The sequence below is a fragment of the Nicotiana tomentosiformis genome, chromosome 1, assembly GCF_000390325.3.
Source record: "Nicotiana tomentosiformis chromosome 1, ASM39032v3, whole genome shotgun sequence".
Lineage (NCBI taxonomy): Eukaryota > Viridiplantae > Streptophyta > Magnoliopsida > Solanales > Solanaceae > Nicotiana > Nicotiana tomentosiformis.
The window spans coordinates 18,663,669-18,735,248 of NC_090812.1; the positions used below are offsets into that span (position 1 = coordinate 18,663,669).

Consider the following 71,580-nt stretch of genomic DNA (forward strand, 5'->3'; position numbering starts at 1 on the left):
TCCATACCTTGTTCCTTTCAAATTGATGCAGCTCTTCTTGCATGGCTGCGATCCAATCTGCATCTTTCAATGCTTCTTTGATATTTTTGGGCTCTATTTGAGAAAGAAAGGTTGAGAAGGCAAGTGAGTTTCTAGCTTTTGACCTGGTTTGAATTCCTGAGTCAAGATGAGTGATTATGTTGTCAAGAGAGTGTGAGCTTTTGTGCCTCCAATTTGGTACCCGAGCCTCATTGGTAAAGACCTAGGTACGTCTGACTGAGGTTCTTGGCTATTTCTTATTTCTGCAAGTGGAGTACATTGGACTGCATCGACAACTCTGTTTTCAGCTTTTAGTTGTTGTGATTGTGGGACCATGTTCTTCTCCAATGGATGGAGACGTAGTTGCATCATCTTTACTAGATTCCTTGACATGACTCATCATGTTTGCCTTTCCATTTGCCATGTCAATGGCTTCACCTGGAACATATAAAGGTTCTCCATCTTGATCATCATGTCTGTCCTTCTCACAGGAGAGGTGAGATTCATCAAATATCACATGTATACTCTCCTCAATACATTGAGTTCTTTTGTTGTATACTTTGTAAGATTTGCTTTGGGACGAGTATCCAGAAAGATTCCTTCATCACTTTTGGCATCAAATTTTCCAAGCGCTTCCTTGCCATTGTTGAGAACAAAATATTTGCAGCCAAATGTCCTCAAATACGTCAGCTTGGGCTTTCTTCCATTCAGCAACTCATAAGGTATTTTGTTTATAAGGGACCTGATCATGCACCTGTTTATCAAGTAACATGCAGTGTTGACTGCTTCTGCCCAAAAAAATTTTGCAATGCCACTGTCAATTAACATTGTCCTTGCCATATCTTTAAGAGTCATGTTCTTCCTCTCTACAATACCATTTTATTGTGGTGTTCTTAGAGCTCAGAAATTATGAGTAATGCCATTTTCGACACATAAATTCATCGAATTTGGCATTATCAAATTCTATCCCATGGTCAGATCTGATGCAAGTTACATTACCTCCCATCTTCACTTGGATCTTCTTGACAAAAGCAACAAATACTTGGAAGGTTTCATCCTTGGTTCTGAGAAACAGGGTCCAAGTGAATCTGGAGTAGTCATCCACTATCATAAAGATATATCTTTTTCCTCCTCTCCCTGTCACCCTCATAGGTCCACATAGATCCATATGAAGAAGATCAAGTGGCCTTGAGGTGCTAACTTCTTTTTGGGGCTTGAAAGAGGATCTGACATACTTTCCTTTTACACACGCATTACTTACCTTGTGTTCCTTGAAGCATGACTTGGGCAGACCACGAACCAGGTCCTTCTGGACTAGTTTGTTAAGTAGTGAAAAGCTTGCATGCCCCATCCTTTTGTGCCATAATTCGACATCATCATCAACAGCTCTTAGACAACTGAGATCACCACTATGCAGGGACTCAAAATCAGCAACATAGGTGTTCTTGTATCTCTTGGCCACTAACACCACTTCACCAGTCACAAAATTTGTGCATATTTTTGAAACAAATTCCACCTTGTTTCCCTTGTCACATATCTGAGAGACACTCAACAGGTTGTACTTCAGACCATTGACATAGTACATATTTTCAATGGAGTAAGAGAGTGACTTGTCAATCATTCCAACTCCCAAAATGTATCCATTTTTGCTATTTTCAAAGGATACACTCCCTCCTTGTAGTGCCTTTAGTGAAAGGAAATCGTTTGTACTTCTAGTCATGTGCTTTGAGCAACCACTATCCATATACCATTGTTGGCTGCTCCCCTTCACTGCTCCCTGCACAAGGAAATCAAAGGTTAGATTTAGGAACCTAAATAAGTTTGGGTCCCTTGTAATAAGAAAAAGGATGAATGAGAGTTCTTTTGGTCTAAGCAGGAATCATGCGTCTTTTATATGAGGGACCAGGTTCTCTATCAGTAGTTACCTTCTTAGCAAACACTTTGTTCTTCTGATGAGACTGAAACTTAGCCTTACAGGTTTCCTTAAAGTGCTAGTGTTACCACAGTGAGTGTAGAGCCATTGTCATCTCTACACTTGAGTGATTTTTCAAGATCACTCTTGACTCTACCTAGTTCTTCCTGAAGTTGTTTGTTCTTCTCAAGTTCAGCACACAGACTAGTTTTCACCGATTTTATCTGATCTTCAAGCCCAAGATGTATTTCATCCGCAACTTTCTTTCCCTTTTGAAAAATCTCATGCTTACCTTCTCCTTTTAGTTCCTCAATTGTATCATTTAGATCTACAACTATTACTAATAGATCATCTCTCTCATTCTCTATGCTAGCAACTATTTTGGTCAAGACATCTTTTTCTTCTTTCAAACTCTCAATAGTTTCTTTCAAATCTACCACAACGACTACTAGGTCATCTCTAGATTGTTCTGCTTCTCCTAATTCCATAAGTAGAGCATTTTTATCACTTATAAGACTGTGGTATGTATCTATTAACATATTTGCTAAATACATGAGTTTTTTAGGAGAATAAGATTTCAGATTTCTCTGAACATCCAGAAAATTTACCTCATCATCGTCGTCGTCGCCTTCATCATCATCAGATTGAGCCATCAAGGCAAAAATAGAGTCATACTCAGTTGTTTCACTTTCTACTACCATCATTGAATTGTCACCATGATTATTATCTTCTTCAAATTCGCTGGATGAGTCTCCCCATGCAGCAAGAACTTGCTTCACAACATTGTCAGCGACGTTCTTTCTCTTGAAGCGTTTATCAGGAACTGGGTTCCTCTTGGCTGCTTTGTCTGTGTTGTGCTTGAATTGATCTTACTTTAGGAGGGGACAGTCCTTGATGAGGTGTCCTGGCTTGCCACATTTATGACATAGGTCACAATTGTTTGGCTTGCTAGAACTGGCCATTTTTGGAATGCTTCCATTTCTGCTAACCATTTTCTGAAATCTTCTTGTCAAGTAAGCCATATCACCATCCTCACTACTTGAATCATTATTGTCTGTCTTGAGGAGCAGGTTCTTATCTCTTTGGGCTTCTTCTTTCATTGTCCTTCTTTTTCTTCATTTCATATATTTTCAGATTGCCAACAAGTTCATCAATGATCAGCTTCTGCAAGTCCTTTGCCTTTATGATAGCGTTCACTTTGCTTTCCCAGGAACTGGGCAGTACACTAAGTATTTTCCTGAAAAGTTTGTTTCTTGAAATAATTTCTCCAAGAGAGTGAAGCTCATTGATGATAGATGTGAATCGAGTATGCATGTCCTGGATGGATTCATCATCCTTCATCCTGAAGAGCTCGTATACAGTTGTGAGCATGTCGATCTTGGATTGCTTGATCTGTGTTGTTCCTTCGTGAGTTGTCTGGAGAGTTCCCCATATTTCTTTGGTAGACTGGCATGCCAATATCTTGTTGTATTCATCAAGACCAATGCCACAAACGAGAATTTTCTTTGCACGAAAATTCTTTTCTATGGCTTTTCGGTCGACGCCATTGAATTTTTTTTCTTGTTTTGGGAATGGTTACAGCAGGGTCGCCACTGGTTTTTGTGGGAACGAAGGGTCCATCATAGATGACGTCCCAGAGCTTGGAATCTTCAGCCATGATGAAGTCGTGCATCCTGATCTTTTACCATCCATAATACTGGCCATTGAACCTTGGTGGCCTGTAGGTAGACTGACCTTCTTCAAAGTTTGGTGGAGCAGCCGTGAGGATCCTTTATAGGTGTTAGCCTGATAGAAAGAACCTGCTCTGATACCAATTGATAGAATTCGAGGGTCCACCAAACTATATAGAGAACCGGGTTCTCTATTAGTTTCCCCAGATTACGCACACATAACAGTAAGTAAATGACACTGAGAGTTTTTAGGTGAAAAATTCCCAACTCACGGGATTAAAAACCACGACCTACCCTTGTAGGATTTCAACTTTACTACTGAGCAAACTTTTAGATTACAGCCTATTGTAACCTAGGAATTAACCTCTTAATCCCTCACTAACTTGTAACAACTCTATTACAAGCTACTTTGTAATAACTTTATTACAAAGACTTTACAACTCGACTAACTCTAGCCAAGACACAAACACAAGGGCTTATGATTTACAAAGGGTTTCCTACATAATACTTTTAAGTAAGCTAAGTAGGAATTACAAGTAAGAACGTTTACAAAGGTACAACTAAACTAAGGACATATAATAACTTAATATGAGAAACTAGTCCGTAGCTGTGTTGTTCTTTGTTCTTGATGCACTTGAGAATCATTTTCAGGATGATCAATCACTGTGGGAGTGCTTGAGTGAATTCTCTAAGTGTTCAAGTAATGTTTTATCTTTGGTTTAATGTTAGGGTAACATTGATGACATCACTTGAATGATGTAAGCAACTTGAGTACAAGATCCTTCCCAATGGAGTTGACTGCTGCACTGTACTGTACTGTTGCGCGAGCAGACAGCCACTTTCCAGCCGTTGGAGGGTTGACTGGTACGATCACTAGGGGAATTGATGTCCATCAGTTCCCCTTGTTGATTCTTTAGCTTCTTAAAGACTGACGAACCTCTCAAGCTTAAGTCTGGTTATTTCCACATGCTTGAGAATGTGCATCAGGTTCTTTATCTGGTTCTTGACATTAAGTTTGTTAGATCATCAAAACATAAAATAAGGTGCTTATAACCTATCAGAAAATCACTAAAATTTTAAAAAGAATATAATTTTGAACCTATAATTTTAAAAGTGTAATGGGTTCATTGTAAGATAATATAGTTAAATTCGTCAAACATAAATTCTAGATTCACCTCTTTATCATAGTGCACCCATCCATTTGAAATTCTAGTTCCACTTTTGTTAAGTCAAACTTGTAATATTATTTCGGACGAAAAAGAAGGTCGTGTAAAAGTTATGTTTCGTTCTTGTTTTGATTGTTTTTAAATTATATTAACTATATACACAGTACATGTATAATGCAGCTATTTTGTGTCTGATTATGAAGTTATAAATCTTCTTGTCTAGCATAATACATGGTTATAGTTAATCATGAAGGGGAAAAGAAAAGAACTTACAAGAACAAGAGGACTAGTGCTTTACGTCAAAAATTAGAAGTTGATTGTTACAGTGTTAGCTTTTGCCATGTAGAAGTAACGTGAGTTAAGAACTGTAAGGATGTTGGCTAGTTAATTTGGAATGATATATGTTTATCCGGAAAATGGATAACAATTGAATTTGTGTGTGATTTTAAGGATACATGATATATAACTTGGTATAAATAGAGAAAATATACATATCGGGCATCGAAATTAGCTATAAACGAAATAAATGTAAACCGAATGAATCAATCGGCCTAGACCCTCAAGTCTGATCACCCTCAAACTGAATGAAGGGTAAACTAATACAAGAATAAAATGACTGAATATTGGGAACTAGAAAAAAAGCAGTATCTTGCTTTTTTATTTTATATATCTATCCTTCTAGAAATGATCAGACCCCCTTTATATAGCAGAGAAGTCCTATTCTTAATAGAATTTCTAAATACAACAAGGAATCTTATGATAGATTAATTAATTGGCCTCTCCTTAATATGCGCCGGAATTTCCGCCGAGATTCTCGCCTAATTGCAGATATTTCGGCTTTCTATTTTTTGGCTCGATAAGCTTTCCTCGATCTTGGCCGATCTCGATCTTGATCGGTCTCTATTTTGCTCGTTCTCGACCTTTGATCGGTCTTTGGGTCACGGACTCGACAACCTCACTTCGCAATATGTCTCGATATTCACGAGGTTGAACTTTGCACAGTCATATTCTACTTTCGATAAGTCACGTGAAAGGCAGGCTCGATTTTGACCGTATACAATGTACAAAGATATATTTGGGGCCATGTAAAAGCTTTCAGAACACGATGGAGGAAACTGAAAGCTACAAAACCTTGTGGATGAAAATTGTAAAAATTACTCGTAGAAATGGGATTTATAAGTTACATTCATGTGTATAAGTTGCCTAGGCTATTGCGATTTATGAGTCCTAATGACTAATTGCGATTTATGATTACTCGCATTCTATTCATAATAACTAGCAGTGTATGTTTCGTATAGTTAAATGGGATTTATAAGCGGCATTCGCCAATGCTCCTGTCAACTCTCCCGTCAAAACTCTGTAGTCTGTATTGACTGTACCCCGCTCATTGATAAATCGTCCTTCCATCGCCATTGTTACTTCTTTCATTTCACTGCCTATTCTCTTCACAATATCCCAAGTATAAGTTTCGCTATAAATAGATATGGCACCGAAGAAGAAGAAGCCTCAATCATCCTCATCCAAAGGCAAAGCTTCTTCTTCTTCCACTGGTCCCAAATTGCAAATATCTGCCGAGAACGAGAACCGGCTCCGACGGCTGTTGCTTTATTCCGGCCGATCTACACAATCTCCGGCTCCAACTCCGGCAGAGGATGCTCTCTCTAAAGCACAGAAGGCCAAGAAACTTCGTTCTATTTACGAAAAGCTTTCTTGCGAGGGCTTTTCCGACGATCAAATCGAACGCGCTTTATCCGCTCTCAAGGTACTAATCAAGAAAATGTCTCCACTTACAAAGTTGAGTACTTAAATTCTCCTTTTTAACCGGTCAATTTCATCAAAGAAAAAAAGAATGTAAGTCTATTTGACAAAACATTGATTTCAAGTATTTGAATCAGTAATTTTTTGTATATGATTACGAAGGAGAGAGCTACGTTTGAAGCTGCTTTAGATTGGCTATGCTTGAATTTGCGAGGGAATGAGCTTCCTCTGAAGTTTTCCAGTGGTACTTCTCAATTGAATGAAGGTATTGATGAGAAATTTTTATGTTTAATTTCCAGAATTGGCAAGTGAGGAAAAGTGTTAGGATATAGAAAGTTAAGACACGTTCATACATGCATTTTGGCAGGTTCTGTTGGTATCATATCAACTGCCCGAGAAGATTGGGTTCCTTCAGCAGATTCATCTGTGGCAGAAGTTAAAGATGAGAGAAAACCTGAAGTTTCAGTTGTGCCAAAGGGTCGAAGTGATAGTGAATCTCTACGAACAGTCGAACGTGCACAAGCAGATTGGATCCGTCAGTATATGGAACAACAGGAAGAGGTATTTCTACTTGAAACTTCTAGTTCAACAGAGGGTTATGTAGGTTATGGGGTGAAACTACTGCAGTTTATCTGATTTCAGCTTTTTTGAATTTATCTGATTACAATGAAACTAAAAGGTAAATGAGAAAGGTTCTGCAGGGAAGTGCGTATGCCTAGTTAAACTGCATGCCTTTCTTCTACTTATTGTTTGGTTCCACAGCTAGCTGTTGTCACAGAAAAACTTAACTAAGGTACGCAATGACAGTGAAGGATAATTTTTTCATAAGCACAGTCAAGGATAATTGAAGAATTAGGGCATGAGTCATGACTTGGTTGGCATTTACGAAAACCGAGAATATGGTCTTGGAGAGTGCAATGTTATCAAAAGCAGTACTTGAAGAAAGAATACTACAGTATGTCATTTGAGATTTTTAGAGAAGCGAAATAGAAGGACATTATCTTTTCACAAAAAGACAGACATTTTACAGTTGATACTAGCAATTGTGTCTGGTTTAACGTCACCCCTTTTCCAATCAATGCACCGTGTAGTGTAGGATATGGCTGGATGCTGTACAAATCTCTCTTTAATCCCACTTGGATCAGAAGGAAATTACTCAATTTTTTAATCTTAAATTGCCCAATATCATAAATCTAAAAACCACTGAAATTTGAAGTATTTAACTCTGAGTCCGTACAATCTTCTTTTACTATGAGTTTGCAGGATGAAGCTGAAAGTTGGGAATCTGGTTTGTTTGACGATGGTTCTCTAGAGCAGGTAATCTCATGGCGACTTTTTCCACATTTTAACCCTAATAGAGCATTAGTTCATATGATATGTGTTACAGCCTCTTTAGACATGACTATCTGATGATGTATGTTTTCCTTTCCATTGTCCAGTTCATTGTTATATGTTTAGGCTTTAGATTGGGCTGGTGGGGGGAGTAGATATATGGTCTAAATTCTCCGAAAGCTTGTAATGCTATTTCTCTTGCGAGAATGACCTGTTAATTTTAAAGTTGAATCTTGATATAGTAACAAGTATTACCTTCAAGCATTTATCCTTTTTTCCTTTTGTATCAAACTGAATTTTGTCTATTCTAGTGATGCAGAGTAGATATAAGGTCTAGATCCGTCAAGGACTCTTAATCGAAAAATCTGAAAAGCATGCTATTGTACTTGATTCATGTTTTGTTGGTCAACAGGTCTCGCGAAAAAGGCGTAGTGTTGAGTCTATTGTCCAAGAATTTCATAATGCGAGGCTGGAAGCTATTCATGCAAAAGAGCGTGGTGACAAAAAGAGCCATGAACAAGTTAGCAGAACCATTCGGAGGATCAAGCAGGAGATATCTGCTCTAGGTGGGAAAAATTTCTATATTGGGCTTTCATTCCATTCCATTAGCAAGGTTGACTTATGAAATTTACTATAGGACTACCGGATGATATCCTGGAATCTGCACATGAAAGTGCTTCCGACTATGCAGTGTTGGACACATCTTCAGAGAAGCTTGATGTTGATAATGTTCCTTCACACAATTTCAGAACGTCTCATGAACAGGAGATCGGAATTGATGAAAAGGTGGCTGTCAATAGCAGCTCCAATGAGTTCACTGAAAACAGTCCATCAAGTGGTCCTATAGATGATAAGGTGGCTCCAGGAGGAGAAGCAGAAGACGTAGAGCTTGGTGATTTCTTATTTGAAGAAGTTTCCTCTGCTGATGTGTCATCTACGATACTAGAACTGCAGAAGAAAGAAAAGATGAGAGAATTATGTAGTCAGAAAAACTTAGAGAAGTTAGAAGGTATATGGAAAAAGGTAAAAAATTGGTACCTGATCTGATGAGTTAGTTGTAAACTTTTCACTGTAGACTGTAGTCTAGACCTCTTTAGTAAAACCTAAAGATAAAGAAGATTTAGAGCTCCTCGTTTGATTTAAAGAAGGATACAACAGGATAAAGATGCCTAGTCAATAGTCTAATCTAATAGCTGTATCTAAATTGGGTGACTTCTTCTCGGTGGAAGGAATTATGTTTTCATTGTTTTCCTTTTCTATGTAATTACTTTGGCAGAAGAAGGTGTAATTGCCTCTAAGCTCTTAGCTTTTGAATATTATTGCACCTGAGGGTGTGGCCTGGATGTCAATGAGGTGGATTTTCACCTTGAAGACTAGGGTTCGAATTCTAGCCAAGACAAATAACGCTTGATGATATCTTCCAATTTGCCTACACCTTGGTGGGCTAAGTTACCCGGTATACTGTGTTGGTGGGACATAGGAGGTACATGGTAGAATAGTTGAGGTGCGCCCAAGCTAGTCCGAACACCACCGTTATCCCAGGAAAAAAACAAAACAAAAAAGAAAAAGAAAAATTGGTAGTGTTGTAAAGGTAAACTGATGTTGGTAAGTAGGATTAACCTGTGTGGACCTGGCCTGCAGCCTGAAGTTAAATTCCCCCCTCCACTAGCAAAAATGTGAACTGTGGTAGACTTGTGTCTTCCCTTTTCTTCTTGAGGTCTTCTTGCTATTGTTCTTAAGTTTTTGTTCCTTCCTAGAAAGTTTTATAACTGTTGTCATAATTGCAGGGAGATCCACAAAAGATTCCAAAGGCTTTTCTTCACCAACTTTGTCAAAGATCAGGGTGGGAGGCACCAAAATATGCGAAAATATCTGGAAAAGGAAATAATTCACATTACACTGTTAGTATAATGCGCAAAGCCAGTGGGAGGGGTAAGAGCAGAAAAGCTGGAGGTCTAGTAACAATCGAGCTTCCTAGTCGGGATCATACTTCTTCTACTACTGAGGTAGCTTCTAATGCTTTATTGATACTGTCTATGCAATTATATGCCCATAAAAAAGAATGGAAAGAAAAGTCAATGATTATTGCACTAGTGCTGTTTGGCCGCTATGCACACATTTCAGATTATGGGTGTAAAATATACCATAATGGGTAGAAGTGTTGTAGTCACATGAAAATAGGAGTGTGTTATTTACTTATTTATCCTTTGTTTCTTATGAGATAGCAGGGAATATGTTTAGCTATATCTACATTGTGTTGAAGTGGGTGACCAATCATACTTTTATTATTTAGAGAGAGCATACTTTTATTATTTAATTATGTCTTCAACACGTCCCCTCACGTGCAAGCCTGGTTCTCTTATTTTTCATGGGCAAAGTACGTAGAGATTCTTTTTCTGATAATGGGTGGCGATGAGACTCGAACTTAGGACCTACTCTGCTACCATGTTGAAGTGTGTGACCATCTCATCTAAAGCTATTAGAGAGCATACTTTTATTATTTAATTATGTCTTCGACACATTGTTTGTCCCTCTAGTTTTGCAGACTGAATTCTTGGTCAGGCTGTGATATGTGAGGGCCCCTAGAACTGCACTTCTAAATAATATTGAAAATCTTTGGTGTTCTTATTTTACCCTTTTAACCTTTTTTTTAATTAAGCTCTTGATCAATTTCTCCAGAGTTTTTCCAGTTTGCCGTTTAAGCTTGTCCAGTTTGCACTTTGTCACTGCCCAAAACCACACTTCAATTCTTAACATGGTTGCAAGAAAGAAAAGGAAAATGTGAAATTATTGAAACATGAAGGGTGAAGTGACAAAACCCCACTTATTTTCCGACTAATGATGCTATTGAAGTGCATTATCCTGTTAAAACAAGAAAAGAAATACTGTTATAGGGAGCTTTTGCTTTCTGCGGCATAGGTATGTATTAGACTTCACCATGATGTGTTATGACATCAGGCTTAACCCCTTTACGGATTCTCGGTGCTTCTTAACCCCTCCGAGTGTTTAACCGATAGTTCATACAATGTTGGTAAGAGGCAGTTCATAGAGCTCTTAATTTCTCTTCTCTATTTGCTTTTCCCACGGTTGACAGGACTCTGCCATAATTGTGATGCCATTCTCTTATAGAAAAACATATGATAATTTTTTCCATAGGTCTTACTTAATCTGAAGGAATGACATAATTGGAACTTTGATGAACATACAATCTGATGTTGTAGTTTGGAATGATTAGGCAGGACATGTCGGTGCTTCACCTAACCGAGGACATGACTAGCCATAGGAAGGGGTGGAGGTCGAGGATTAAGGTGGTGGGTTGACAGGTAGTTGTGAGTTTCTCATTGGTTTACTAGTAGTACTAGTAATATTCTTGCAGTGGGTCGAAAGTTACTTCCTTCTTGTTAGTTATTGTATCTGGTACTTAGCAACCACGTCCTTTGTTTTTGAAAATTGCTATTGGGATTGTTGCTCCCTGATTATTACTATTTGATGCTACTTTTTCTCCCCTTACTGGATATTGTTGCTCCCTGATGGTTACTATTTGATGCTACTTTTTCTCCTCTTTGCTTATCGTATTTCTCCCCCCTCTTTCCTCTTCTTCTTCTCCCCTATTTTTCCTTTCCACCTGTTCTTGAGCTGAGGGTCTATCGGAAACAACCTCTCTACCTCTCCAAGTAGGGGTAAGGTCTGCGTACACACTACTCTCCCCAGACCCCACTCGTGGGATTATACTGGGTATGTTGTTGTTGTTGTAGTTTGGAATGATCAGTGGTCAAGTTTTAATCGAGCATAAAGGGAAAAATGGTAACTTCTGGGCTGAAGCTGCACATTTAACCTTTTTTTGGAAAGAAGAGATTGACTGAAAGGGAAACATTCCCTCTACAAGAGCTATATTTCAAAGGAAGCCGACAATGAGGGTGTTTGGATTGGCTTTTAAAAAGTAGCTTATAAGCTAAAAGCCAAAAGCCATAAGTTGGTAATACCCAACTTTTGACTTTTGGCTTATTTTTGTACTTTTATGCCTAAAGGTAAGTGCTTTTAAGCACTTTTTATCATTGCCAAACACCACAAAAACTAGAAAAGTGCTTAAAAGCCAATAAGCACTTAAAATAAGCCAATCCTAACAACCTCTATACCTGTTTGGAGAATCATTTGTGCACCAAAAGTATCTAAAATTAACACTCCGTAATTGAAATAATGGTCTGTTTCATCCCCTCAAAAGCCTTATGATTTCTTCCTTTTGGATAGTCCACATAATTGTTTGAGGGTCACACCCATGCTCTATTTTCTCCATTCTGCTTCTATCACCTCTCTTAAGCCATTTCACCAACCTGATTAAGAAAAGCCCTTATCACAAAATTCATGATGTAGCTTTCTGAAAGCAGAAATCTTGTCAATTAACTAAGCAATTGTCTTGGTTAAGCATATAAAATAAATTGGTATTTGCAGAAATTTGTTGTAAAAGAGTACTTGTTAACTTTTTTGTTAATTTGTTATGATTTTTTTGTTTTGAAATGTGAATCTAAACACGATTCTCTTCTTTTATGAACTCTGTTTTGCTCAGGATGCACAAAACAGAGTTGCAGCCTATGCTCTCCATCGCTTGTTTCCAGATCTCCCAGTTCACATGCCAATTACCGAGCCATATGCATCACTTATTTTGCAGTGGGAGGAAGGTGATTTTCTTACTTCACGTGCAGTCACATGTTTAATAGTGATATTATATTAAGCATTTTGATGCCTCAATTTTATATTTCACCCTGATCAAACTGGTCTCTTGTAGGCATAGAGCCCATAATTGATTATCTTATCTTTTTACTGCAAACCTTGCATGATAAACATTGCTCTTTTTTAATTGGTGAAACTTTCATAGAGGTAAGACACCCAATAAACTGGGTCCAGAGGCAAAACTAATGCTATAACTTCTTTGAAAACAAGAATAAAAATAAAAGGAATTTATTAAAAACAAATCCCACGAAAAAAGAATAATCCCTCCAAAATCTATTTCAACCCTTAAAAATGGTTTTGCTGAGCAATGCTAACTTATCACGATCTCTATCAGCATTTTTCAAACATGTAGTCAGCACTAACGGTGCAGACATCAATGTTCATGTTTTAGCTTGCTGCTCGTCTTCTTTCTCTTTTGTTAGTTTTTCTTTCCGTCGATCTCTTAGTGATTGCACGCTCTCATTCACAACCTGCAGAGCCCGGTTCTGTAACAGTTACATTCACAAGGTCTGATCTAATATTTCCACCTCTTTTATGTGCATGGTGGTCTTTTTGGGACAGGTGATTCCGTGATAGATATAGTGGATGATCAAGTGGAACGAAGGGCCTATTTCGTGGATTCATTACTAGATGCCAGCGGTTCTGGAAACATAACTCATTGTGATGTCTCCAATAATGCTAGCGAAGAAAAGTTTTTAGAGCCTCACGCCACTGAAGATAAAACAGCGATTGCTGATTTTGCAGGTGAAGTATGCTTATGGATTTCTTTTCTGGTTTGCGTCAGGAAAACTTCAATATGTGATATATTTGCTTGAACACTGCAAAACTTTTGGCAACTCTTATGCAGCTAAGGACTGCTAGTTTTTGAAATTCTTTTTTGCTTTAATTTATTGATTTTGTGTCAACCATGGATCTAGATCAAGTAAGGCTGAACATTTTTTCTTTGGCGTTCACTTTGCTGTTCATTAGCTGGCAATAAAAGATTTATTCTGATGTCTATTGCAGTTCAATCTGTGCCCTTTTAAGTAGATTGATTTTCATTATTTCCTTCTTTTGGGGAAGATATAACTCATTGGCAAGAAAAGCAAAATAAGCGAACTACTTGTCTCGTGCTGGGGAAAATGAAAGTACCTCAAATAGATAATGCTTTCTGTTTGGGTATAGGTTCAGCATTGCCCTTAGGGAGGGTAAAGGGTGAGTTTTAGTTATTGACCGTAACATGATCTTGTATACCAGTTAGTTCTTGTTGGTTTGGAGGCATTAGGGAGTTCACTGCTCTTTCAGAATGTAAAAAGTGGTTTTGCTGACTAACCTCTTTGTTTTTCTGCAGACAGTAATCCAAGTAAAGAAGCAGAAAGTTTCTCTCTGAAAAAGGAGCAAGAGGGTAGAAAGAAGTTAAAGAAGTACCAGGTTAGAGTCTTCCTAGGTCCATACTATTAAAATTATGTTGTCGTTCATCTTGGGCTGCTTGTTACACTTTTAAATAGCTATATAGACATCACAGATGAATAACTCAGATTTGAATGATGGAAGAACTTGAAAGATGACAATGAATAAAAGGTAGAAAAAGATTCTGAAGACAGAAGAAAAAGAACCAGAGGGCTCTAGCGGTTGCAGTTGGAGCTCCATTTTACTTATACTGAGGGCTGTGATATATCTAGTCTTCATTTTCTTTTTTTTGGGTTGGGTGGTGGTGGTGGGGGTGGGGGAATTTGGATTTTGTTGCAAGTTAGGGTTTTCGATTAATATATGATTCTTTACAATATTTAGTTTTAACACAATTGATTACAACAACAACAGCAACAGCAACAACCCGGTGTAGTCCCACAAAGTGGGGTCTGGGGAGGGTAGTGTGTACGCAGCCTTACCCCTACCTTTTGAAGGTAGTGAGACTATTTAACACAATTGATTCTTTTTTGCTTTGTTATAGAGCTTGTCTGCAGCTTGCTAAACCTAGGTTGGTTTCTCACTTTTTCATGTTATTTCATTATTTGGGTTGAGCTTTCATGACTAACAATTGACCGGGGGCAGTTGTTCGCTGGGATTCTGAGGTTTCAGGTTATCAGCATTCACTGAAACGGTGGTCAAAGTGTATCCAGCCTTATATCATGCACTTCTGTAGGAGTCATTACATAGTGGCGTTCCTTATTTCCCTCTTTTCTCTTCATAATTTTGATATATTTTACCATTGATGTCATTTACCTCCTTATCTGCTTTAATTTGTGAAGATATTTAATTATGTCTTTCGTGCAGGAAATGTTGAAATCACGGGCTGCCCTTCCTATTGCTGACTTAAAAGGCAAGATTCTGCATTCACTGGAGGAGAATGATGTTTTGGTCATTTGTGGGGAAACAGGTTGTGGGAAAACAACTCAGGTGTTGAATTCATAAATTTTGCCTTTATATTTTCCAAATTACTTCAATGTTGCATCGCGCTGCAGCTTTCACTTACTTGTTTCGGTGCTACTAATTATGTGTTTTGGTCGTGTTTTTCCACTCTTCTGAGAACTTTCTTTCCCTAGTTTTAAGCAATGATCCTAGCTTGACACATTTTGTCAAATAAGGGTAATAGCAAATCAGTGCTTCTAATAGCCTGTTTGGCCAAGCTTTTCCAAAGGCCAAAAGTGCTTTTTTTTTTTCTTTCCCAAAAACACTTTTTTTTCTTAACTTAAGGTGTTTGGCCAAGCTTTTTTGGGGAAAAAAAGTGCTTTTGGGAAGAAGCAGAAGCAGTTTCTGAGAAGCAGAAAAAAGTAGTAGCTTCCCAAAAGTAGAAGCAGAAGCAATTTTGACTTTTCTTCTTACCAAAAATACCCTTAACAAAATATAGTATATACCAAAATAACCGTTAAATGTAATACTTAGGATATTAATGTATAAGCATTTTTTCTTATTTTTAGGATAGTTTTCTAATATATAGGGACTTTAGGGGTGAATGATTTTATATTTGTTGAATGATTTTAATATATTTGAATAATATTAAAAGAATTAAAGTACTTTTTAATTTTATTTTCATATTTAACTTAAATAAAATGAAAAGATTTAATTATGGCCTATAATAACAAATTTTTGAGATTCTTTATTTACTTATAATATTAACTATTAAGTAAATCTATTCATGTCCTTATTCGTAATTTGATACTTAAAAGCACTTTTTGAAAAGCTTGGCCAAACACAAATTATTGCTCAAAAGTGCTTTTCAGAGTGATTAGCCAAGCACAAACTGATTCTCTTCAAAAGTGCTTCTCAAAATAAGCTGATTTTTTCAGCTTGGCCAAACAGGCTATAATTCTCAGATAATGAACTAATAATAAAATAAAATTTAAAAACTCAAACAGTGAGTTGCGGAGAAGACCCTACTTAGCTAAACAGTTGCTAGAGAAATAAGTCGGCAGAAATATTATCCCAAATAAAGCTTATTGACTTAAGAAGTCAACTAAGATGGTTTTTATGTGCAATGGAGGGTATCTTGTAAATTTACATTCGTTTCTGGAAACACTGAAATCTTACATTTTGATTTTTGTAGGTCCCTCAATTTATACTGGATGACATGATTGAATCAGGACGTGGGGGACATTGTAACATTATATGCACACAACCAAGGAGAATCGCGGTCAGTGCTATCCTTCACTAATCATATATGTGCCTGCACTGGCTGAAACAGAGGCTCTGGAATTAACTTTTTTTTAACTTTCTGCTTATTTGATTCAAAATAAAATGTAATTTTCCTACGCACCTGTTCTACTGACATTCTCAACTTCTATGATAACACTTGTTACTTTGTATATCTTTCACGGAGATGCCAGTACTTTTGCATCTTTTAGCTGGTTGTGAGAGTGAAAACTGGACTCATAGGAAGTGACTATTAATGCTTTTGCAGCTTTTCGCTGATTGTGCGAGTGAAAAATGAATTCTAAGTTTTTGTTATGGTGGAACTACAAAAAACGAAAAATAAAGAATTTTTTTATTTGAATTGGTGGACAACATGGCTCCTTATTCTCATAATCAGTGTTTTAAAAGGCGTGGGCGTAAGGCGGGGTGTTTTACATATGCCTCAGCGAGGCGTAAGCCCCGAGACACGGGGCGTAAGCCCCATAGGTATTTAATTTTTAATATTTTATAAAAAAAATATAATTACAGTAAATATTTATAAACAGTTAAAATTGCATAAAAATTGAAGAAAACTATAAATATGTGAAAAATATATATATAGATGTGTTCCATCCCCACAAAAAACTAATCAAAATAATTTATTATACGCTACTTAGAAGCACAACTAACTTGAGTCGAAAAGAATAAAGTTTTCTAGATGGAGGACAAAAAAGATGATTAACCTGTAGTTTGAACTTTGAACTTGCTGCTATGAAAGAGAATGGTGTTCTCTTTGTATTTGTTAAAAAAATTTGAATATTCATTGCTTTTGGGAGATATTAGCAGACTAGCGGACAAGATAAAGAATTGGGAAAGACCATGAATTAGGGCTTCAATCAATAAAAAAAGGTCTTGACTTTTAAATTTAATACATTTCAGTTCCTTTTTAAAACTTTTGAGTAATTACCAAGCTCACTTTTGAGAATTTGGGTATATTATAAAGGACTTATTTAATAAATTTTGTTTTAATTTGAAAAAGTCTCTGGGCTTATGCATCACTAAAAAAAAACGCGCCTCAAACGCCCGGGCGTATGCCCCGAACGCCCGGACGTACGCCCCGAATGCTCGGACGTACGCCCCGAACGCCCGGGCGTACGCCCCGAATTGCTGGGCGTACGCCTCTTGAGACTTTCGCTCCACACATTCGCCTCGGGGCGTTTTTGGTGTGCCTCGCTCCAGGGCTCGCCCCGAAAACGCCTTTTAAAACACTGCTCATAAATAAAAAAACGTGGCCCTTATGTAGAATTCTTGAGCAGCATGAAATAAGGTAACTTTCATAATTATGACATAATCATTATGAATATACGACAAGTCGACAACTATATTCTTAATGATTTTCTGGACTTTTAGCATAATTATTAAGAATATTCCTCATAATAAACTATTCTATGATATTTAACACACTCCCTAAAACTCAAAGTGGTGAAACAACTCGAGTTTGTTTATTTCTAAACAAGTAATACTTAAAAGCCAGCGAGATAATAAGCAGTCACTGGAATAGTGTCCTGATAATTGTGAAGAATCACTAAAGAGAAGAGCTGGATTCTCTTTTTGGAGAATCGCTAACTTGCACATCGAAAGAAATTGCTCTTTGCAACACACAGGAAACAAATTTATTCTCAGTTACTGGAAAGAGATATGGTGATGCAAATCTTCTTGACATCATTAACATAGCTTGAATTTTCGGTCGAAGAGTAAGTGGAAAAGTTGCTGGCACAGTGATCAGAGAATTGTTGAACTCCCAGAGGAGTAATCAGATAGTGGGCAGAATAGGAAAGCTGTCGTCACAACGGCTTTTGGAAAGAGGCATGGTGGCCATCGACAATTGCTAGATGCCAAATTGTGAAGGAAGGTCTTTCTCCCTGCTCAGTCTAGTTCTCTTCAAAAGGCGGAGTTTAGAGCACTATCAGCAATCTTTGGGGTGAATACAGCCAGTTTGTACAGTTGAAACTGGGGAATGGTAATAATACTCAATTGTGGTCTGATGTATGGCTTGGAATGAAAGCTTAAGAGCAAAATTTCTAGTTTTATACAGCTGTTCCACAAATCAAAATGGGAGAGTAGCGAGATTTTTATTCAAGCAATGGTTGGCAGCTGATCTTGGGAGGGGTCTCAATGATGGGGAAGTAGATGAATTTGCTCAGTTGATGCAATAACTGGACACTGTCAGTTTGGAGGATAACAGGAGAGATTCATTGATCTGAGCAGCAAGCAATGATGGAAATTTCACATTCAGCAGATGTTTTAGTCTGTTACAGAAACAACAAGGGTTATATGAATCAGAATGGCCATGAAGAGCAATATGGAAGACAAAAGCACCTGTTAAAGTTGCTTGTTTTGGATTGGTTGCAGCAAAGGAAACTTGCCTAACTCAGGAGTACCTGCAAAAGAGAGGAATACTGTAAGTAATAGATGTTATATGTGTTGGGAGCTCTTCCGAAATATGTCAAGTGGGCAATGCCCCCCAGAGTAAAGAGCTTGTTGGAGACATGGCAACTCCAAAGAACGGCAAATAGTCAACAATCAATACGGAGAACAATCCCTCTATGAGTTTTATGGACAATATGGCTGGAAAGAAACAGGGTCTCTTTTGAAGGGAAAAGGAAACATATATCCAGGATTAAGAATAGATGCTTATTAAATTTGTATCTCTGGTGTAAAAGAAGTACTAGGGAAAATATGGAGCAATACATGGATTTTTTAGAGGAGATAGGAGATATGTAGTTGCCATGTTAACGGTAGATGCTGGTCTTTTGTAACTACTACCATCTTGGTAGTTGGTACCTTTTATTAATAAAATCTTACCTTGTTAGAAAAAAGGATTAATGTTGTAGTTAGTTGAATTGACGGTAAAGAATATTAGTTGGACTTCGTGAAGCACTCCAATTTAGAAGAAGTGTATCACATCAAGGACAAGGCTAATTTGAGCTCTTGTATATTGAATCTCCTACCACATTATACAAGAACCGATCATATTAGAAGCACACATGCATGGAGCTCAGAAATTAGGGTAGATAGTTTTTTCTTCTTTTTATTTTTTTTGGGGTGGGGTGGGTGGTGGGTGGGTGGGGGTAGATACTTGTCAACCACTATTTGAGATTTTCTCTGTTGGTTTAGCTAAGATTGGATTCTCTTCCTCTTCATTTTTGTTTGTCATTAGGCAATGCTTTCATCTTGCTCTTTACACCTGCATATCATGTTTTCTCTCACTTAACAAGATTGCTGATTGTCATTTTCTCTTTGCTAGGCTATTTCAGTGGCTGAAAGAGTTGCTGATGAGCGTTGTGAATCTTCACCAGGTTCGAGTGACTCCTTGGTTGGTTACCAAGTTCGCCTCGATAGTGCAAGGTATTGCTTCCCAAAGTCTTCATTTATAAATGACAAGAACACTTTTCCCAACAAAAAAAGGATACAGAATCATGAAATTGGATGTCATGTTGACTCAAAATTTGCTCATGTTTGGAAATTGATTTATATTACTTTTTTAGCTAGAGGAAGCTACCATTGCTTAATAACATCAGTCATTTATCTCTAGGTGGCTGCATGTATGGATTATGCATTATCATTTCACTTGGTTTGTGCATGATCATCTCAGTTCGATCACATTAAATAAGTTATAATCAGGTCTACCATGCATGGTCATGGGAGGAGTAGGAATACAAATAAGACATTGCTCATTGGATCGAGAAATAGAAGGATTTAGGTCTCGAACTTTAGGACAATCGGGTTCACATGGATAGCCAATTTTGTGCATAAATGCTCTGCTACTTTTCCTGCTGATTCATGTTTCCGTAGATTTCATTAAGCATCCAAACCTGTTTTTGCTTATCTATTTGTGGGTCTGGTTGTCATCATATAAAGACATGGGAATCTCCCATCAGTTGTCTACCCAGAATAAGTATCCTTTGATACTCATGCTTTAAAAACTATAATTATCATTAATACTGAAATATCATAATGATTCTGTTATTCTCTTGTGATTATTATATCAAAATATCATCTATTAATTCTTCATTCTCTTTTAGGAATGAGAGAACAAAGCTCCTCTTTTGTACAACTGGCATTCTTTTGAGAATGTTTTCAGTAAGTCGCCTACTAATTATTGCATGCATACTGACTGCAATATTCTGTGTTTTGAATTTGTTCGTCGTAATAATATACTTTGCCCACTTTGCTTTTTTAAAATAAAAATAAATTAGCAGAATGTCAAAATATTAACCAATAACTTTTGGTGCTTATATTAAATGTATTATTTTACAGGGAAATAAAAACTTGGCTGGTGTTAGTCATATCATTGTTGATGAAGTGCATGAGAGGTCTCTTCTGGTGAGTTTTTTGTGCACTGGATGACATTGTTGATGAATTGTGGCTACCAACTATATTTTATTGTTAGTTAATTGCCACTACTGGCTTATAATATAGATCAGGCTATCAAAAACTTGACCTCATGAATATGAAAGCATGTTGTTTAGATCCTTTCTTATGCTGATTCCCATGACATTAGGTACCTACTAATGGTGGCCGACTAGATATAGACCATTGTTGTCCGGTTGGTTATACATGTTGAAAGTTTGAGGAAAGAGGATAAGATAAACCAGGGAAATGCATGACATAGTCTCTAAACTAGTATCCATTGTGATAATTGGTTACGTCCATACTAAATCATTGTCCTTTTTGTTTTCTGATAAGGTAGATATTTTTATTATGATGGGAAAATATCTCGTATACATATACCAAAAGGTAGAGAACCTACAAAAGAATATGCTCTCCCAAAAGATACCCAATATTTTTAATACAATTATACAAATCAGAACCTCATGGGTGCAGTGAAAGAGATGAAAAATGAGAGGAATAAAAGAGACGAGAAATGAGAGGCTATTCTCTTTGTAGAAGTTCTCGTATTCCTTTCTTTTCGTAAGACCCACATGAGTGCCAGTGGGGCAATATCCCACGTCCCCTTGTCTTCGCTTCTTCTTCTAAAGGTCTATCTGGATGGTGCCTCCTTCACTGGGCTCGATCGTCGTCCATTGTATCTCGAACCATCTCAGGATCTCTCACCAGTCACCACAGGCGAGTTGCATCCTGACAATGCAAGAGGAGATGTTCAAGTCTTTTCTTGTTTTTTCTTTTTTGCATATAAAATGCACGGTGACATGTAAATTTCTTTCTTGCTGCCAACCGGCTAAAAATGCATGCCTTTCTTGGTGCCCCACGAAACCAAATTGACAAGTGCAGGAACCCTGACTCCATGCTGGGTAAGACTTATGGTAATATGATTTTACGAAGAACCATAAAAAATGGTTCTTGTATGTATAGATGAATGGGTGGCTTTTGTAGTGAAACATATTTTGATCTTGGTCTCGCTACTTTTTGGTATACTTCTTGTATATGGGGATTTCCCCAACATTAATAAAAATATTCACTTTGTTAAAAAAGCAACAACAACAACAACAAACCCAACGGAATCCCACAAGTGAGGTCTGGGGAGGGTAATGTGTACGCAGATCTTACCTCTACCTTATGAAGGTGGAGTGGCTGATTCCGATAGACCCTCGGCTCAACAACAGTGAACTACACAAGGGTATGCATACTGTAAAGAAGTAATCAAATGACTTCATCGTGGGGCGTTAGGAGAATTTAGAAGAAAGGACTGTTTGCTCACTGCATATTCACTAGATGACTAGGACCATCAAACTGAAGAGGGAAAGAACACTTTTTGCTGTGGTCTACATTATATACAAGAAATCTCAGATTCATCCTCTTTTTTTGTTGTATATTAATGGATAAATAAATTTGGAAACCAGTTGGAAGAAACACTAACCTCTATGCACAACAGGGTGATTTTCTGCTCATTGTCTTGAAGAGTCTCATCCAGAAGCAATCTGCCCTTTGTACGGCAAAACTGAAAGTTATACTCATGTATGGTTTGGTTTCATTTATAAATATCTAGTAGCCATTCTCTTGTTCTATGTCCTTTTTCATATTTATGACTGTTCATGGTGGAATTTTGTTTATTTTACATTATTTAGGTCTGCAACAGTAGATTCACATTTGTTTTCTCATTACTTCGGTCACTGCCCTGTAATTACTGCTCAAGGACGAACACATCCTGTTTCAACTTATTTTCTCGAGGATATTTATGAGAGTACCAACTACCGCCTTGCATCCGATTCTCCCGCTTCTTTGAGCTATGGGATATCTACTAGGGAAAAGGTATTTTTACCTGCCTTATTGACATTTTAGATGGACTGAAATTTGAAATTGTCTTTCTTTGCCAAATAATGCTCTCGTTGGCAATTTCTGGCTTCTGCTTTGGACCTGTTTTGAAGTCATCTCTTATACCAATCTATACTTTTAGCTTCTAACTAATCTCTGATCAAAATCCATTATTAGTAGCGAATGGATCAAAATAAGTCATCTCTTATACCATCATGAGTGTTGCTCTGGTACTGACTTACAGTTGAAGTAGATCTTCCTGTTATTGACTTGAAGTTCAATGTGTTAGCTTTTTGTTTATGTAGCTCGAGAGCTTCTTATATCTTCTAATGGATGACTGCAGAATGCTCCTATTGGCAATCACAGGGGGAAGAAGAACCTTGTCCTATCTGGATGGGGTGATGAATCGTTGCTCTCTGAAGAATACATAAATCCCTATTATGATCCCAGTAATTATCAAAACTACAGCGAACAAACTCAAAAGAATTTGGTAATTGTTTCTTAGAAGTTCCTGTTCATTGATGCAAATTAAAATCCTAAAACACTTTACTGAAAGAATACCGTTAATAACCATTTGTCAGAGGAAATTGAATGAAGAAATTATTGATTATGATCTTCTCGAAGACCTGGTATGCTACATTGATGAAACATACCCTGAGGGTTCTATACTGGTTTTCTTACCGGTAAGTCCATCAATTAACACTTAAATTAGGTTTTGATTTCTCTTTCTGAGTTTTATGCCTGCATAAAAAAGGAAGAATGACTTGTGAAATATATTCTGCTGCAGGGGGTTGGGGAAATACATACCTTATATGATAGACTGTCTGTCTCCTTCCAGTTTAGTGGACAATCTTCTGAATGGATTCTTCCTTTGCATTCTTCTGTAGCATCCGAGGATCAGAAAAAAGTGTTTATGAGACCTCCAGAAAACATCCGTAAGGTAATGCTTTCTATTTAAGCTTAGGTTCTTTCGCTGTAGACATTTATGCTATCTGATTCCACTGTATGCATCTTATCTTCTTAGTTTGGGTTCTTTTCCGCCCTGCGCTTTTCTGTTCTCTTTCATGTGTTGGTTATACAGGGTCTTTCTTGAGTTATTAATCTGCATTATTGTCTGAACAAAATTAAATGAACTAATACTGGAAGATGGTAAATTGCTGTTTCCCTGTCTGTAGTGCAGGGATTCATTTTGATTATTTATTTCAAATGATTTGCCCTTAGAAAATGCTTGAATGGAACAGATGCTTGGGTTTGCAATATGCCTTCTACCAGAACCAGCAATTGGACTTCCTTTTGCTATTACACATACCAAGTAGAAGGGATATGAAGTCTTATAGACTTTTAGCTGAGAAAGAAACTTCCCTTCTTTGCATATCCTCTCATTGACCTTGCAATGCTCTAATTGCTCTTGCAATCTAGCACCCTAGATCTTGTACTGATTGTTAATACCCGAGATTCACATTCTTTAATTAAAACCTATGTGATGAAGCCAACAAGCTTACTGTCTTCATCCTAGATCTCCCATGTTCTTACTGCTATGTCATTATTCAAGTACTCGCTGCTCTGCTCCTACAGAGGCCTCATCCAACAATTACTACTTTTCAGCTTTCGTTGGCGACTACCTTTCAATTTGCATCAAAACCCTTGTCTACTGACATAATTCATGTTTGATCTCAAATGATATGATTAGCGCATTTATCCTTCTGGTTGCGTGACTGGTACATGATATAATAGACTTCAATTTAACTCTGTTTCACACCCCTTATTATTAAGTAGTGCCAGTATGACATCCTTTTATTGTTACTGGTACTATCTTCATAGAGAGCCGAAAAAGGGTAACCTTTTGAACTCTTAAAAATTGAAAGTTAGAACTTCAGTTTGAATGTTGAAGCTGCTTGGGTGAGTTTCTTCTCTCGAGTTATTCAGCAAGAACACATTTACAACCATGTGGTGCATGATATGAAGAATGGAAAGGTCCAACATGGAACAAGCTATGTTTATTTGGTCTTATTGCAGAAAATGCAGAACATCATTCTACCTGTCTAGATATGCATGCTCATCATTTACTCCATGAGTCCTTGTTGGACCTTACTTGCCTTCACTTGATAGTTGTGCGGAGAAAAACCTCTTCTTTGTCATCACCATTTTGTTTATTCTTAAGTGATTAATTTGCTTATTGTTCTGTATTTGACTTGGGAAGTATCTCTTTCAGGTTATAATAGCTACAAATATTGCAGAGACTAGCATAACCATAGATGATGTAGTTTATGTGGTAGACTGTGGAAAGCACAAAGAAAATCGCTATAATCCAAAGAAGGTAGGTTTTCTACTCTCTTTCGTAGCTAATGACAAGGCTGATTATTTCAGAAGATTGTTGTCTCAAGCGTATGGCAGCTTATGTTGCATGTTTGCTGCTCTGTACTACAATAATTAATGTAAGGGTCCCCCCCCCCCCCCCCCCATACGGTGTCATGCTTCTACATGAAATATATCTAACATTTGAAATATTTTATTTTATCAACCTTTTTAGACTTCTCAAGTTCTGACCCGGCAATACAAGTGTTACTACAACTCCATCTTCAATCTTAAGTTTTCTCTGCCATTTTTAGATTTTGGTGTGTGAATTTGAAATTGGCTGCGAGACATGTTAAGCATTGCGATTTGGATAGAGAAATATTTGTCTATAGATGGCTATGAGCCTATGACTAGGTCCAGAAGCATCAGCAGAAGAAAAGTTTCAACTCACACATGTATTGTCATCTCTGTTAGGTAAATTGTTAGTTTACAGTAGGGCTGGCAAGTGGGCCGGTCCCGGGCCAAGTGGGCCGGTCCAAACGGTCCCAGCCCCGGGCCGGCCCAAATTAAACGGGCCCGGGCCTAAACAGGCTTTTTCTAAGGACCGGCCCGGGACCGGGACCGTTTGGTCCCGGGCTAAACTGTCCCGGGCCGCGGGCTAAGTGGGCCCAATATATATATATATATATATATTAAAAAATAAATAGATATTAGAGACAAAAGGATGTTAAAAAAAATATCTAAGACAATGCTTTGTAAATTTTATTATAGAATTGTGACCTAAATTTTATTTAACATCCTAAATTTTAATATTCAATATTTAATATCGAATATATATAGTATATAAGATGTATATATAGTATATAAGATGTATATATATAGTATAGTATAGTATAGTATATAAGATGTATATATAGTATAGTATAGTATATATATTAGTCTAAAGACAAAAGGATGTTAAAAATAATATCTAAGTCTAAAGTAAGGTAACAGTAAGGTAATCACAGTCGTTACCACTTCTACCAATATCAGTTGTAATAGCAACACGACAATTTATATGAGTAAATAAATAGCGCAAATATTGTTCATATTCATGTTTATATTTGCGAGGAAAACCTTTATAAGCAGGATTAAAATTTTTTCTAATATAATGCACAAAGTTAGGATCAGAAGGAAAACTATAGGGTAAACACATAACAGTTACCATTTTTGCCAATTCTTCCCGATCTTTTTTTGGATCATAATATAAAATACCACCGGTAACAGTGTTAATTCCCGGTTGAAATTGATTTGAACCGGTACTAGGGTCAACCTGACTAGGAGTAGGTAGACTTTTCCCCTCGGCCAAAGCTTTCAGACGAAGATATCTCACTTTATCTTGAGGGTGTTTCATTATGTGTCTAGCCAAAGTTCTCGTCCCCCCTCCCCGCGATCCAAAATATTTAAAAACTAACTCCGTGCCACAAGTTTTACACTTAGCCTTATTTTCTGGAATTAGTTGAGTAAAAAATGGCCAAATAGGAGATGTTTCCGTCCGTTTGCTAGGTTGTCTAGAAAAAGTAGGGGTAGTAACAGGAGTATCAAATGGGGCATCATTTGGATTAGCAGGGTTACCACTAGTTGGGTTAACATCAGGAGCAGGACTAGTTGGTGTATCATCATCCGGTTGAGTTTCATCAAAATCTATTTCCTCGTCATCATTTTCATCAATAGTTGGATTAGAATAAAGAGCGTTCATTAATTCATGGTCTAATTGTTTACTAGATCTAATATTATGGCAAAATTGACTTTTAGTAAATTGTAATAAACTATTATCGCTATCAAGAATAGCAGGTGTAGGACGTATATGGAGTTTGGTTCGGGGAGCCCGGGGCAGTGGGGGAGGAACAAATTGAGCACTAGATTCGTCACTCTTGGATTTTTCCTTATTTTTACCAAAAAGTTTTTTTAAGGAAGCCATCTTAATTAATAAAGTAATAGAAAATAAATAAAACAAACAAAATTATAATATTAAAACTTAAGAGTTGGAATGAGTTTACCGAATTGACGAACAACTTGTTGGAAATTGATTATCGTTGAAGACTTCAATTCATCAACTTCACAATTGTTTCACAAATTGTAACAATAAAGTAAGCAATAGTAGCAATTATAGAAGAAAATTAGAGAGAGATTGTGATAGATTGATGATTTTGTAAGAAAAAATGAAAGAATGATGGGGTATTTATAGTTGAAAATAGGGAAAAAGTGTAATTATAAAAAGTTTGGGATTAAAACAAAGTTGGGGGGGTTAAATGGCTATTTTATAAATAGCCAACGGTTATTTTGACAGCCCAACGGCTATATTTTTAAAAAAAAAAAAAGGCGTTGGGACCGTTTGACTCGCTAAGGAACCGGTCTGGTCCCAGGCCCTGGCGGGCTAAACGGTCCCGGGCCTGACGGGCCCAAATCATAGGACCGGCCCACGAGACCGGCCCAGGCCCACTAAAATCGGGCCAAACGGTCCTGGCCCGTGGTCCCGGGCCTGGACCGGCCCACTTGCCACCCTTAGTTTACAGCATGTATATAGTGTAGTATTGTCCCACATTGGTAGAGGAGTAGTATGTCCTTGTATAGTATAGCTATAAATAAGGATCTCTTGTATTGTATTGTTTATCCAATATCAATAACATATTTTCTCCCGTGCCTTCTCACATGGTATTAGGGCAATTGTGAGATACTTATCGCTTTGCATAAATTCCAGCGATTCCGGGAAAGAGAAATCAGTACTTTTTTAAGGCTGTTTTCTATCTGCTTCATTTCTGTCAGTGTTGTGCAAAATCCAACACTACCACAAGAGTCGTCACTGTCCGACGACCAAACCCTAGTGAAAAGCTCCGGCAGCAGCCTCCTCACGCGCCACCAGAAGCTCACGCGCGTGAGCTCACGCGTCGGCGCGTACGACCACTTCCGGCCATTTTTTGAAAATCTTCCTTCAGAACAGTTAGGTCGCCTGGTAATTCCGATCCTGCCCCTACTGTTTTCATTTCATTCCGACAACTTTGAGTTTTTCCGACAGCTACAGTAGATTCCGGCAGCTACAATTTTCAGTATTCTGTTTCTGTGTTTCCGTACACTGTTTCAGTGGATTACAGTTGATTCTTTCTCTTATTTGGTAATAATTTGCAACAATGTCTTTGGGATTTGATGCTTTTGGGTCTAGAAACATGAGTTCTGGAAGCTCTAGTGCTATTATTACCTCGGAACCTTTAATGGGAGGTTCAAACTACTTAGCTTGGGCTTCATCTGTCGAGTTATGGTGTAGAGGTCAAGGTGTTCAAGATCATCTAATCAAACAGTCTAGCGATGGAGATGAAAAGGCAATAGCACTTTGGGCAAAAATCGATGCTCAGTTATGTAGCATCTTGTGGCGATCTATTGATTCCAAGTTGATGCCCTTGTTTCGTCCATTCCAGACATGTTATTTGGTTTGGGCAAAGGCACGCACCTTATACACTAATGACATATCTCGCTTCTATGATGTGATATCGCGGATGACAAACTTAAAGAAGCAGGAATTGGATATGTCTACTTACTTGGGTCAAGTACAGGCAGTCATGGAGGAATTTGAGAAGTTGATGCCAGTTTCTGCTAGTGTGGAAAAACAACAAGAGCAGCGACAGAAGATGTTTCTCGTTCTTACCCTCGCTGGACTTCCTAATGATCTTGATTCAGTACGCGACCAGATTTTGGCTAGTCCGTCTGTCCCGACAGTTGATGAATTATTCTCTCGATTACTCCGCCTTGCTGCAGCACCAAGTCCACCAGTGATCTCATCACAGATACTTGATTCCTCTGTTCTTGCATCCCAGACAATGGATGTTCGGGCATCTCAAACTATGGAGCATAGACGAGGAGGAGGTCGTTTTGGAAGATCTAGACCCAAGTGTTCTTATTGTCACAAACTTGGACACACTCGTGAAATGTGCTATTCCTTACATGGTCGTCCACTCAAAAATGCTTACATTGCTCAGACCGAGACTCCAGGTAACCAAGGATTTTCTTTAACTAAAGAAGAATATAATGAGCTCCTTCAGTATCAAGCAAGTAAGCAGACATCTCCACAAGTAGCCTCAGTTGCTAAGACTGATACTTCTGTTACTGGTAATTCTTTTGCTTGTGTTTCCCAGTCTAGCACTCTTGGCCCATGGGTCATGGACTCCGGCGCTTCTGATCACATCTCTGGTAATATATCACTTTTGTCAAATATTGTATATTCACAGTCTCTTCCCACTGTTACTTTAGCCAATGGATGTCAAACTAAGGCAAAAGGAGTTGGACAAGCTAATCCCTTGTCTTCTATCACCCTAGATTCCGTTCTTTATGTCCCTGGCTGTCCTTTTAGTCTTGCATCTGTTAGTCGTTTGACTCGTGCCCTCCGTTGTGGTATATATTTTATTGACGATTCTTTTATTATGCAGGACCGCAGTACGGGACAGACAATTGGTACAGGACGTGAATCAGAAGGCCTTTACTACCTTAACTCACTCAGTCCTTCCACAACATGTCTAGTTACAGATCCTCCAGATCTAATCCACAGACGTTTAGGACATCCGAGTTTATCCAAACTTCAGAAGATGGTGCCTAGTTTATCTAGTTTGTCTACATTAGATTGTGAGTCGTGTCAACTTGGGAAACATACCCGAGCCTCCTTTTCGCGTAGTGTTGAGAGTCATGCAGAGTCTGTCTTCTCCTTAGTTCATTCTGATATATGGGGTCCTAGTAGAGTCAGTTCATCCTTGGGATTTCGTTATTTTGTCAGTTTCATTGATGATTATTCAAGATGTACTTGGCTTTTCTTAATGAAAGATCGTTCTGAGTTATTTTCTATATTCCAGAGTTTCTGTGCTGAAATCAAAAACCAATTTGGTGTTTCTATTCGCATTTTTCGCAGTGATAATGCCTTAGAATATTTATCTTCTCAATTTCAGCAGTTTATGACTTTTCAAGGACTTATTCATCAGACATCTTGTCCTTATACCCCTCAGCAAAATGGGGTTGCTGAGAGAAAGAATAGGCACCTTATTGAGACTGCTCGCACACTTCTAATTGAATCTCGTATTCCGTTGCGTTTTTGGGGCGATGCAGTTCTCACAACTTGTTATTTGATTAATCGGATGCCTTCATCTCCCATCAAGAATCAGATTCCGCATTCAGTATTGTTTCCCCTCCCTTATACTCTCTTCCACCTCGTATTTTTGGGAGCACGTGTTTTGCTCATAACTTAGCCCCTAGGAAAGATAAGTTAGCTCCCCGTGCTCTCAAGTGTGTCTTCCTTGGTTATTCTCGTGTTAAGAAGGGATATCGTTGTTATTCTCCAGATCTTCGTAGGTACCTTATGTCAGTTGACGTCACATTTTTTGAGTCTAAACCTTTCTTTACCTCTGCTGACCACCATGATATATCTGAGGTCTTACCTATACCGACCTTTGAGGAGTTTACTATAGCTCCTCCTCCACTTTCGACCACAGAGGTTTCATCCATACCAACCGTTGAGTAGTCTAGTGTTGTTCCCCCTAGTTCCCCAGCCACAGGAACACCACTCTTGACTTATCATCGTCGTTTGCGTCCTCCATCAGGCCCAACTGGTTCTCGTCCTGCACCTGACCCTGCTCCTGCTGCGGACCCTGCTCCTAGTACACCGATTGCACTTCAGAAAGGTATACGGACCACACTTAACCCTAATCCTCATTATGTCGGTTTGAGCTATCATCGTCTGTCATCTCCCCATTATGCTTTTATATCTTCTTTGTCCTCGGTTTCCATCCGTAAGTCTACAGGTGAAGCGTTGTCTCATCCAGGATGGCGACATGCTATGAGTGACGAGATGTCTGCTTTACATACAAGTGGTACTTGGGAGCTTGTTCCTCTTCCCTCAGGTAAATCTACTGTTGGTTGTCGTTGGGTTTATGCAGTCAAAGTTGGTCCCGATGGACAGATTGATCGACTTAAGGCCCGTCTTGTTGCCAAAGGATATACTCAGATATTTGGGCTCGATTACAGTGATACCTTCTCTCCCATGGCTAAAGTGGCTTCAGTCCGCCTTTTTCTATCCATGGCTTCGTCATTGGCCCCTCTATCAGCTGGACATTAAAAATGCCTTTCTTCACGGTTATCTTGAGGATGAGGTTTATATGGAGCAACCACCTGGTTTTGTTGCTCAGGGGGAGTCTCGTGGCCTTGTATGTCGCTTGCGTCGGTCACTTTATGGTCTAAAGCAGTCTCCTCGAGCCTGGTTTGGTAAGTTCAGCACGGTTATCCAGGAGTTTGGCATGACTCGTAGTGAAGCTGATCACTCTGTGTTTTATCGGCACTCTGCTTCAAGTCTCTGTATTTATCTGGTAGTCTATGTTGATGATATTGTTATTACTGGCAATGATCAGGATGGTATTACCAATCTGAAGCAGCATCTCTTCCATCACTTCCAAACTAAGGATCTAGGCAGATTGAAGTACTTTCTAGGTATTGAGGTTGCCCAGTCTAGCTCAGGTATTGTTATTTCTCAAAGAAAATATGCTTTAGACATTCTTGAGGAGACGGGGATGATAGGTTGCAGACCTGTTGACACTCCGATGGATCCGAATTCTAATCTTATGCCAGGACAGGGGGAGCCACTTAGCGATCCTGCAAGCTATAGGCGGCTGGTTGGAAAATTAAATTATCTCACAGTGACTAGACCCGACATTTCTTATCCTGTGAGTGTTGTAAGTCAGTTTATGAATTCTTCCTGTGATAGTCATTGGGATGCAGTTGTCCGCATTATTCGATATATACAATCGGCTCCAGGCAAAGGGTTACTCTTTGAGGATCGAGGTCATGAGCAGATCATTGGATACTCAGATGCTGATTGGGCAGGATCACCTTTTGATAGACGTTCTACGTCTGGATATTGTGTTTTAGTAGGAGAAAATTTGGTGTCCTGGAAGAGCAAGAAACAGAATGTAGTTGCTCGGTCTAGTGCAGAAGCAGAATATCGAGCAATGGCTATGGCAACATGTGAGCTAGTCTGGACCAAACAATTGCTCAAGGAGTTGAAATTTGGTGAAATCAGTCGGATGGAACTTGTGTGCGATAATCAAGCTGCCCTTCATATTGCATCAAATCCGGTGTTCCATGAGAGAACTAAACACATTGAGATTGATTGTCACTTCGTCAGAGAAAAGATACTTTCAGGAGAGATTGCTACAAAGTTTGTGAGGTCGAATGATCAACTTGCATATATTTTCACCAAGTCTCTCACTGGTCCTCGTATTGGTTATATATGTAACAAGCTCGGTACATATGATTTGTATGCACCGGCTTGAGGGGGAGTGTTAGTTTACAACATGTATATAGTGTAGTATTGTCCCACATTGGTAGAGGAGTAGTATGTCCTTGTATAGTATAGCTATAAATAAGGACCTCTTGTATTGTATTGTTTATCCAATATCAATAACATATTTTGTCCCGTGCCTTCTCACATAAATAAAAGCTCAAATAGATGTATTTCTTTGGCTAACTGGTTTAGCTGATGAAGTGGTTTCGACAACATCAAAACCAGAGAGAGGACAACATTGTATTTTTTGCTTGGTGATGAGGTTAAAGGCATGATTACTCTTGTATATCATCTTGTTTTCTAAATTGGGCTTTCAATCTTTGAATAAAGCGAGAGGCCCTAGTCCTTTAGCATGAGATAAGGATAACCAGCCTGTTAGGCTTTTCTAGATCCAGTCATGAGCTTTATTGCTGAATTTCTAAGTGACATGATTTACTTGTCGGGACCTCTGTTTTGTGTGTTTCGTCTAAAGAAATGTCAATTTCCTTTGCTTTTTGTCTCCAGAATCTGGTGCACCAGTAATCACATTCGCTATTGTTTAAACTTCTTCATTTTAGAAATTGTCAAGCATGGTTGAAGATTGGATATCTCAAGCAAATGCAAGGCAACGTCGAGGCAGAGCTGGACGTGTAAAGCCAGGAATCTGCTTTTGTCTCTATACTTCTTACCGATATGAGAAGCTCATGCGACCTTACCAGGTATGGGGTATTAGTGGGTTTTCCTCGTTACTATATCTAGTACTGCTGTTCTTCGTTTCAGATAATCTTCTCTCTTACATTGTGCTGATGTTTAGTTTGGCCTTGCTAGATCCCGGAGATGCTGCGAATGCCTTTGGTAGAATTGTGCTTACAAATCAAACTGCTATCACTTGGAAGCATAAAGCTATTTTTGTCTATGGTGATTTTATAATTTTTTTAAATTTTATTCAGATACAATTTTATGCATTTTGTTCTATGGATTTTCTAACTCATTTTTCTTCCCAAACTTCGTCTTGTTAGGCCCTTGAACCTCCAAAGGATGAGGCTATTGCGTCAGCAATTTCTTTATTGTATGAGGTATACCCCATGTAGATTAATCTGTCTTTTGGTTTCTTAGCATCAACATAGGTCATAGGTGCTATAATGATGACATCATCAGTGAACAGCAGGATATGGAAGTTGATTTACTCTCCCCGGAAGAACAATTAATAAACAATGTTTATCAAATAGAATATTTTTAATAAGAGAGCCTAAGAAGAAGTTTAAATCCTTCACACGGAAGATAGTTATTTAAACAATGAAGTTTGCACATGGGAGATCTATTTACATAAAATATTTCTTTTCTAGTGTTGTGGTTTTTACACTCTTCCTGGAGCTTTCTCTTTGGTCTCTTTCATTGAGAGCGTCTAGTTACCTTATATATTTATCCCTCTGTCTCAGTTCACATGACACTTTTTCTATTATTGGAACGTCCTAAATGTTTGACAACTATCCCATTTTTATACAACATTCTCAACTTTCAAGATTCAAATTCATGAAACTACTCACTTTTGAAACTTCAATGTGATGTTTTCTCTATCAACCTAACTTTATAACTAGTATTTGATATTTTTTTTCTACTATCACCATTATAATGTATATGCTCATACTAGCATGTTAACGCTTTATCTGATCAAATATCGTCATATAAAATGGGATGGGAGTATATTTGAGACATCTGCTTTTGTTTCATCTAATGTCAAAATGTACTTTTATATAAGTTTCTACTACACTTCATTTGTATTGAAGTAAAGATTTGTCATGTCTTTGGGTGGTTCCATTTTCTATGGTATCATTTATAATGTTCATGCAAGATGGTACAGTCTTGCATAGCTTGGTTTGTTACTTGTACTGCACTTACATTAGAAATTTGTTTCCTAAATAATGTTTCATCCACGTTCTTTCTTCTTATGCATATAAAAGATACTTTCCTGTGTTTCCATGTAAATGTGCTAAATTTGCCATATTGTTTGTGCATGAATGCCAGTTGAACTGCACAGTTCTGTGCTATGTGGTGATGATCTCATAGTTCAATTTATGTCCAGGTTGGTGCCGTTGAAGGGGATGAAGAGTTAACTCCTCTCGGGTATCATTTGGCGAGACTTCCTGTTGATGTGTTGGTTGGAAAGGTATTTATGTAATTATCCTCATTCTTCAACATCTTATATATTTCCCATTACAACTCTAATTCACAAACTTTTTTTGTGGAAAGGTAAATAATTTTGTTGATGATTTCTTTTAAAGAAAAGTTATGAGAAATCTCCTGTATAGAAGCAGTATACTGAAAAGTAGAGAATTTACCAAAAATATGATTCTCTACAAGTGACACTCAATTTTCAATATAAACAAAAATTCCATGGGTGCATCAATTGTCTGGCTATTTGGGCTTTGTTGAACATTACTGTCTTTTAAATAATTTTGCAAATGTGGAACTGTAGATGCTGTTATATGGTGGAGTATTTGGCTGCTTGTCGCCAATTCTATCTATTTCAGCCTTCCTCAGCTACAAGTCTCCATTTGTTTATCCAAAAGATGAGGTTTGTATCCTCAGCTCTTAAAAGCTTTGTTGATGTCCATATGGAATTTAATTATGTTATGACATGCGTATCGCAGAGGCAAAATGTTGAAAGAGCAAAGTTGGCACTTTTGAGTGATAAGCTTGGTGGTGAAACTGACTCTGGCAGTGGTAACTGGCAATCTGACCATCTCCTAATGATGGTAGCGTATAAAAAGTGGGAGAAAATTTTGCGGGAGGTTAGTGATCTACTAACTTGCAACGGCTTATGAAATAACTGATTCTTTATCACATATTAACAGCCCAGTTGGACGGCATTGTTGATTGTTAGTCGAATAAGAATTAATAGAGACCTAGTGGATTAGATAGGCAATCATTCCATCAGAAAACTTTCAGTCTACTGAAAGAATACTTAAATGTATTTCAACACTTTTTACACACTTTTTACTCGTAAAAAGTTATTTCTGGACATTTAATTTATGCATTGTCATTCTTTGAGCCATGCTACTGATGCAGTTCATTTTCATTCTGGCAGAATGGAGTCAAAGCAGCAAAGCAGTTTTGCAGCTCATATTTCTTAAGCAGTTCTGTCATGTATATGATAAGGTATGATTTTTATGCCATACTAAGGACATCCCTCGTTATTGATTCATTCCTCTTTATGCAGTGAATTTTAACAGATAACAACAATTTTTAAAGATTATCTAACAAGGAAAGAATGTCCTGTAGCCCTTGGGGATACTATTTACTACTATGGAATGCCTGGCTAGTTTAGAAAGAAGTATCATGTAGCTCAGTTTTCTTGTAATTCAAAAGTGATGGCGATGTTTTGTGCCTTGGGGCTCTAGAAAGGATCAACTAATGGAATTATGGTTGTCATTTTCCACATTTTTTATACTTGAAAGGAAGCCAGTACCTGATCCTAATTCCGATCGTTAATTTTCTGAAATGAAAACTGGTAATAATAAAGTGCATATATAAGATGAGGTTAACGCGTTATGAGAGAATGCATAGGACAAGAGGGGGAAAGCAAAACCTCCCCCCCCCAGCAAAGAGCACTTATTAAATCGGAATAGTCTTTACCACCATCAGCATTCACTACCTATCCGTATTATTTTTTATGTAGCTGGCCACAACTGCTTTCACCATCACCATTTATCATAATAATCATTGGCACCAATCAGCATGTTAAACTTGTAATGATCCTTGAAAAAATCCGCGGAAGACAATATGCAACAAACTCTAAAACAGGATATATGCTTGTGGTTTGCAAAGTTTAGCTCTTCCATAATAAGACACTGAGCTGCGAGAATTATGCTCCTTTTCCCGGTTACCTATCTTTTTAGGCCTTGAATCGCTTTTCAACGGCTAATACATGTCTTATTGTGCCAGAGACATGAGAATACAATTTGGAACATTGTTAGCTGACATTGGATTCATCAACATCCCAAAAAAGTCGGAGGTATTTTTTTAAGATGCCTATTTATCAAGTTTGCAGTGTTAATATTATGAGTTGCATTTTCATCCTTTAAATTGGATGGTAATAATTTAGTGAATCTAATGTATAAAACTGAACTATGAATTACCTACTTTTTCTAGATATTTAAAATGAAGGGAACAATACAGCAGGAGGTATCTTGAGGGCAATGTTAGACCATGTTTACTTCAAAAAAGGTTGGGATGTTAAGGATCTTAGGAACTGCAGTTGTATGCGCATTCCTAGCTGACTATCGCATAGATAAGCTGCAGAACTTTTAAACAACTTGCATTTTGGGTTCATGATTGCAACTTCTAATTATGTTGCAGTGTGTACTGCGTATGATCATTTCTTTGCGTAATTAGCAACAGCTTTGATAGACCCCCTTTTCTGTCAAATTTATAAACATCTTCTTTTTGGTTCATTCCTTTTCTTGTTTTTTTTTTTGGGGGGGGGGGGGGGGCTTGCGAGGGGCAGGGATATCTTCTGGAGTTTAGTCTGCAAAAATATGGCACTGTATTGTCACAGCAGGGAATTGCTTGATTTCAGTTTCCTGATTTAAGGGTGGCTTGGCTGGTTATCACTTCCCTCCTACTTACGTGCCAACTCTCTGGTTAAACTTGTGGACTCCTATTTATTCCTTCTGCTTCAATGGATTTATACATGTTTTCATAATAGTTAAACCTGTAAAATTTACCAAGTATTTAGACGATTTAGTTTCTCTCCTCTATCCCTGTTGTAAGTCATTTTACCCAATATTATGGTGTTTTAACTTTGAAATAATTGCTGGATGCAGATTGATTGGAAAAAGAAAGAGAAGCTTGACAGTTGGCTTTCAGATATATCACAACCTTTTAATACAAATTCAAATCATTCCTCAATTCTTAAGGTATATTTAAAGATTATCTGTTCCTTTTTGTGAGAAGGCACGGGAGAAAATATGTTATTGATATTGGATTATAAATACAATACAAAAGGTCCCTATTTATAGCTATACACTACAAGGAGATATTACTCCTCTTCCAATGTGGGACAAGACTACACTATACATATCTGTAAACTAACACTCCCCCTCAAGCCGGTGCATACACATCATATGTACTGAGCTTGTTACACATGTAACTAATACGAGAACCAGTAAGAGACTTAGTGAAAATATCTGCTAGTTGATCATTCGACTTTACAAGCTTTGTAACAATATCTCCTGAAAGTATTTTTTCTCTGACAAAGTGACAGTCGATCTCAATGTGTTTAGTCCTCTCATAGAACACCGGATTTGACGCAATATGAAGAGCAGCTTGGTTATCACACACTAGTTCCGTCTTGCTGATTTCTCCGAACTTTAACTCCTTGAGCAACTGCTTGACCCAAACTAACTTACACGTCGCCATAGCCATGACCCGATATTCGGCTTCGGCGCTAGATCGAACAACTACATTCTGTTTCTTGCTATTCCACGAGACCAAATTACCTCCTACTAGAACACAATATCCAGACGTAGAATGTCTATCAAAAAGTGATCCTGCCCAATCAGCATCTGTGTACCCAACAATTTGCTCGTGGCCTCGATCCTCGAATAGTAATCCTTTGCCTGGAGCTGACTTTATATACCGAAGAATGCGAATAACTGCATCCCAGTGACTATTACAGGGAGAATCCATAAACTGACTTACAACACTCACCGGAAAAGAAATGTCAGGTCTAGTCACTGTGAGGTAATTCAATTTGCCAACCAACCTCTTTTATCTCGTAGGGTCTCTAAGAGGCTCCCCCTGTCCAGGCAGAAGCTTAGCATTCAGATCCATAGGAGAATCAATAGGTCTGCAACCCATCATTCCAGTCTCCTCAAGAATGTGTAAGGCATACTTCCGCTGTGAAATAACAATACCTGAGCTAGACTGAGCGACCTTAATACCTAGAAAATACTTCAATCTTCCCAGATCCTTAGTCTGGAAGTGCTGAAAGAGATGTTGCTTCAGATTACTAATACCATCCTGATCATTACCAGTAGTAACAATATCATCAACATAAACCACTAGATAAATACACAGATTAGGAGCAGAATGCCGATAAAACACAGAGGGATCAGCCTCACTGCGAGTCATGCCGAACTCCTGAATAATTGTGTTGAACTTACCAAACCAAGCTCGAGGGGACTGTTTCAAACCATATAGTGACATGCGCAATCTGCACACATAACCATTAAACTCCCCCTGAGCAACAAAGTCAGGTGGTTGCTCCATATAAACTTCTTCCTCAAGATCACCGTGGAGAAAAGCATTCTTAATGTCTTAACTGATAAAGAGGCCTATGACGTACAACAGCCATGGACAAAAAGAGACGAACATATGCTACTTTAGCCACGGGAGAGAAAGTATCACTATAATCAAGCTCAAAAATCTAAGTATATCCTTTTGCAACAAGACGAGCTTTAAGCCGATCAACCTGGCCATCCGGGCCGACTTTGACTGCATAAACCCAACGACAACCAACAATAGACTTACCTGCAGGAAGAGGAACAAGCTCCCAAGTGTCACTCGCATGTAAAGCAGACATCTCGTCAATCATAGCATGTCGCCATCCTGGATGAGATAGTGCCTCACCTGTAGACTTAGGGATAGAAACAGTGGACAAAGAAGATATAAAAGCATAATGAGGTGACGACAGACGATGATAACTTAAACCGACATAGTGGGGATTAGGATTAAGTGTGGATCGTAATCCCTTGCGGAGTGCAATTGGTTGACTAAGAGGAGACAAGTCTGCAGTAGGTGCAGAATCTGATGCGGGGCCGTGAATCACCTGGGCCTGAAGCTGGATGTGGACGACGATAATAAGTCAAGAGTGGTAGAACTGCATAAGGTTGAACTGGATTATGTGGAGAAACTGGAGCTATAAGTGGTGGAGCTACAACCGGAGCTGTAGGTGGTGGAGCTACAACCGAAGCTGTAGGTGGTGGAACTGGAGCTATAGGTGGTAGAGCTATAACTGGAGCTGTAGGTGGTGGAGCTGGAGTGACTGAATCTCCAAAAGATGAAACTGGTAGTACCTCAGAAATATCTAAGTGATGACCTGAACCTGTGAAGTATGATTGGGTTTCAAAGAAGGTAACATCAGCGGACATAAGGTACCGCTGGAGGTCAGGAGAGTAACATCGATACCCCTTTTGTGTTCTCGAGAAACCCAGAAATACGCACTTAACAGCACGAGGACCTAACTTATCTGTTCCTGCAGTAAGGTTATGGACAAAACAAGTGCTTCCAAAGATACGGGGTGGAAAAGAGAACAAAGGTAAGTGGGGAAACATGACAGAGAATGGAACTTGGTTCTGGATAGCTGAAGATGGCATACGATTAATAAGATAGCAAGATGTAAGAACTGCATCCCCAAAAAAACGCAACGGAGCATGAGATTGTATGAGTAGGGTACGGGCAGTTTCTATAAGATGTCTATTCTTTCTTTCAGCTACCCCATTTTGTTGAGATGTGTACGGACAAGATGTTTGATGAATAATCCCATGAGATTTCATAAACTGCTGAAATGGGGAAGAAAAATACTCTCGGGCATTATCTCTACGAAATGTGCGAATAGAAACCCCAAATTGATTTTGAATTTTAGCGTGGAAGATCTGTAAAATAGAAAACAACTCAGATTGATTTTTTTATCAAAAATAGCCAAGTGCACCTGGAATAATCATCAATGAAACTGACAAAGTAGCGGAATCCCAAGATGGAACTGACCCGACTAGTTACCCAAACATCTGAATGGACTAAAGTAAAAGGTGACTCTGCTCGATTATCAAGACGCCGAGGGAAATGGGAGCGGGTATGCTTACCGAGCTGACATGACTCACACTCTAGAGCTGACAAGTGAGATAAACCAGATACCATTTTCTGAAGTTTTGACAAACTGGGATGTCCCAACCGTTTATGTAATAAATCTGGTGAATCAGTAACAGGACAAGTTGTAGAAGGAAGACAAGATGTGAGTCCATGTGATTTAGCAAGGATAAGGTAATAAAGTCCGTTTGATTCATGCCCGGTACCAATGATCCGCCCCGTAGTGCGTTCCTGTATAAAAACATGGTCATCAAGAAATAAAACAACGCATTTAAGTGATTTGGCTAAGCGACTAACAGCTATGAGATTAAAAGGACTATTGGGAACATAAAGGACTGAATCTAAAGGTAAGGAAGGAAGTGGGCTTGCTTGACCTATTGCAGTTGCCATGGTTTGAGACCCATTGGCCATTGTGACTTTTGGAAGAGATTGAGAATACGAAATAGTAGTGAAAAGAGATTTGTTACCAGAAATATGATCTGATGCACCTGAATCAATGACCCAAGACTCAGAGGATGAAGATTGGGAGAAACAAGTCACGCTATTACCTGTTTGAACAACAGAAGTTATCTCAGAAGATGTCTGCTTACATGCTTTATACTGAAGGAACTTTATATACTCTGCTAAAGAAACCATCCGACTATTCAAAGCATCGGTTCCCATGTCGCTACAATTTATAGTAGTAGGGTTAACTTGAAATAGTGGAAATAAGTAACTCCCGTGAGAAAACTGAAGAAATAGCTTGAAAAACACTGTTTACAGCAGGAAACACTGTAGCTCGCCGGAAAATTCCAAAGTTGTCGGAATTTGTCGTAACTAGGATGGATAGACTCGGAATTCCTTTGCGAGCAAGCTGTCCTGAAGAAATGTTTTCAAAAAATGGCCGGAAAGGTCTCTGTTCACGCCGGAAAAATATAAAAGTGGCTGGAATTTGATTTGATTTAGATGGGTAGGCTCGGAATTTTGAGGAGAGCACACTGTCCTGAAGAAGCTTCGCGAAAAAATGGCCGGAACCCTCGCCGGAAAAGTTGTTGCCGGCGCGTGGAGGAGCGTGGCGGCTTTTCTGCCGGATAAAATTTCAGGGATTGGTAGTTGGAGGGTGATCTACCTCGTGGTGGTGTTGGTTTTAGCACAACACCGACAGAAAGTGACTTTCACTTAGACAAGCCTTAAGTCACCGGAAACATTGCACGATGACTAAGTTCTTTCTTCCCGGTTAACGCTGGAATGACGCACAATGATCTTTTCTCACTAATGCTCTGATACCATGTGAGAAGGCACGGGAGAAAATATGTTATTGATATTGGATTATAAATACAATACAGGAGGTCCCTATTTATAGCTATACACTATAAGGAGAGATTACTCCTCTTCCAATGTGGGACAAGACTACACTATACATATTTGTAAACTAACACTTTTCACTTCAGAGTCTCAAACTTGAAAGGATATGGCTCGGTATAGGTCTCATCTGTTGATTTCCTTCATGCCAGCAGGATGTCGGTAATTTGCCCTTGAATCTACTATTGGGCTCAAGTTAAAACTTCAAATCGTCCCACTCGTGATGCTAGTTTCTTAAAGATATGGGGGTTGTACTCTCATTTCTGGTTTACAAATAGAGACTTAAAAGAAATCATTAATTAAAATATAAGGATCTCCCTTAACTTGGACTGAGAAAAAGGGTAAGAGCACGATGTATTGATTTTCGTGCATAGCATAGAACAGAAAGTTGAGAACTTTCTACACACACACGCATATAAAACTAACATTGCCGCCCTAGAAGCATTTGTTCCACCATATCAAATTGTTTGTTGATTTGCTGCATTGATGGCTACCATGAACAAAAACCATTCCAAGATAATCCTAAGTGTCACGCCGATTAAAAATAATAATTATCACACATATCAACATTAATAAAGCAATGAGATAATAGCACAATTAGGTCGAAAGGGCTATGAGTTTAGTTCAGATCAAGTGCAATCAATGAAACCAAACATCGATGCAAAGTATATCAACCTCTATGTAAATTTTCATTCCGGAAACTTTTTACACCCACTTCTATTCCAAAAACAACACTGAGGTAATTCTACTTTCATAGAGTTATAATGAAAGTTCTTACACCCTCTGGATTCTATTTAAGTGACCGCTATCACTTATCCGAAGAGAGAGATCCAAACCAGAGTTTTTTAGTTTCACGATCACGGTTTTAGCGCACATGTTGTGGGATGTTCCAAGCCCTGCATCTACTGATTTTGACATTCCTCTGTTCGAGTAGAAGGCACTAGCTCTAATGAAAATTGACCTTTCGGCCATTTTCTGCTTGTTAATATCCTAGCTGTAGCCAAGGCAGGTTGCCATAAAGCCTATAATGACAATAATAATTTCTCTAAGGGCATACTGCAAGCTAAATGCATTTGTTTAAAATGCCAAATATAATGGAGGAGTATATTATTTCAGTCTGGTTATTCTTTCTGTTGACTTGCCTGTTTGACTTGTTTGGATACTCACCTCTATAAATGTGCCTAGGCCATATTGTGTGCAGGTCTTTATCCCAATGTATCTGCCAGAGAAGAAGGCATTGCTACAACTGCTCTTGGGAACCTAAAACAAAGTGCAGGTCTTTCAGCAAAGAGTAACCCTGCATGGTATGATGGAAGACGCGAAGTTCACATTCACCCTTCGTCAATCAACTCTAACTTAAAAGATTTTCAGTACCCATTTATCGTCTTTCTTGAAAAGGTTTGCATTTTCTTAATCTTTTACTCTGGAAAGCTAACATTCAAGATTTGATCTCTCTGACCTTATCTTTGAATGGCCTCCATGCTTACAACAACTTTTGCTTCTTTTAATCACTTTAGGCTAGGAATGGGTGGAGAAAGGAAATTTTAGGTGCCTTTTCTTTATGAAGTTGGTTGTTTTCATGGAATCCTTATAATAATGTGTAAGTGAATCCTGAAAGATCGTAATGCCAAATTCTATCAAGACATCAGAAAGCTGTTATAAGATGATGGAATCTTTAACAGTTACACTGTTATTTCAACATCTCTATTAATAAGATGATAAAATATTGTAGATTCAAGAGATGATACCCTTTTGAACTATAGAGATTAAATTGGAGCATTGTATATGAAATGCAAGATTACAACTTTGCAGCATGGAAAAGAATCTTTTTCAACAAATTATGCTCCCAAAACTGAAAAAGAGAATCTTAAAGAGGCGCAAAGATGAAGTAGATCATTCACAGAATTTGAATAAGCTATCTTCTGTAGTATTTATTAGATGATACATTAGATAATCATATTCTCTTTAAGTAATGGACATTCTATAAAGCAACTCTGCTTATTAAGCAATTCAACAATTCATCACTAAGTATAAGTATGGACTCCAGAGTCCAGTGAAGTTAATGATGACTGGAGAGTATGCTGAAGCTTTAGGACAGTCATGGGAAATAATCTACTTGAAGATGCTAGAAGAATCATTTTGAGAATTTTGCTAACGCCTTTTAAAAGTGGAAGCCAAGTTTGGACTACATTTCTATAGATAAGTCAAATAATGCGTAATGTTTGTGTTTACCTTTTCACACTGCATCATAACCTAGGAGAATAATTCTTTCAGGATCTAATTGCTGAGATTTAGAAGAACAAGGTTTTGTTGTTAGCATAACTTATATATGTGTGGTTAGTTCTGGCTCGTGAAGAATTTGAGCATCCTATAAAAACTTTCAAGCTAATGGGTTGAGTGCCCCAAGACCTGTATAATCCCTTTTTGAAGTCCTAACACAATCTATCCGTGAAACTACATAACTCAACACTCTCTTGCACCAGTAACCCGACTTTTGGGGTTCACACAGATTTTAATGACTGTTTATGAGTATGAGGAATCAGTTTACCAAAGGTTGGCTCCTATACCATGTGAAAGAATCTAAGCATCTATTCCAAAACATTAACATAATGGGCGGTGTAGCCCAAGATCTTTATTTATTTATTTATTTTTTTATTCCCTCCCTCCAAGAGCTCCCCACCTTGCTCTTGGGGTGACTCGAACTCACAACCTATTGGTTGAAAGTGGAGGGTGCTCACCACTAGAGCAACCCACTCTTGTCGCCCAAGATCTTTATTAAACCCCTTTAAAAGATCTTACACAACCCATGTAGTATGATTAACGCAAAAAGGATCAACCTTGTCATTCTAACATATTTGAGCAATAAATAAAGGTTGCATTGGAAAAGATCTCTTAAGTCCCATGGAAATGCACTTTGACAAACAAGCACTACTTTAAGGACTCCAGAATTCTAAGAATGGAGCTGGTACTTCCTATGTTCATCCATTTACGTAAATATTGTTTTATTTAGTAATCGTGGGCTGAAACCTTTTTGAGTCCATGGTGGAAGAATATCTAAGAGTTCAACTTGGGTAAAAATGTGTGCTTTTTCTCTTTGTGAATCCATAGCAAACATATTCAAACTGTTCATCTCAACTATTTGACTCATTTTTGAGTTTCAAAATGTTTTAAAAAGAACAAGGGCAGCCCGATGCATTAAGCATACCCGCGTTCACGCAGGGTCCGGGGAAGGGTTGCACCCCAAAGGGTGTGATGTGGACAACCTACCTAATGCAAGCTTAGTGGCTGCTTCCACGGCTCGAACCTGAGACAACTTTACCGTTGCTTCAAGGCTCCCTTTTGAGTTTCAAAATTATCGATTGATTTTTTTATATAATCAATTTTTGTTTCTTCATATATTTTGTTGAAGCATTTTTAAGATATAATTCTTATGTATGCTACAATTTCAGGTAGAGACTAACAAGGTATTTTTGCGAGACACCACCGTTATCTCTCCTTATACTATACTTCTTTTTGGTGGCCCAATAAACATTCAGCACCAGGTATCTTCTGTTTATGGTCATGCTTACCCTGCTTTTTCTTTTCCATAACTTGATAAGCTCTTGTTTCTTATTTCTCAAGGAATAGTAGGTGTCAATTTCATTTTTCAATTTTTGTCAAAACTTTGTTGCTTGAACTTTGACATTGTACACATGAGCATTGTCTATCTTATGCTGTCTAGTGACGGAGGGTCAAGAGACTTACCTGCGAAAGTATGAAAATTGAAAAGAAACGGAACAAGAAGGGAGAAACGTTGAGTGAAACTATGATTTGCTTTTTCCTGTTTAGCATAGAAGATTGAGCATTGCGCTAACAAACTTGCTATATTGTACTCTTCTGTACACCCTCCTTTATGTTGGTTTGCTCTCCATGTTTTTCAATTAAGTAGGGTAATGCCTATTTTAACCCTTATCCCCCCTAAAAGGAAGAAAATGAAGTGGAGAATGGAGAAAAGTAAAGCAGGCACAATCACTCTCAAAGCAAACAAGATATGTTTTTTGTATTTGTTTAAGAGAATTGGGAGCAGTTTCCTACCGTGGAAACTGGTATCAAGTGCTAATTTTAGTAAGTAGCGTGCTTTCTCTGAGTCCTTTGGGGGACATCGATAAAAATGGGAAGGTGGCCTACTTTCTCTGAAGAGCTTTCCTTTTGGCTGAAGGCAATGATTCTGTGGAAAACTAAATCAGCTTTTACCCAGGGTCCGGAATGGACCCAGATGTTAGCAAGATCTTACCAATTCAGTTCTTAATTTATTGCAGTTATATGCAGCAGGGAAAAAAAAGTTAGACCAATTTTCATATGTTTCTACATTATTTATTTGCCATAAACTTGTAACAATTTGTGCTTTTTGAGGAATATTTTCTTGTTGTTGGGTCCTAGTCATGTCTTTCCCCCTGTTTCTATAGGATTTTTGACCTTCTAGCAGCATTTCGTTTTCCAAAAAGAACATGTCTACATATCTCATCACTCAAGGATAGGGAATTGTGGATGGAGAAAGAAATTATATGGTTCTCTTTATGAACCCTGGCTTAAGGAACTCTATCTGCCCCCTCCTGATTTCATCTTTTTTCCTCACTAATTGTGTGTAATTGATCTGTTCCAGACTGGAAGAGTTACCATAGATGGATGGTTAGAAGTTGCAGCACCAGCACAAACAGCTGTTCTATTTAAGGAACTCCGGCTAACTCTTCATGATATTCTCAAGGAGCTTATTCGTAATCCTCAGGTAGATTTTTTATCTCGTGCAAACTGATAGTTCTGTTTCAGTACTAGCATTTACTGTTACTTTCTGGTAGAATTCACCTAATTATTGATGAATAAGTCAGGAACACAACCTGATACATACTTGTGGGCATTGCCTTTATAAACAGATACTTTATTGCATTAGTTCTGATTTTTCGATGCACCAACTCAGATCATTTTAACTAATCCAAAGAGATATAGTTGATGTACGTTGCATCTTTCCACCATAACTTAATGAGACCTATGGTGTCCGTACTTTCTAAAAAAGTTGCTGCACCTTTGTTGGATCCTCCAAGCATGTACTACTTTTGGAGGATCCGAATGCACCCGGTGGCATTTTTGAAGAGTCTGAGCAACATATAATGAGACATGGAATACTTTTCAAATTTTTATCTCACTGCCAGCAGACATGGAACCTCAAAGAGAGATTTCTTGATGGTCTTCCTCCCCCCTCCCCCGCAAAATATGTAAAAAAAATAAATTCCAAATCACTACCCTGTTGAGGGAATGGTGTGCTTGCCTTTTGGCACTTGATCTGCTCCTTTTGGGCCATCCCTACAAATATTGTTAGTATGTCCTCTATCCATATTTCTCTCCAGAATGTTCTCAATCATTGACGTTTGCTAGGACACTCCATGTGTTTTGGCTATTCGTAAAGTAAAAAGAAAGCGTTAGATGTTCCTATCCAATGTCCTCTCTATAATGTGCTCTATCACTGAGATTTGCTAGGACTCCACTTTCGTTGGCTATTCCCTCTTGAAGGTAAAATTTCAAGCACATGCTTCTTTTCCCTTCCAACAAAGAGAAAGTTCTGCACAACCTTCCTCCTTGACCTCGAAGGGCTTCCCCTTGTATTAGAGGCAAGATCTTTCTCACCACTATGGATAATCATTGGATCAAGATTGTAAACAACTTGTCGAGGCACAGGGAGTCTTTTCATTGTTTTAGATTATTGGCATTTGTTTGCATATCATTTTCTTTTGTGCCAAGAAATTTCTTTTCTTTAGGTAGACATTGCTATATAGCTGCTATAATGTGCTTTTAGGGTTTGTGTTCATATTTTGTTTTTTTCAAACTTTCAACCCTTTAAACCTTGTTTTGGATTTGATGAATTCTTCTGACACTTCATATCTCAGGTTTCCCTGGTGACTGATAATGAAGTTCTCAGATCTATAGTCCAGTTGCTATTGGAAGAAGATAAACAAAGAAAATAACCGCTTAGCCTTGGATCGGGTGATCAATATATGCCCCTCACCTAGCAGAACACCTAGGAGCTCAACCTTTTCTACTATTAGAAAAGGAAACTTGCTGATTGATGGACTATCTGGACTCTGGTCCTGGATCAGGTGGTGGACTTTCTGGTTGCTGATCTCTCCTGGGTCAGGTGGATAAAAGGAGTGGGACATAATTTGTTCTTTGGTTAATGAATTATGAATCATCATGCATGATGGGTCCTGCTACCCACCCTGCTATGCTTTCATAATTAATATAGCATTTGACAGAAATCACAGAGATCAAATATGTATGTTTTTCCAAAAAGCTAATGAAGGACCATGTAAACTGTATCACCAAAATGCAGCGTTTAAGGCAATTGCTGCTGCATTATTGTTTTCCTATGGTAATTGATATCTGAATTGGTGCCCAGCTTTTGTTGAGAAAGCGTTATGTCTCTTTCTTTGCAGTACCAACGGTGCCTTTAATCTACTACTAATTGAAGGAGAGAAAATCAATTTCCCTGTCACAATCTTTCGTTCCAGTAACAGCCTCTTAACTAGCCTACTATCATGTATGGACCACGTTGAAATGCTTGTCTCATTAAATTGGGTCAGTACTACCCTTCTACTTTCTCCCCCACCATCCTCTACTTTTATTTTTCTAATTTTCGTCTTTTCTTCACCAGCTTATCAAAATTTATCACGCAAACACAAGTGAGCCGTTGACAATTGTTTACTATTTTGAGGGGACAAGTCTGGATTGGTTGACTAGAGTTACCATTCTTAATCATGTTATTAAAATGGTTCTTATGTTTAATAGTCCATAGCCTTTTACACTAGCATCAGGGATTTTGCAGCTTATAACAGTCTCAAATTAATTTCGACGCAGTATATTTGTAGATTTTTAGTAGTTGTGGACTAATTGCTTATTTGAGTCATCAAAATATATGTCCGGCGTGGCCTATGAATTAATATTCTGAGCTCTAAGATTCCTTCCAACGTGTCGATTATAGCTTGAAGAATCTGGATAGGTGGTTGCCCAGATTATTGGTGCCTGAAAAAAACGACCAAAAGAGAAATAGGAAATAGGTATAAGAGCTACGTATTTCACCACTTGCCACTGAAATGAAAAACAGTTGTTATTAGACAATCGAGGGGGCGAAAATCAGATTGTTGATGTGTCGAAAACATTCATTTCGATCTCCTATACAACAACAACAACCCAGTATAATCCCACTAAGGGTAGTGTGTACGCAGATCTTACCCCTACCCTGGGATAGAGAGGCTGTTTCCAATAGAAACTCGGCATCCTTCCCTCCAAGAACTCCCCACCTTGCTCTTGGGGTGACTCGAACTCACAACCTCTTAGTTGGAAGTGGAGGGTGCTTACCATCAGAGCAACCCACCTTGTCATTTCGATCTCCTATGAGTATCAAATTTAGCCCTTGCAAGTTTGATTCACCCAAATTATCTAAGGTTGCACTAGTTGGGTGGATATTAAAAACATTATCTAAAATGATCCATTTAAAAGTTTGAAGAAATTTGGTATATGTAAATGTGTACAGTCAAAACCGATTAAGTTAGTCGTACAGACTGGTCGAGATGATAATACTTCGATCAAAGAGTATCTGCGTGATGACAGGTCGAGGTCCGAAGTAAGGGCGTCAAGCTTCGAGCTCTAAGACCGATCAATGACAAGCTCGGTATCATTATCGAGCTCATATCCAAATTGAACTACGAGGCAAAGCGAAGATTATCGAAGATGCATAGATCGACCAACACTCACCCCGAATTTCGAGACTCCAAGTCAGAATCGAGCTCGAACTAAGGCCGAGGGCTCGATCCAATACCGAGGTCGAGCCAGTATCGAGCTCACAGACAAGAGCCGTTGCAACCGCACTAGGGGAGAGAATCTTGGCAGAAATCGAGGAAAAGATAATTTATCATGGATTCTCCACTATATATTTTTTTATTATAGATAAAGTAGGATCCCTCTACTATAAATAGGGGAATCCTTGTAAGCATAAGGGGACACATTGTAACAAAGACAACTTTAGAGAGATTAACACTTTTGGGCTCATTTACTTTGCCTTGTTCATCAACATTTCTTTTTTCTCTCCTTTATATTTCATTCCATTTCTCAAGAATATATATATATATATATATATATATATATATATATATATATATATATATATATATATATATCTATTTCACTCTACAATTTGTACCAAGTTATATCACGTATCCTTAGAACCATATACAAATTTAACTCTATCCAATTTTTTGGGTAAACAGTTTGGCGCCCACCGTGGGGCTAAGGATAACAGTGTTTGTTTGATACAAATCTGCAACACACACCAGTTTACGCTCATCTTTTGAGAGTGTCTCTGACTCGAACTAGTAATGGCAAACCCTCGATTAATGGCTTTACCCACCGACAACGAAGCCGACCTTCAAGACGAAACCAATAACTTGATGCCCAGGGCCGGAAGGCCGCTTATCGATGTCATTGAAGCTGGAGCCGAAGTACCGCTAGATGTCAACTCACATATGGCCTTTGAGGCAAACCAACGTTCCAAGCCAGAAAATAACATTCATGGCGGTACTCGATCTGCAGCTCGAGACTCCCATAGCGTTGGAAGAAAACGAAGTCAGCTTGCGTATGATTTTTGAAATGTTGCAATCCCATCAGGTAGCGATAGCTCAGTTGCATAGCCAAAGCCAACTACCAAGCAGACCGGAGCCCAGTCCACCTCGAGAAATTACCCACCGAACGGAGCCAGCCGTAGAGAGGTCAAACGAACCAGAATCAGGGACTACCCCCGAAATTACTAAAATACTTGAGGAGCTCACAAAGCGAATCGAGGCCAATGATAAGAAAGTAGAACACATATAATTCCAGGGTCGATCAAATTCCAGGAGCTCCGCCCACGATAAAAGGGTTGGATTCCAAGAAATTCGTACAAAAGTCTTTTCCTTCGAGTGCAGCCCCAAAACCAATCCCCAAAAAATTCCGTATGCCTGAAATCCCCAAATATAATGGTACGACCGATCCTAACGAACACATCACCTCTTATACGCATGCCATCAAGGGTAACGATATGGAAGATGATGAAATCGAGTCCGTGTTGTTGAAAATATTCAGAGAGACCCTCTCGAAGGGGGCGATGATTTGGTATCATAACCTACCACCAAATTCCATCGATTCATTTGCCATATTAGCGGATTCGTTTGTAAAGGCACACGCTGGTGCCATAAAAAGGTTGCAACAAGGAAATCAGACCTTTTCAAAGTAAAACAAAGGGATAATGAAATGCTGAGGGAGTTCGTGTCCCGATTTCAAATGGAACGTATGGAATTGCCACCGGTCACAGACGACTGGGCCATCCAAGCTTTCACCCAAGGGTTGAACAAGCAAAGTTCAATAGCACCACGCCGGCTGAAGCAAAATTTGATCAAGTATCCGGCAATAACTTGGGCAGATGTACACAATCGATACCAGTCAAAAATTAGGGTCGAAGACGACCAATTAGGAGCTCCTTCCGGATCCATGTATCAGAACAAATCGGCTATTAAAAACCAGAGGGACATCGACAGAGAACAGAGGTTAAACAGAGATCGATATCAACCATACGTTGCAGATCGAACGAACAATGGTTCGACACGCAATATCGCCCGGAACAATCGAAGGAGTAATCGAGGATAAAATTCTCGAGGGCTTATGAGCAAGAGTGGCTTTGACATATATGCCGATCCTGTAGAGGCACCTCGGGTATCAGAGTACAATTTCAGCATCGATGTATCGGGCATTGTATCGGCGATCGGAAGAATCAAAAATACTAGGTGGCCCAGACCCATGCAAACTGGCCTTTCCCAAAGGAACCCGAATTCGATGTGCAAGTATCATGGTACGCATGGCCACATGACCGAGGATTGCAGACAATTAAGAGAGGAGGTAGCCCATCTATTCAATGAGGGCCACCTTCGAGAATTCCTCAGTAACCGAGCCAAATATCACTTCAGAGAAAGGGACGCCAAAAGAAAAGATAAACAAGAGGAACCTCAACATATCATTCATATGATTATCGGCGGGGTCGACACTCCACAGGGACCCGTACTCAAACGCGGCAAAGTATTGGCCACATGGGAAAAACAAACTCGAGGTTATGTACCCGAGGGCACTTTATCATTCGAAATTGAAGAAGCGGAAGGCATTTCTCAGCCTCACAACGACGCTCTGGTAATTTCTATCCTATTAAATAAAGTTCAAGTTAAGCGTGTTTTAGTGAATCCAGGTAGCTCTCCGAATATCATCCGATCTTGGGTGGTGGAGCAACTCGGTTTGCAGAATCAAGTTGTGCCCGCAGCTCGGGTCTTAAACGACTTCAATATGGCCAGTGAAACGACTAAAGGGGAAATTATTCTACCCGTGAATGTGGACGGAACCATCCAAAATACCAAGTTCCACATAATCGAAGGCGACATGAGGTACAACGCCCTACTCGGAAGGCCTTGGATCCACAATATGAGGGAAGTGTCTTTGACTCTCCACCAAGTAATAAAATTCCCTACGTCGGACGGCATAAAAATAGTATACGGGAAGCAACATGCTGCGAAGGAAATATTTGCGGTCGATGAGGTAATGTCGATACCAATGTTATCGGCCTCGAAAAGGTCGAGCATAAAAGATAGACGAGAGGCCAAATAGCAATCACAGCCACCGGTCTCGGCCGAATCGGTGAAGCAAGAAATAAAAGATGACGAGGAAGATTTTTTGACCCCTCGAACTTTTATCGTCCCTGACAACTCTGACGCCACCAAATCGACGATCGAAGAACTGGAGCAGGTTATATTAATCGAAAATCTGCCCGAAAGGAAGGTATACCCGGGAACGGGATTGACCCCCGAACTAAGGAAAAAACTTATTCAATTCCTTATTGATAACATAGATTGTTATGCTTGGTCCCATTTAGACATGACATGGATCCCACCGTCGATAACAACGCACCAGCTGAGCTTGGACCCTAGGTTCAAACCGGTGAAGCAAAAAAGAAGACTTCGGTCCGAGGTAAAGCACGCATTTGTAAAGGATGAGGTAACTAAACTTCTCAAAATGGGGTCAATTCGGGAAGTGAAATATCCCGAATAGTTAGCCAATGTAGTTATAATCCCTAAAAGGGGGAACAAACTTAGAATATGTGTAGATTATAAATATTTAAACAAAGCATGCCCCAAAGATTCTTTTCCACTGCCTAGCATCGATCGCATGATCGATGCCACAGCCGGCCACAAAATCGTTACTTTTCTCGACGCCTATTCTGGGTACAATCAAATTCGAATGAATCCGGAGGACCAAGAAAAAACTTCATTTATCACTAAGTATGGAACCTACTGTTATAATGTAATGTCATTCGGGCTAAAAAATACAGGTGCTACTTACCAACGCCTAGTGAATAAAATGTTCGAAGGACAGATAAGTAAGTCGATGGAAGTTTACATTGATGACATGCTAGTTAAATCCCTATGCGCAGAGGACCATTTGACTCATTTGCAGGAAACATTCAAAATTTTAAGGAAATACAACATGAAACTCAACCCCAAGAAATGTGCTTTCGGGGTTGGGTCGGGCATGTTCCTTGGCTTCATGGTATCGAATCGGGGGATCGAGATCAACCCCGACAAAATCAAGGCCATCGAAGACATCACCGTCGTGGACAATGTGAAAGCAGTGCAAAGGCTGACCGGACGGATAGATGCCTTAGGCCGATTCATTTCAAGGTCGTCAGATCGAAGCCACAAGTTTTTCTCTCTACTCAAGAAGAAGAACGATTTCGCTTGGACCCTAGAATGCCAATAGGCACTAGAACAATTGAAGCGGTACCTATCGAGCCCACTACTGCTTCACACTCCAAAGACAGATGAGAAGCTTTACTTATACTTGGCGGTGTCGGAAATCGCGGTAAGTGGCGTCCTAGTTCGAGAAGAGCAAGGTACACAATTTTCTGTTTATTATGTAAGTCGGACCTTAGGAGAGGCAGAGACTATATACCCACACTTAGAGAAATTGGCACTCGCACTAATAAGCACCTCTATAAAGTTAAGACCATCCTTTCAAAGTCACCCCATATGCGTTTTAACCACTTACCCACTTCGTAATGCACAAACCTGAACTATCGGGCCGATTGGCCAAATGGGCCGTCGAACTAAGTGGGTACGATATCGAATATCAACCCCATACGGACATCAAGTCCCAAATTTTAGCGGACTTCGTGGCCGATTTCACGCCAACCCTCATACCCGAAGTTGAAAAAGAACTCTCGTTAAAATCGGGTACGTCGTCGTGGGTTTGGACCCTCTACACAGATGGTGCTTCAAATGTGAAGGGGTCCGGTCTTGGCATCGTATTGAAACCTCCCACATGTGGCATTATTAGGCAATCCATCAAAACCACTAGATTGACTAACAATGAGGTCGAATACGAGGTTATGATTGCATGTCTCGAGCTAGCTAAAAGCTTGGTAGCAGAAGTCATTGAAGCCAAATGTGACTCTTTACTAGTGGTGAACCAAGTAAACAAAACTTTCGAGGTTCGAGAAGATAGGATGCAAAGGTATTTGGACAAATTACAGGTAGCTCTGCACCGTTTCAAAGAATGGACCCTACAACATGTGCCTCGAGAGCAGAAAGTGAGGCCGACGCACTCGCAAATCTGGGATCATCGGTCGAGGAAGATAAGATCGACTCGGGGACTGTCGTTCAGCTCTCAAGATCTATAATCAAGGAGGGACATGCCGAGATGAATTCCATGAGCTTAAACTGAGATTGGAGGAATAAGTATATCGAATACTTAAAGAACGGAAAACTCCCATCGAACCCTAAAGAATCGAGGGTTCTACGAACCAAGGCTACTCGATTCACGTTGGTTGAAGATGGAACATTATACAGAAGGACGTTCGATGGACCACTGACAGTATGCTTGGGGCCGGGAGACACCGATTATGTTTTACGAGAGGTCCATGGGGGCACTTGTGGAAACCACTCCGGCGCCGAACCACTAATTTGCAAAAGCATCAGAGTAGGATACTACTGGGATAACATGGAAAAGGACACTAAGGAGTTTATTTGAAAATGTGATAAATGTCAAAGGTTTGCACCAATGATCCATCAACTCGGAGAGCAGCTTCATTCAGTCATTTTCCCATGTCCATTCATGAAATGGGGAATGGATATCGTCGGCCCTCTACCATCGGCCCCAGGTAAAGCTAAATTCATTTTATTTATGAGTGATTATTTCTCTAAACGGGTTGAAGCACAGGCGTTCGAGAATGTGAGAGAGAAATAGGTTATAGATTTCATATGGGATCACATCGTGTGTCGATTTGGGATACCAGCAGAAATAACATGCGACAATGGTAAGCAATTTATCGGTGGTAAAGTGACAAAATTCCTCTAAGACAATAAAATAAAAAGGATACTGTCAACACCATATCATCCTAGTGAGAACGGACAGGCCGAATCAACGAACAAGACTATCATCCAAAACATGAAGAAAAAATTGAACGAAACTAAAGGAAAGTGGAGAGAAATTTTGCCCGAAGTCCTTTGGGCATATCGGACAACATCTAAATCCAATACGGGAGCGACTCCGTTTTTCTTAGTGTATGGCTCCGAAGCTTTAATTCCAGTCAGAGAACCCAGCGCAAGGTTCCGACATACATCAGAAGAGTCGAACTACGAGGCTATGAATACTAGCCTCGAATTATTAGATGAAAAACGAGAAGCGGCACTAGTTCGAATGGCTGCACAATAACAATGAATCGAAAGGTACTACAATAGAAGAACCAACCTCCGCCATTTCAAGGCCGGGGACTTGGTCCTAAGAAAGGTCACCATCAATACTCGAGATCCTAATGAAGGGAAGCTCGGCCCAAATTTGGAAGGACCCTATCAAGTCCTCGATATAGTCGGGAAAGGGTCTTATAAACTTGGAACAATGGATGGAAAACCATTGCCAAACAATTGGAACATATCGCTTCTCAAATGATATTATTGTTAAGGTATGATTTTCTCTTCTCTATCGTCTATATACATATATTCGACACTAACTCATTGCAGGAATTCGACAAAAGACATCAAGACCTCTGGTTTTAAAGCACGCATTGTACTCTTTTTTTCCTTAATTCGGCTTTTATCCCAAATGGGTTTTCCGGCAAGGTTTTTAACGAGGCAACAACTATATGCTACCCGAGGGAAATTCAATAGTATCCAAGGCTCCTTCATAATCAACCTCGAATACTAGGGGGCTACTATCAAATAAATCAAGTTCGGCACAAGAAAGTTATTTCATATCAAATTCATGTCGGATAGGGTCTCGATAGAGAAAAGTGTAAGGGCCAAATGGTCAAAACGAACCATGCCCACGTAGTTTTGCTCGAACCCTGGCACAAGATGCAAACACATGTATAATGACTTATAAAGGAAAACTTCTTCTTTTCAGATATCTCACACTTTGAAAAGATCTTTCTACTTCATGATTCAAGCAGGCTTAAAGGCCAACCACCATCAAAAGAATTTTGATACGAGCGATCAAAAAAGCCTATGGGCTACAAATACTTTGAGTTTGAGTTCGAAGAAATCGCTCACTCAATTATTAAGACTAAGGTCTATCTTACTTCGAGTTCGAGCAAATCACTCGGTCACAAAAGGCCTACGGGCTACGATGATACTTTGAGTTCGAGTTCGAAGCAATCACTCACTAAATTATTAAGCCTAAGGGCTATCTTACTTCGAGTTCGAGCAATCACTCACTCGATCATAAAAAGCCTGCGGGCTACGATATTTTGAGTTCGAGTTTGAAGCAATCACTCACTCAATTATTAAGCCTAAGGGCTATCTTACTTCGAGTTCGAGCAATCACTCACTCGATCATAAAAAGCCTACGGGCTATGATACTTTGAGTTCGAGTTCGAAGTAATCACTCACTAAATTATTAAGCCTAAGGACTATCTTACTTCGAGTTCGAACAATCACTTACTCGATCATAAAAAGCTTACGGGCTACGATATATTGAGTTCGAGTTCGAAACACTCACTCACTCAATTATTAAGCCTAAGGGCTATCTCACTTTGAGTTCAAGCAAATTGCATGAAGCCTAAGGGCTGAACATTTTCATAAAACATAAGTAAACAAAATCCTCACTAAAAAGAAGAATGGGGACAGAGACAAGCTGGGAAAAAGAAAAGACTTTATATACACAATGATATTTACAAAACGACCGATCAGGGCCTTACAAAGTAACCTAATCATCTACGGGAGCAGTCTTTTCTACATCGAGCTCCTACCCACTCTGAGACCCGCTTTTGCTCCCGTCATTGTCATCGTCATCGTCATCATCATCGTCATCATCATCGGAGGCCAAGGCCCCAGCTTCAGCTTCAAGCTCTCTTGCCTTTGTTATCTCTTCAGAAAGATCGAAGCCCCGAGCATGGATCTCCTCGAGGGTTTCCCTCCGAGTTTGGCATTTGGAAAATTAGGCGATCCAATATGCTCGAGTTCGAGCGGTATCGACATCCTCTCTCACATGGAACTGAGCAGCTTCGGCATCAGCCCGGTAAACAGCCACTATTGCATCTGCATCGGTCTTTGTTTTTCAGCCTCGACAAGTTCAGAGGCCAACTGAGCCTCGAGCTCCTCCTTTTCCCTCGCTTGAGCCAAGCTTTTCTCCTTCAAGCTCTGAAGTTGACTTTCGCTCGATGACAACTGGGCCCGAGCAGTCTCTCTCTCTGCAGCAAGGCGGTCCATATTTTCTTTCTATTTTAAGGACTCCGCCCTTATCTCATCAACCTCCTCGCGGAGTTTCCCGATCAACTCAAGATTCTGCTGCAGCTGTGAGACTGAAAGATTAGCCATCATTCCAGTATCGAGCCCATAGGCTTTTAATAGTATCATTACCTGCTCGGACAGATCGGTCTGATCTTGGTGAGCTTTAGTCAAATCAGCTCGGAGATCCTTGATTTCCTCCCCGTTTTGCCCTAAGAGGAGTTTAAGGATATTCCTCTCCTCCATAACCTGTTGGAGATCAACCTCATATCAATGCAGCTCAGCTCGGGATCGAGAACATGCTTCTCGATAAGCTGTCGCAGCCTACGAGGGGAGAAGAAACGAAGTGAAAAAAGAAAAATAGATATGAGTGATAATACCAACAATATAAATTAAGGTTTACCTGATTCAAAGCTTGCCGCACTCCATGGAAAGAATCTAATGCCTTACTGCTACCGGCAATATCCTTGACGCCGGTAAAAAGACCACATAAGGGATCGTCCTTCTCATGAGGCCTGTCTAGTTCGAGGGCCCCCAAAGCTTGGGCTTCCCGAATCGCCCCTTCAGAAAAAGTAGGAAATGTGGGCGAGTCTTCGATTGTTGCTGTCCCGGGTGAGTCACTTGGGGCGTTCCCTTCGGTTCGAAGATATTCGGGAACAACCCCTTCAAATATATTCCCAATCCGTTGGTTTCGATTGGAAACATCCTCGATCTGTAATGACTCAGGAACTCTGCCCGAATCCTTCTCCAATATACCCTCGGTTTGAGCCGGAGCTGTATAAACCACCATCGATCCACCTGCTTGTGGAGCATCGGTGGTTTTCTTTGTTCGGGCCATCAGCACGAACTCCTCATCTTCATCTCTTAGGTGCTGAACCGACTCTGAGGTCAAAGGGATGGTATTCTTCTTCGACTTACGAGTCGACCTTGCCTTCGGTTTTGGATTATCGGAAGTAGAGGCCCTTTTTCCTCTTATTTCCCTTCGGCGGTTTGGAAGCTGGGATCGAGGTCTCTTCCTCGCCGGGCAAGGGCCTCAAAACTGCATCTCTGCGCAGGCCTACACACAAGAAAATCAGTTAAGTATAAGGAGAATGTTTCGTTCGAACTCCCAAAACATGAAAGATAGGCTTACCATGATTTTTCGCCTCCCATCGACCCTTTGCCAGATCACGCCACGAATGTTCTGCATAAGAGGAGTTCGAAGCTAGAGCCAGTACCCAGCTCTTAAGGTCGGTAACGGCGCCAGGCATCCAGGGAACCGCTGCATCACAAAAGGGATATCGGCAAGAAAACAAGCAAAGAAATAAGGCAATAGGGAATAAAACAATAAATTACACTCACGATTCATATTCCATTCTTCGCGGAACGACATCTTTTCGGCAGGGATCAGGTCCGAAGTCTTCACTCGAACAAACCTGCCCATCCAACCTCGATCTTTATCCTCGTCTATACTCGAGAACAATACCTTGGTAGCCCAGTGTTGTAGTTCTATCAATCCGCCTCGAAAGAGGCGAGGACTATATAGTCTCATAAGATGATCGATGGTGAAAGGCATCCCCTCGAACATGTTTGAAAAGAAATGGATCAGAATAACGATCTGCCAAAAGGAAGGATGAATTTGGCCTAGAGTTATTTGGTATTGCTGACAAAAGTCGATGATAACACGGTCGAGAGGTCCTAACGTAAACGGGTAGGTATACACACTTAATAATCCTTCCACATGGGTGGTAATATCGTCATTGGAAGTCGAAATCACCACTTCCTTATTGCCCCAGTTACAATCTGCCTTCAACTGTTCAAGTTGCTTTTTGGTTATCGAGCATAAATATCTCGATACCGGTTCGCATCGACCGAGAACCAGCGTGCTTTTGTCGAGCTTGAAATCAGAGGTAAGAAGGCATATTTTGGGAACACACTCCTCTGGCCGTGGCTCCGCCGGTATTTTATCGGTGGTGGGCTGTGAAGAAGAGGCCTCTCCTTTTTGAGGAACGGTCTTTGATGTTTTCACTATTTTCCTTGAACTTAGAAGAAAGGAATAAAAGGGGGTATGATGTTTCAAAGGAAGATTTTTTGTATTGAAAAACACAGAAGGAAAATTTAACACAAACAAATTCAGAAAATATAGGAAGATGCTTAGAAAATTTTGACCAGAGAATGTAAAGGTGATTAATGGTAGAAAAATAGGATATTTATAGGTTAAGTGGTGGCGGTTCAATCTCGGTAATGGCCGACCGTCACCTGACACGCATTAAATGCCTCGATAAACGGAACTGACGGACCGCTATCACATACGTCACGATCGAACTCGATGCAGACGTCAGTGTACGTCTAACCGTACTGGTGGAAAATCATATCCTTTCTCGTTACATCCTTTCCGAGAAACGAGGGGACTATATGTGTACGGTCAAAACCGATTAAGTCAGTCGTACGGACTGGTCGAGATGATAATACTTCGATCAAAGGGTATCTACGTGACGACAGGTCGAGGTCCGAAGTAAGGGCGTCAAGCTTCGAACTCTAAGACCGATCAATGACAAGCTCGGTATCATTATCGAGCTCATATCCAAATCGAACTACGAGGCAAAGTGAAGATTGTCGAAGATGCATAGACCGACTAACACTCACCCCGAATATCGAGACTCCAAGTCAGAATCGAGCTCGAACCAAGGCCGAGGGCTCGATCCAATACCGATCTCGAGCCAGTATCGAGCTCACAGACAAGAACCGTTGCAACCGCATTAGGGGAGAGAATCTTGGCAGAAATCGAGGAAAAGATAATTTATCATGGGTTCTCCACTATATATTTTTTATTATAGATAAAGTAGGATCCCTCTACTATAAAAAGAGGAATCCTTGTAAGCATAAGGGGACACATTGTAACAAAGACAACTTTAGAGAGATTAACACTTTTTGGCTCATTTACTTTGCCTTGTTAATCAATATTTCTTTTTGCTCTGCCTTATATTTCATTCCATTTCTCATGAATATATATATTTCTACTTCACTCTACAATTTGTACCAAGTTATATCACGTATCCTTAGAACCATACACAAATTTAACTCTATCTAATTTTTCGAGTAAACAGTAAATAATCTATATCTATATATTATTAAAAAAAGAGGAAAAAACCCTCTCCTTAAGCAAAGTGACAGCCTAGAAAAAAGTCACATGACATAAGTAGTTAATAATTAGTTATTTAGTTAATAATTAATTATTATTTATTATTTTTGAATTTAAATATTTATATAATAATAAAATAAAATAGTTTATAATAAAAACAAAAATTTTAAAAACAAATCCATTTAAATTGGAGAGTAGTTTCAAGTTGGAGTTTTTAAATTATTTCAAAACAAAAAACTAAAATTACAAATAATAAAAACTTCCACTTCAAAATTTCTTTGTTTTTTTAATAATTGTTCTTTTTTAAAAAGAAATAAAAAAATTATTTTTATTCAGAAACTATTGTTTAGAATAATAGAATAAAAAATAAAATAAAAAGTATATATAATCTATTATATTATAAAAAAAGTAGCATACAAAAATAAAAAAAATTAAATAAAGTAATCTATATCAATATCTATATATTATTAAAAGGAGAGGAAAAAGCCCTATCCTTAAGTCAAGTGGCAGCATAGAAAAAAGTCACATGGCATAAGTAGTTAATAATTAGTTATTGGTTATTATTTTTTGATTTTAAATATCAATAAAATAATAAAATAAAATATTTCATAATAAAAAAAACGAAAATTAAAAAAAGTTTTCCATTCAAATCGGAGTGTAGTTTCAAGGTGGAGTTTTTAAATTATTTTAAAATAATAAAATAAAAGTACAAAAATAAAAAACTGCCAATTCAAAATTTCTTTGTTTTTTAATAATTATTGTTTTTCTTTTTTAAAATAAAAAGTTTCTTTATTCAGAAAAATATTATTGAGAATAATAGAATAAAATATAAAAATATATATCTTCTTTTATATTATAAAAAGAAAGTAGCATACAAAAAATTTTGTTAAGTAATATGCTAATAAAAGTTTCTATTACCAATGCGATAATGGTAAATATTGAATAATATAATAAAAAAAAATACATAACAAAATAATTATTCTATGACTATGTAAGTTTCTTGAATTTAATAGAGATTTTATTTATTAAAATTCAGATAATATTATTGAGAATAATATGATAAAATTTAAAATAAAAAATATTTCAAGAGTAATAAAATATATATCTTCTATTATATTATAAAAAGAAAGCAGTAGAAAAAAATATTAAACAAAGTAATATGCTAATAAAAGTTTCTATTAACAATGCAATAATACTGAATATTGGATAATATAATAAAGAAAAATACAGAACAAAAAAGTTATTCATTGACTATACAATTCTCTTTAATTTAATAGAGATTTTATTCATAAAAATTCATAGAATATTATTGAGAATAATAGGATAAAATTTAAAATAAAAAAATATTTCAAGAGTAATAAAAAATATATATATTCTAGTATATTACCAAAAAAAAGGTAGTAGACAAAAATATTAAACAAAGTAACATGCAAATAAAAATTTCTATTAACAATGTAAAAATACTAAATATTGGATAAGTATAATAAAGAAAAATATAGAACAAAAAAAAATTAAATGGCTATACAAGTCTCTTTAATTTAATAGATATTTTATTCATTAAAATTCAGACTATATTATTGAGAACATTAGAATAAAATTTAAAATAAATAAAATATATATCTACTATTATTACAAAAAAAAAGTAGTAACAAAAATATTAAACAAAGTAATATGCTAATAAAATTTTTAATTAACAATGCAATTATATTAAATATTGGATAATATAATAAAGAAAAATACATAACAAGAAATTTATTCGATGACTATATAAGTCCCTTTAATTTATTAGAGATTTTATTTATTAAAATTCAGATAATATTATTGACAACAATAAAATAAAATTAAAAATTAAAAAATATTTCAAGATTAATAAAAAAAAAAAATATTCTCTTATATTACAAAAAGAAAGCGAGCAGACAAAAATAGTAAATAAAGTAATTTGTTAATAAAAAATTCTATTAACAATGTAAAAATACTAAGCATTGGATAATAGAATAAAAAAAATATAGAACAAAAAAGTTATTCCACGACTATATAAGTCTCTTTAAAATAATATTATGGGTACTATTTATTTACATTATATTTCACATAAAATCCACATATATTATGGGTACTATTTATTTATGCCAAAAAAAAAAACCAAATATGGTCAATAGTGGATAGCACATGCATACAACAAATAATGCAATAGTAATAAAAACACTAAACGATCCCAAATGTATCATGTAGGGTGAAATAACTCCCTAAGCTGGCTCTAATCATTAGGCTAAGACATGATTAACCGTGAGATTTGGAGATTAGGCTAAAGGCCTAATCACACAGACGCACACATCTATTTTCTCTTTACATTAGTAGTAAATACATATATCTCATTCTTCTTCCTCAAACAGAAGCAGAGAGAGATCAAATCCAAGCACACACTCTCATGGCGAAGCGGTCCTTTTCCCTTTCTCATTTCTCCTCCTTCTTCCTCCCTAGAGGCGACACTCTCTTTTACCTTATTGCCCTTTTCTCCATCCTTTCCCTCCTCCTCCACCACCTCTCCCCCGTCTCCGCCGCCGAGAACCGCCACTTCGAGGGTTTCGACGCCGATGAAGTCGATGACTTCGCTGAACCCATCGACCCAATCATCTCCTCCACCCCACCACCTCCCCTTACCACTACTCTCTCCGTCTCCGACCCTGTTGAATCCCACCACGGCCCTCCTGATCCAGCCCCTCCCGTTACATCTCAGCCGTCCGATCCAAAACCAGCTTCAACATCCTTTGACTACTGGGATGAGGATGAATTCGAAGGTATTCCTCAATCTTTACCCTCTGATTCCCCTTTAATTACTGAATCTGTCACTGCCACTCCCACTTCTTCCGATTCCGATCCTAATTTGAAATCTGAACCAGAGCCCGAGCCTGAAATCCCGAAATCCATATCTTCCTATACTGTTGAGATTGTTTGTGTTTCTTTCTTGATTATGTTTGTAATAAACTATTTTACTGGAAAAAAAGAGAATGAGAACTTAGCATTAGCTTGGGCTAGTAAATTTGCAACAAAAGACTCTATCTTTGAGAAGAATTTTAGCTTATTGGGTGTTGGGGAAACCGATGATTCACCATTGTTGTTGAAAGAAGGACAAAATGTGTTCAAATTTTATGCTAGTGGGAGGAGATTTTGCCAGGGTTTGTTGGCTACGATGGAGCTTAAAAGCAGGCATGATTTGATTTCGAGGTTGTATAATATGGTGGTGCCTTGCAAAGATGAGATAACGTTTGAGGTGTATATGAATGATGATGCAATGGACCACGTGGTTCTTGCTGTGGCTAGGAAGAAACTGGCCAAGACGATGCAAAAGGAGATTACGGATCTTCAGAGGTTTGCATCGTTGGTGAGCCCGCCCAGTGGGAGGAAATGGGTTGCTGAAGAGTTGGCTGTTGTTTCCGAGTCGAAGGAGGTGGCTGGGGATATGATCAATGAAACTGTGCTCGATCAGGTTTGTGTCTGAATGCCTTTTTTCTAGCTCGGATATTTTGTTGGTAGAAAAATAATATGAATGTTAGTGAGTTGTGCTAGATTGAAATTTCGTGTTCTTTTGCAAATGTTGAGTTGGAGTATCTATTCTAAGCTCAACTGTCATTCTGAACTTTTATATATATGCAGTGACTTTGATTCCATTTATATTTTTCCTATATTCTAGCACTTATTGAGAAGCCATGAAGGCTTCTAAGTTCTAATATAGATATTGGAGCGTGGAAATCTACTGTGCTTAAATGTTAGTACTAACTTTCAGGTTTTGGAGAATTATGGTTTCTAGGAATTTTTACTAGTAAGCTGTTGTCATAAGTGTTATGATTAAGTTGAAGTAATTACGCCTTGTGGAAGTTGGTGATCTACTGAATAGGAATAAGAGTGGGCAATGTTTGGTAGAGTTGCTTAGTGACACATGTAAGAAAAGGAGAATTGGAAGGGATTGTTGAGTAGTTCAGTTTGCATGTGAACTGTGAACAGAGCTTCACTTGCTAGAAGAAGCTTAAAGATTTGCACCTTTAAGTACCTAACTACTTGTTGATTTTGTGGGTAGAAACTAAAAGTGACAGGAATCTTAACCTCAAGGATTTTTAAAGCAGACAGAATGAAAGTATCTGACCCTACTTGATCCAAAAAAGGAACGATATTTTGACCCTGCCTACTCAGTTATCTAGTTTAAAAAGTAGGTCAATGAATTTTCTGGCGGTAAATTATACTATCTTCGCCCAAAGAGATTGACTTTGTTTGATGTTTGTGGAGACGAGGAAAAAAGTATATGAATAACTGTATTAACTTTATTGGAAACGTTAAGATAGTTAGAAGAAGTCAGAAGAGTATGACAATCTCACCTTTAATTCATAATGATGACACTATTTGTGGTCCTGTGGGAAGGGAGGAACAGGGGGGAAAAGAGAGACTAACTGGTTTAGTTTTTGTGTTTGAAGTATTGATGATTTATTGTCCTGATAACGGGAAGAGAAATTCCACCAAAAAGGGGCATGATACATTCTTCTCTTTTGTCCAATTTTTGATGGAGTATAAAAGTTAATGGTGAGGTGTAACCAACTCATTCACTTCTACTCCACTCATCTTGTACATCGAAATGACTCCTTAGGCTCCACTTTTACTTGTACTCCTTCAGTCTCTCCTCTTTTTATCCAAGCAAACAGCGTAAAGTAGTCACTATCAATTAACTTGGCTTTCTGTGATGTCGATGGTTTTTCCATTTGAGGAATAGAATGTTCTCTTTGGAGCATGCTAAGTAGAAAGTTGGTCGGGCAAAATGGGGGTGATGAAGTATAAGGTAAAACTTTCTTGTAGAAAGGGATACAAAAGAAAAGGAGGTGGACATTTTTTTTAGGATTGATGGGATTAATGACATTTATAATTATTGAACTTGGGATTGATTGGGTAAATGAAATTCATAATTATTGAAGAGAAAATCTTTCTTAAATGTAAATTTAGTCTCTGGATTTGATTTTAAAATTTAATTCTTTCCCACATCTCTGTATCGATATTCGATACTGCGGGAGTATCGAACTTTAGATGAGTTGGCTAGGAAACTGAGCACCATATTGATTCCTCTATTTGTAGCACCATATTGATTTCTCTATTTGTTTTTAAAGTGCGAAAATAAGTCAGAATATTATTCTTATCATCAATTGTGCCAAGAGGGTAAACCTATTACAAACATTGGGGTTTGTCTTGTGCAAATGTTGTGAAGGTGGAATTCTTTTGTGGAAAAGGATTTTGGTTCACGTGTTTCTATGTCTCTGTTCTGACCCGAGGACACATTTATCCAGTTCTAGCCGCTCCTTTTTGTTACCTGTGGTTGCAATCTACCCGATTATTAGGATTAATTGTCAGTCCTAGTCCACTATACCTCACCCCAGAGGTGAAAGTCATTTCTTTTCTTTTGCTCTTTTTCTGTGGGAACACTTGCTCCTTTGGTTCACAGAACAGCAAACTGCAGAATAAGCTAATGATGAACTTTTATTGCTCTCAGATGAGCATCCTTAGTGAGTAGTACTTGATATAGCTTTTTTTAATCAGGTGTAGTATGTGATATAGCTTTATGTTAATACCTGCAGGTTTTCGGTGACAAAGCATATGAGAAATTTGGCAAAGGTTTCATCTCGGTGCATTTCTCTGATCAACATCTGGGTTCACACAAGAAGATGCTGATATTCAAGTTTGCTCTCCCTGATGCCAAAAACATGGCTGATATGACCCGGCTTGTGGCTCTTGTACCTTATTACATTGACTTAGTTGGACGATACAAGTTGAGCTCGCATGTGAGTAATTATGGATGAAGCTTTACTGTATGTAAAATTTGAACAAATTCATACTATCTTAACTTTGATTTCTACGGTTCAGGCCCGCACAAAAACTGATGGAGCAAGAACGAAGATTGCTCAAGAGATTTACAAAGAACTACAGAATGCCAGGCAGGAAGCGCTGCAGAGGAAGAAGGCTGAGCAGAGAAAGAAGATAGAGGAAGCTGAGGCTAAGCTTAGTGCAGAGGCTCTTCGCAAGAAAGAGGCTAAAGAGCGTGCTCGGCAGATGAAGAAGGCAATGCCAAAAATGAAAATGACCCGGGCTGGGTAGATTCGAGTTTATGTGACATCTCAATCTTCTCTAGATCCCGTCAATGGTCATTGTGTGTCCGAGTGTCGCTGAATTTGATTCTTGTATTAGGTAGACGGGATGTCTCTTTGTTGGTTCTGTAATTTAGTTAAGTAGTCTAGGGGTCTTTCCTTATTCTGGCCACAGGTTGTGGATTTTGACTTAGTTTGGTGCCTATTGTGAAGTAATGGGTACACAGTTAAAATAATATTTTGTTAGAACTGAGAACAATTTCTTACACTAAGTAGAAAAACTTAGATCTGAATTTTGGCGGTCTAAATGATTGGAATGATTGATCGCAACAACACTGTAGTTTATCTGCTACTGTAAAGCTGATGATGTCACCACATTATTGGCCACTTGTTACAAATTTTACTTTGTTTTTTTCTTTTGTTATTATGATTATCATTTTAACCCACATCTCAAATGCAAAACAAGATTTGACGACGATTTCTTGAGAGATTGTATAAGCAATGGGGATAAATGCTGATACAAGTCTGAAAAGCTCAGATGGTTAGCGATTATCTGGTTGTGCATGTTATCACTTTTTTTCCTTCCTGTTTCCAGCTGAGTTCAATGAACTTAGAAAAAAAAAATGAGAAATTGGTGTAATAAGAACAAAATTATTTACCAAATAATTGATCGACCACATTGCCAATTTTTTTCTTCCAAGATTGTTCTGGATTTGGTCTTGTTGTCTTGCAGACATGAAACAATCAGGAAACAATGATATCTTTCTAATAACTAGCTTATATAATGATATATGATTATTGTCCAAGTAATAAGAAATAGTACAGCCTCAACAAATCTAGTTTGACAACAGATGAGAAATTCAAATTTCCAAAACCAACTTTGGAGCTCAGCTTGTCGCCCTTCTGCAGCAATTGTATGACAACTGTATCTCCAACAGCAATGAATAGAACATAGGCACTGCCACAGGCATGACATCATCATCTTTTGGGAGAGGATAGCGAGAAAATATTGCGCAGCTTTTTCTTGAAAAACAGTGGTAGAGCTGAACCGAGAATTGGCAATGTGGTTATGATTGCAGCATATGCAAGTACCCACATTGAAATCTTGCTACGCCGAGAGAGCTGATTAAGACATCTTTTAACAGGAACCAGCATTGCATCAAAGTCTGCTTTCGGAGCAGGATCAAGCTGAGTTGTTGCATTTGTTTCTTCTTGCTGCACTGTAGCATTGACACCTCTAACACTATCTCCAGCATTGTCATCTTCAGCCAATTGCTCATTCTGCTGACTTCCTACTTCACCTGATGGCTCATTGCTAAATGCAGTTATCATTCCGTCTTCTCTGACATTCACATATGGTGCCTGATCAATGGATGATTCCAGGGGAGTAACCACTGTGGTATTCTGCATCTGCACAATATAATGACATAAAGGCTCCCAATTACTTTAGCTTCAACTATCATTCTGATATATAAGAATTCACCATCATTTGTCTGGACCTTCACAATAACTTATGAGTAGAGCTATCAATTAACTAGCCAAATAAATATGTATTTAAGCATATCTTTAAAGTATGAGCAGTTTCAACGTGAGTGTACAAATCTGCATACGTTTTCTCGATGGATCAATGAGCTGGATTTCAAAGCATGAAAATATTCTTCAACAGCCCTAACCCACCTGCACCATAAGGAACACATGATTAACTTGTTCTCAGTAAGTATTGATGTCATATCTCATGCTACTAAATAGTCACCACACAGTTCAATACAACACTTGGAGGAGTAAGTAATACATCTGAATGCTTATCAAATACAGATTTACTGAATTCTCCAATTTAGGGCTCCCCTACAAATCCCAAATTCTATATACAATCCAAGTCTATCCTCAAAGAACTCAGTTTTTTCTTGATCCTTCCATTTTGGAACATTTTCGCCTGCTAAAAGAATTGAGATGACTGAATAATGGCGGAGATAAAGTGCTAATTAGATTTAACAAAAACATAAAGTAAACTAAATTACAATGCCAAAACCATATCAGATGAGAGGAACGCAAATTACCAGGAACTTTTTGCAGTAATCCCTTCAAAATATGCCAAGTGTCCCCCATGGTGTGTGGTAGCTAGTACGATATTTTTGTTTGCCCTGAACAAGAATCATGTCTTCATACTATATTTAGAGGCGCACCACACACACTTGCACACACACAGAGACATGAAGTGAAAGCATAAAGAATAAAAATGATCAGGGGCAGACACACATGATATGCGGTGAGTTTGAACTTCCATTAGGTAATCGAGTCTTTTCATATTATAAGTACTTCACTGAACACCCAATATATACTGCGGAATAGTTACACCCCTAGAGGAGGGAAGGGACAGAAGTAAAGCTTTTTTGCACAAGTGCCTTCAGTTTTCATTATGTTTGACTCAAGGGTGACCACCACCAAATGCTTAACACATTAAATCCTTCTTTCATGTCTTACTTATCAACCACACAGTTCCATATTTTCCCCCCTACGACAATATAATTTTGCAGCTGTATTACTTCGCATTAGTTCTGACCTTTTATCTGATCTAACAAATCCGAAATGAAACTAAAAGGATATTCTGTAACACAAAGGATGACATACCGACATTCATCCCATGGAATTGCTTCTCTTGTACAGACTGGATCATCCAAGCTACTAATGCAGAGGAGGGGAACCATCACATTCCCTATATAACTGGTACAGCTTGCTTTTCTGTAATATGTATCAACAGTCTTGGGGAAGAGGGGATGGAAATAAATGCTGATTAATAAGGCATTGGACGGACATACTGGAAAAAAGGGCAAAGTTGTGTTACCTCAAGATTAGCAAGAATACGAGTAGCATGGTGGTCAAAATCTCGGACAGAACATGACTGCAAAACAAAGAATATAAGCCATCAGAATGAGCAATACACAAAAGATAGATCATCTACTTGTTAGTTGCATATATTAGCAACTAAATCAACTCTTTTACAAGGAACACAGAGAGATCTGCTCTTAGTGCGTGTGAAAAAAAAGAGAGGACTTCACCACACCTTTGAAGTTACTGGGGTTGGATATTATATCTAAAAGTCTATCAGATGGCGCCTGTTTCAGCGTCAAAGGTTTCTTGTCCGCTACTAATATTTTTCTTTCCTGTATTCTTTGTAGTAGATGTCTCATCTCAAGACAAACTAAACTAAAAGGGATAGACATCCATGCATGAAAAAGTATAGCTGGGTTTACATTGTCATCCTTCCTTGGCACTAAAATAATAAAATTTTCCATCAGACATTAGATTTCACATTTACTTTCTTTTGAATATGGACTTCCTATAGTATACTATTCCAGATGTCTTCACACATTGTATTTCCCATATGATACCCAACAATTTATGTAAAGTCAGCACTTTGCCCCTTTACAAGAAAACCTATAGTTTGGTTGCCTGGTAGAAATCTCAAATGTCAGTGATTAGAACAGCTCAATATATTTTAATTAGGGGAACTCCATCTATGTTAGTCATTGTTAACTGGTCTTAGTATGAACTAGTCATAGTATCAAAAATCCTTTCAACGTTGAATTCGTTATAACGTGCTCTCTTAGGCACATGCTACATCTGCACCTGGGTTTAGCGCTAAATGAGCAAGGGGTTCCATGATGATACTGGCCAGAGAGCGGAATGAATATAGAGGATTTATATAACCAGCCCAACTAGTATTGGATTGAGGTGTAGTTGATTGATTGATTGACTCTAGTGATGGTCATTGGAGATAAAGTACTGAAAATAGATCAGTAAGAGAATTAGATGACCTTAGCAATGCCTTCCCAATCTGCCAAACGAGACCAAGTACTTTGATGCCTGCAAACAGATTGTGCCAATTAAGAATTAGGACTTCTGAATGAAGGCGAAGTGAAATAAAACTACAATGTATTATGGAACATAGAATTAACTTAGGATAAATGCCATCACAGCTAATAGCAAAGCCATTAAAGAAAACACAATATCACTGATAAAAGAGACTACAGGGACTTACAGCTTGGCATAATCTTTCAATCCAATCGTAAGAGCTCTGTCATAGAATCTCTGCACAAGCCTGCGTTTAATAAACCTATCACCAATCTGAAAAAAAAAAATAGAAAAAAGAAGGTATTAATTGTTGTATGACATAAGAAAAGGACGAAATAACAAGATTAGGGTGTGTTTGGTATGAAGGAAAATGTTTTCCATGAGAAAGCCATTTTCTAGTGCTTGGTATGACGGAAGTCATTTTCCATGGAAAACAATTTCCATCAAAAGGAAGAAAATGACTTTTCTCACTTATGGACAGAAGTCATTTTCCTTACAACTATCTTAAATTTTAACTGCATATTACTTGCTTTAGCTAACACTTAGACATTATTATTAATCTCTAGTACTCAATAGTTTCATCAAAACACTCTCCAATTTTCTATTGTTTTAATTTTTAATATATATTTTTTATAACAAATATTTTCTACTCACCAATCAAACACCAGAAAAATTTTTCCTTGGAAAATGACTTCCAACATTCCAACACACCCTAGCTAATACTAAACTAGGTCAACACCATCACTATCATCATCTAGCATCTTCACACTATTGTTTCAGGCTAGACAAACTCTTTCCAGATCATGCATCCAAAAAAACAATCTTAACCCAAGAAATAAACAATATGTAGTAGAATCCAATTTAGTGGGAAGATGTACCAGATAAAGAATGATGTATGAAACAAAAGAAGCTGGCAATTCACCAATACCTTAAAAAGATAGTCAGAGGCTCAGAGCATGTAAATTAGCTAGTCTACTTACTAACCAAAAGGTCCCAAGGAGAACATATTGCAGCTGCCCCGACAATCGCAGTATTAACTCCTTCCTCACCTAGATATTTTACCTGGAAATTATTTATATTGTCAATAAAATAGTTCTTGGCTTCGTCCAGAACAGCTGCCATGTTTAATATACCTGAACTCATTGGATGCTCAAAATTTAGAAAAGGAGTGCACATTTACGTAAAAAGCCTTAAAAATCGAAACATTAGAACGTTAATTCATGCCTAAGGTTTGTACATATCAAACTTCAGCAGATGGACCAACTAGTAAACTGAGAATAATCTTGTTTAGATGTATCCTCTCTATTACTGTGGAAAATTTATGTAATGGTCATAATGTTGATATACACTAGGATTTTTGTATATATCGATAAGCACTGACAACTAAAGC

General features: G+C 38.3%; 4 protein-coding genes across 8 annotated transcripts in view; 2 read left to right on the forward strand and 2 right to left on the reverse strand.

The window, feature by feature from the left end:
- Positions 1 to 3,004: 3,004 nt before the first annotated feature.
- Positions 3,005 to 3,587, reverse strand: LOC138903823 (uncharacterized). The gene is made up of 2 exons (XM_070192409.1): positions 3,510 to 3,587; positions 3,005 to 3,391 (listed from the first exon to the last, which is right to left on the reverse strand). Exons 1-2 carry the CDS (start codon positions 3,585 to 3,587, stop codon positions 3,005 to 3,007), a joined length of 465 nt encoding a protein of 154 aa, XP_070048510.1.
- Positions 3,588 to 6,058: 2,471 nt separating this feature from the next.
- On the forward strand, positions 6,059 to 47,709 carry LOC104095447 (DExH-box ATP-dependent RNA helicase DExH7, chloroplastic). 5 transcript variants are annotated; one of them, XM_009601590.4, is made up of 34 exons: positions 6,064 to 6,560; positions 6,662 to 6,789; positions 6,892 to 7,085; positions 7,788 to 7,841; positions 8,269 to 8,422; positions 8,494 to 8,879; positions 9,644 to 9,862; positions 12,421 to 12,532; positions 13,146 to 13,328; positions 13,915 to 13,994; positions 14,838 to 14,960; positions 16,108 to 16,194; positions 19,480 to 19,580; positions 20,258 to 20,315; positions 20,493 to 20,558; positions 22,069 to 22,151; positions 22,262 to 22,445; positions 22,792 to 22,938; positions 23,030 to 23,131; positions 23,236 to 23,388; positions 24,661 to 24,765; positions 32,652 to 32,792; positions 32,902 to 32,991; positions 33,093 to 33,149; positions 34,157 to 34,240; positions 34,550 to 34,648; positions 34,725 to 34,865; positions 35,162 to 35,232; positions 36,019 to 36,088; positions 36,900 to 36,992; positions 42,469 to 42,681; positions 44,733 to 44,825; positions 45,926 to 46,048; positions 47,202 to 47,709. In XM_009601590.4, the coding sequence occupies exons 1-34, from the start codon at positions 6,250 to 6,252 to the stop codon at positions 47,277 to 47,279; spliced, it is 4,383 nt and encodes a 1,460-aa protein (XP_009599885.1). In that variant the 5' UTR covers positions 6,064 to 6,249; the 3' UTR covers positions 47,280 to 47,709. The 5 variants fall into 5 exon arrangements, 4 of the variants coding, with proteins under 4 accessions (XP_009599887.1, XP_033511811.1, XP_009599885.1 ...); XM_009601591.4 differs by having other exon boundaries at positions 6,065 to 6,528; positions 6,687 to 6,789; XR_011409069.1 differs by lacking the exons at positions 42,469 to 42,681; positions 44,733 to 44,825; positions 45,926 to 46,048; positions 47,202 to 47,709 and adding an exon at positions 36,226 to 36,300 and having other exon boundaries at positions 6,059 to 6,560; positions 35,143 to 35,232; positions 36,900 to 36,967.
- Positions 47,710 to 62,576: 14,867 nt separating this feature from the next.
- LOC104095446 (uncharacterized protein At5g49945) lies at positions 62,577 to 66,631 on the forward strand. Its single transcript, XM_009601589.4, has 3 exons — positions 62,577 to 63,706; positions 65,832 to 66,035; positions 66,118 to 66,631. Exons 1-3 carry the CDS (start codon positions 62,648 to 62,650, stop codon positions 66,346 to 66,348), a joined length of 1,494 nt encoding a protein of 497 aa, XP_009599884.1. The 5' UTR covers positions 62,577 to 62,647; the 3' UTR covers positions 66,349 to 66,631.
- Positions 66,632 to 66,975: 344 nt separating this feature from the next.
- LOC104095445 (embryogenesis-associated protein EMB8-like) overlaps positions 66,976 to 71,580 on the reverse strand; it is an 8,401-nt gene continuing 3,796 nt past the window's right edge. The window contains exons 7-14 of the mRNA XM_009601587.4: positions 71,175 to 71,252; positions 70,378 to 70,463; positions 70,154 to 70,202; positions 69,181 to 69,237; positions 68,967 to 69,097; positions 68,396 to 68,479; positions 67,949 to 68,015; positions 66,976 to 67,748 (exon numbers count right to left, since the gene is read on the reverse strand). Coding sequence (XP_009599882.1) covers positions 67,317 to 67,748; positions 67,949 to 68,015; positions 68,396 to 68,479; positions 68,967 to 69,097; positions 69,181 to 69,237; positions 70,154 to 70,202; positions 70,378 to 70,463; positions 71,175 to 71,252 — 984 coding nt within the window. The 3' untranslated portion in view covers positions 66,976 to 67,316. The remainder of the gene's footprint in view (positions 67,749 to 67,948; positions 68,016 to 68,395; positions 68,480 to 68,966; positions 69,098 to 69,180; positions 69,238 to 70,153; positions 70,203 to 70,377; positions 70,464 to 71,174; positions 71,253 to 71,580) is intronic.

Excerpts from the sequence above, each read along its gene's own strand:
- LOC138903823 (XM_070192409.1), bottom strand. The coding sequence starts at position 3,587 with ATGGCTGAAGATTCCAAGCTCTGGGACGTCATCTATGATGGACCCTTC. Across the intron at positions 3,392-3,509 it reads AAACCAGTGGCGACCCTGCT|ATATTGGCATGCCAGTCTAC; the intron begins GTAACCATTCCC and ends GAATACAACAAG.
- LOC104095447 (XM_009601590.4), top strand. The coding sequence starts at position 6,250 with ATGGCACCGAAGAAGAAGAAGCCTCAATCATCCTCATCCAAAGGCAAA. Across the intron at positions 7,842-8,268 it reads ACGATGGTTCTCTAGAGCAG|GTCTCGCGAAAAAGGCGTAG; the intron begins GTAATCTCATGG and ends GTTGGTCAACAG. Across the intron at positions 44,826-45,925 it reads CAATAAACATTCAGCACCAG|ACTGGAAGAGTTACCATAGA; the intron begins GTATCTTCTGTT and ends GATCTGTTCCAG.
- LOC104095446 (XM_009601589.4), top strand. The coding sequence starts at position 62,648 with ATGGCGAAGCGGTCCTTTTCCCTTTCTCATTTCTCCTCCTTCTTCCTC. Across the intron at positions 63,707-65,831 it reads ATGAAACTGTGCTCGATCAG|GTTTTCGGTGACAAAGCATA; the intron begins GTTTGTGTCTGA and ends TAATACCTGCAG. Across the intron at positions 66,036-66,117 it reads GATACAAGTTGAGCTCGCAT|GCCCGCACAAAAACTGATGG; the intron begins GTGAGTAATTAT and ends TCTACGGTTCAG.